Source organism: Chroicocephalus ridibundus, chromosome 21 (genome assembly GCF_963924245.1).
Source record: "Chroicocephalus ridibundus chromosome 21, bChrRid1.1, whole genome shotgun sequence".
NCBI lineage: Eukaryota > Metazoa > Chordata > Aves > Charadriiformes > Laridae > Chroicocephalus > Chroicocephalus ridibundus.
Genome location: NC_086304.1, coordinates 2,800,215 through 2,867,109, shown reverse-complemented (window position 1 = coordinate 2,867,109; position 66,895 = coordinate 2,800,215). Strand labels below are relative to the sequence as shown.

Below are 66,895 nucleotides of genomic sequence, written 5' to 3'. Positions count from 1 at the left end.
AACTGGCTGCGGGTTAACCAGGCTGCGGGGTTAACCAGGCTACAGGTTAGTCACCCTGGGCTAGCTGGGATCATAGAGTGGCTCCACTGGGTTAACAAGGCTCTGGGTAACCAGGCTGTGGGTTAACTGGGCTGAGGGTTAACCAGGCTGCGGGTTAACCAGGCTGTGGGTTAGTCACCCTGGGTTAGCTGGGACCATAGAGTGGCTCCACTGGGTTAACCGGGCTGTGGGTTAACCAGGCTGTGGGTTAACTGGGCTGCGGGTTAACCAGGCTGCGGGTTAACCAGGCTACAGGTTAGTCACCTGGGCTAGCTGGGATCATAGAGTGGCTCCACTGGGTTAACCAGGCTGAGGGTTAACCAGGCTGAGGGTTAACCGGGCTGCAGGTTAACTGGGCTGTGGGTTAACCAGGCTGTGGGTTAGTCACCCTGGGTTAGCTGGGACGATAGAGTGGCTCCACTGGGTTAACCGGGCTGCGGGTTAACCGGGCTGTGGGTTAACCGAGCTGTGGGTTAGCCACCCTGGGCTAGCTGGGACCGCAGCGTGGCTGTGCTGGGCGACCCGGGCCGTGGGTTAGTCACGCCGGATTAGCCGGGCTGCGGATTAGCTACGCTGGATTAGCGGGGTGCGGATTAGCCACGGTGGATTGGCCGCACCGGTATAACCGGGTGTGGGTTATCCCGGGTGTGGGTTATCCCGGTTGTAGGTTATCTGGGCTGTGGGTTACCCGGGTGTGGGTTATCCCGGGTGTGGGTTACCCGGGGCGCAGGTTATCCCAGCTGCAGGGTAATCTGCCTGCGGATTAACCCCGCTGTGGGTTAACCCAGGCTGCAGGATAACTGGTCTGGGGGTCACCCGTGTGTGGGTTAACCGGGCTGTGAGTTACCCCTGGAGTGGGTTAACTGGGCCGTGGGTTACCCCTGGTGGGGGTTAACCAGGCCATGGGTTACCCGGGTGTGGGTTAATCAGGCCATGTGTTACCCCTGGTAGGGGTTAACCAGCTTGTGGGTTACCCGGGTGTGGGTTAACCAGGCTGTGGGTTACCCCTGGTGGGGGTTAACCGGGCTGGGAGCTGCCCAGGCTGCAGGTTAACGGGGCTGGGGGTTAACGAGGCTCTGGATTAACGAGGCTCTGGGTTAACGAGGCTCTGGGTTAACGGGCCTGGGGCTTGACGAGGCTCTGAGTTAATGAGGCTGGGGGTTAACGAGGTTACCGGGGTGGGTTGGAGGGGGCTGCGGTTACCGGGGGGGGCCGCGGTGGCTTCTCCGATGGCTACGGGGGGGCTGAGCCATGGGGACGCCGTGGAGACGCCGTGGGGGGGACACCCCCCCCCCACCCCCCCCCGCCCTTATCCACGGGGCACCTGCGCCCGTGGGCACCTCGAAAAAGGGCCAAACCGGGCTTTTTCCACCCGTTTCTGGCGGGGGTGGGGGTGGGGGGGCGGAAATCTGCTTTTTCGCCTCCGCCGTCGGCTGAACGAGGGTTGGGCAGCGCTTGGGGGGGGGGTGGGAGGAGGAAACACCCCCAAAAAATCACCATTTTGAGGTGTCCCCCCCGGTGCTGCGGGGGGGGGGTGGGGGGCGAGATGAGGGTCCCCATGGCCGGGGTTGGGGGGGGGGGGGGGGGGGCCACGACTCCTGTCATCTTCCCCCCCCCCCGGCGTGTCCCGGGTGGTGGCGTGAAGGGGCGCGGGGCCTAAATTTGGGGTCAAAGCGGGTGGATACGGGGGTGTGGGATTGGAAGGGGGGGACTGGGGGGGGGTGGGTGGCGGTGATGGGGTGGGGGGGGGGCCCTCCCCGGCTCCCAACCACCCCGGGACCCCCGTCGGGGGGGGGGGGGGGCCGCGCTGGCGTCGGGGCGCGCGGGGCCCTGCATGTTAACGAAGGGCTTCGTCAAAGCGCCTTTGTGCCCCGCCAGCTCCATTGAGGCCTCGCCGCCGGGGCGCACAATGGCCCCACTGTCCCCGTCCCCCCCCCCCTCTCCGGGGGGGGGGGTGCGTGTGTGTGTGTGTGTGTGTGTGTCCCCCACCTCGCCTCGCACAGCCGCCCCACACCCCCACGGCACCCTGCCCCACCGCCGGCCGCAGCCCCCCCCGGCCCTGCCATCAACGCCACCATGGGGGTCCCGCTTCCCCCATCCCCCCCCCCCCCAGTTGCCACCAGTATGATGCCAGCGCCCCAGTTTGGGGATGGAGGTTGTGGCGGGGGGGGGGAACTGGCGGGGAGCCCGGCCATGGCTGGCACCGGGTGTGGGAACGGTGCCCGGGCTGGTGGTGCCAGCGGGACGCGGCGAGATGGAGGAGGAGGCTGTGGGGGGGGGGGGGGGGGCGGGGGGGGGACGGGACGTGTCCCCCTGTGTGTGTGTGTGTCGTGTCCCCCCCACCCCACCCCCCAAATTGGGGACTGGATCCCTGCGCTCGCCCCCAGCGTGGGAGCGTCGCTGGAGAAGGGGGAGGGAAACTGAGGCACGGCGGCGAGGGGGGGGGGGGGGGGCGGTGTGGGGGGGTGTTAATGGGTAACCCGTCGTGCCCGCGGGCACCGTCCCCGCGTCGGGAACAAGCGCCGGCTTGTCACAACCCGTGTCCCCGCAGGCCCGGGGGCACGGGGCACGCGCCTTCCCCCCCCCCCCCCAACCCGTGCCGGCGGCCGTGCGAGACGCGGTGACCCCAAAAAATGAAGGCGAGGGGGGGGGCGGGGGGTGGGGGCAGAGACCCCAAAGAGGGGCCTGGGGACCTCGAGGAGGGGGGTGAGACACCCCAGAAGGGGGGCAGGGGATACTGGAGTGCGCAGAGGACACCCCCCCCCCCCCCCAAAAAAAGAGAGTGTGGGGACCCCAAAGGTGGATGCGGGGACCCTGAGGGTGGGAAACCCCCCCAAAAAGGGGGGGGTCTGAGCCCTAAAGAGGGTGCAGGGACCCCAGAGGGGACTTTGTGGGGGTGCAGGGACCACGGTGTCCCCCCCCGGGGATGCGGCTGGGGACGTGCTGGTGCCTGTCGCTGCCCGGTATGGCAGAGCGCTGGGGACAGGGTGGCTTTGGGGACACACGGTGGCTCTGGGGACCCTCAGCAGCCCCAGGACACACGGGGACTCTGGGGACAGGGTGGCTTTGGGGACACATGGTGGCTCTGGGGACCCTCAGCAGCCCCAGGACACACGGGGACTCTGGGGACAGGGTGGCTTTGGGACACATGGTGGCTCTGGGACCCTCAGCAGCTCCAGGACACACGGGGACTCTTGGGCCAGGGTGGCTTTGGGGACCCCCAGCAGCTCCAGGACACAGGGTGACACTGGGGACATGGTGGCTCTAGGGACCCGCAGCAGCCCCAGGACACATGGGGACTCTTGGGACAGGGTGGCTTTGGGGACACACCGTGGCTTTGGGGACCCCCAGCAGCTCCAGGACACAGGGTGACTCTGGGGACATGGTGGCTTTGGGGACATGGTGGCTCTGGGGACTCCCAGCAGCCCCAGGACACAGGTGACTCTTGGGGCCAGGGTGGCTTTGGGGACACACAGTGGCTTTGGGGACAGCCAGCAGCTCAGTCCCCGGTGCCACCGTCCCCCTCTGCCTTTCACCGGGAGGGGACGCGGTGCGGGCTGGACGGTAGCAGTGCCACCCGCTTCCCCCCGGCCTTGGCGAGCGCAGGGACACCGGGCTCCAAGGAGACCCCCCAGGGTGCCACCGTGCCCCCGGTGTCCCCGGCGTCCCCGGTGTCCCCGGCACGCTGCCCTTGCCGCATCCGTGGCGGAAGCCGTGGCGGGGCCAAACGCTGGCGTGGGCTGAAAAGGCCTTTTCTGTGGGGGCGGTGGTGGCCGGGGCTGGCAGGGGACAGGGGACGGGGACAGGGACGGAAATGCGCCTGGCGCTGCCACCAGCCATTTGTCCCTGTCACCTTCCATTCATCCCCCTTCCTCTTCCTCCCACCGGGCCGGGATCCCCCCCCACGGGATGGCGGGGAGCTGGGGGTGGGGGGAGCTGCCAGGGGACACGAGGGGACGGGGATGGGTTGGGAGAGGGACGGAGGGTGGCAGGGGACAGAGGGACAGCAGGGACGGTGGCTGCAGGAGGGGTGGGAGCCACAGCAGCCCCCATCTCTGAGGTGCCACGAATCTGTCAGGTCTCCGCGGCCGGGCCAGGGTCCCCTACGCGCTCCGTGTCCCCCCCTACGCGCTCCGTGTCCCCCCCCACACGCTCCGTGTCCCCCCCCACACGCTCCGTGTCCCCCCCCTACGCGCTCCATGTCCCCACGGTGCCTGGGGACAGCGTGGGGGGGGGGGGGGCTCTGCCCTGAGCACCCCCCTGCCGTGAGATGAGTCCTCCCGGCCTCAGCCCCCGCCTGCCCGCTGCTGCCGGGAGGGGGGTGTCGTCCCCCCCCCCCAGCTCCCACCCCCACCCCTCCGTGCCCCACTGCACCCCACAGCTATCGCTGTGCCCCACATCCTTCCCCTCCACCTGCCACCCCCTCAGCTCCAGCCCATCCACCCAACGGACACCCAACTGTCCTCACCCCCCGGCCGTCCCCTCTGTCCCTCCACCCGTCCCCCAGGGCCAAGAAATTCCTTTGCTCATCCATCCATCATCCATCCATCCATCCTCTTACCCACACCCCATCCATCCATCACCCATCCATCCATCCATCCATCCATCCATCCATCCATCCATCCTCTTACCTACACCCCATCCATCCATCACCCATCCATCCATCATCCATCCATCCATCCTCTTACCTACACCCCATCCATCCATCATCCATCCATCCATCATCCATCCTCTTACCCACACCCCATCTATCAATCCATCCATCCATCCATCCATCCATCTTCTCTGTCCATTCTCTCCATCCTCTCCTTCATCCCTCCCTCGATCCTTCTTCTCCATCCATCTTCCCATCCATCCCTCTCCTCCATCCCTCCCTTGCTCCATCTTCTCCATCCCTCTTCATCCATCCATCCTCCCATCCATCCATCTTCTCTATCCATCCTCTCCATCTGTCAGTCTCCATCCCTCTTCATCCCTCCATTGATCCTTCTTCTCCATCCCTCTCTCCTCCATCCCTCTCTTGCTTCGTCTTCTCCATCCCTCTTCATCTATCCATTGATCCTTCTTCTCCATCCCTCTTCCCATCCATCCATCCATCCATCCCTTTTCTCTGTCCATCCTCTCTGTCTTCTCCGTCTTCTCCATCCCTCTTCATCCATCTTCTCTATCCATCCTCTCCATCCCTCGTCATCCCTCCATTGATCCTTCTTCTCCATCCATCTTCCCATCCATCCCTTTTCTCTATCCATCCTCTCCATCTGTCAATCTTCTCCATCCCTCTTCCTCCATCTGTCCATCTTCTCTATCCATCCTCTGCAACTGTCCATCTTCATCCCTCTTCATCCCTCCATTGATCCTTCTTCTCCATCCATCTTCCCATCCATCCATTGATCCATCTTCCCATCCGTCCTTCCCTCGCTCCGTCTTCTCCATCTTCTCCATCCCTCCGCCCACTGACTCAACACCCACCACCACCACCACCTCCACTCTCTCCCCGGCAGCCCCTCCTCACCTCCCCTCCCATCACGGCCTCTTCCAGATGACGTCGGCCACCAAGGTGTACTACAGCCAGACCACGCAGACCGACAGCCGCCCGCTCATCGGCTCGGGGCTGCGCCGGCGCCGGGTGATGACCAAGGATGGCCGCAGCAACGTGCGGATGGAGCACATCGCCGACAAGCGCTTCCTGTACCTCAAGGACCTGTGGACCACCTTCATCGACATGCAATGGCGGTACAAGCTCATCCTCTTCTCCGCCACCTTCGCCGGCACCTGGTTTGCCTTTGGCGTCATCTGGTACCTGGTGGCCGTGGTCCACGGGGACCTGCTGGAGTTCGACCCGCCGGCCAACCACACGCCGTGCGTCATGCAGGTGCACACCCTCACTGGCGCCTTCCTCTTCTCCCTGGAGTCCCAGACCACCATTGGCTACGGCTTCCGCTACATCAGCGAGGAGTGTCCCCTCGCCATCGTCCTGCTCATCACCCAGCTGGTCCTCACCACCATCATGGAGATCTTCATCACCGGCACATTCCTGGCCAAGATCGCCCGGCCCAAGAAACGCGCCGAGACCATCAAGTTCAGCCAAAACGCGGTGGTGGCCCAACACAACGGCAAGACCTGCCTGATGATCCGCGTGGCCAACATGCGCAAGAGCCTCCTCATCGGCTGCCAGGTGACGGGCAAACTCCTCCAGACCCACCTCACCAAGGAGGGCGAGAGCGTCCGCCTCAACCAGGTCAACGTGGACTTCCAGGTGGACACTTCTTCCGACAGCCCCTTCCTCATCCTGCCCCTCACCTTCTACCACGTGGTGGACGACGCCAGCCCCTTCCGGGACATGGCCCTCCGGACGGGCGAAGGCGACTTCGAGCTGGTGGTCATCCTCAGCGGCACCGTGGAGTCCACCAGCGCCACGTGCCAAGTGCGCACCTCCTACCTGCCCGAGGAGATCCTCTGGGGCTACGAGTTCACCCCGGCCATCTCCCTCTCGGCCAGCGGCAAGTACGTGGCCGACTTCAGCCTCTTCGACCAGGTGGTGAAGGTGACGGCGCCCTGTTGCCTCCACGAGACCGTCCGGTTCGGGGACCCCGAGAAGGTGAAGCTGGAGGAGTCCCTGCGGGAGGCGGCGGAGCGGGAGCGGGAGGGGGCCCCCCTGAGCGTGCGCATCAGCAATGTCTGAGTGCCCGCCGGGACGCCGCCGACGCCGCCAGAGGTGCCACCAGCCCCGGAGATGCCACCAGCCCCTGGAGGTGCCACCAGCCCCAGAGATGCCACCACTGCTGGAGATGCCACCAACCCTGGAGATGCCCAGTGCTGGAGGTGCCACAAGCCCTGGAGATGCCCACTGCTGGAGGTGCCACCAGCCCAAGATGCCACCAGACACTGGGGGTGCCACCAGCCCCTGGAGATGCCACCAATGCTGGAGGTGCCACCAGCCCCTGGAGATGCCACCAGCCCAAGATGCCACCAGACGCTGGAGGTGCCACCAACCCCAGAGATGCCACAAGTCCCTGGAGATGCCACCAGCCCAAGATGCCACTAGCCCCTGGAGATACCACTAGACAGTGGAGGTGCCACCAGCCCCTGGAGATGCCACCAATGCTGGAGGTGCCACCAGCCCAAGATGCCACTAGTCCTGGAGATGCCACCACTGCTGAGGTGCCACAAGCCCCCGGAGATGCCACAAGCCCTGAAGATGCCACCACTGCTAGAGATGCCACCAGCCCAAGATGCAACTAGCCCCTGGAGATGCCACCAGCCCCTGGAGGTGCCGCCAGCCCGGAGGTGCCACTAGTCCCTAGAGGTGCCACCACTGCTGGAGGTGCCACCAGCCCCAGATGCCACCAGCCCCTGGAGGTGCCACAGCCCCAGAGATGCTACCACTGCTGGAGGTGCCACCAGCCCCAGAGATGCCACCACTGCTGGAGGTGCCACCAGCCCCTGGAGGTGCCACAGCCCTCAGAGAAGCCACCGGCTCTTCCCTCCGTCCCATTATCCAGGCCATTTCACCCCTTGGGTGCTCGCCCACCGGCTGGTGGGGTGTCATCCCCTGTCCCAAGCCCCTGGGGACAGGACTGTCCCCGTCCCCCTCCCCTAAAGCTCCACTAACACCAGCCAGAGGCCCCTGGCCCACCGCAGGTCACAACCCTGCGGGGAGATGCTGTCCCCAGGGCGGGGGGTGGGGGGGGACGACACACAAACACACGGCCACCTCCAGCCCCCAGGGACGGATATGGCCACCTCCCGCCCCCGGGGACAGCGGGGGGGCCACCGCTTCTTGCCAGCCGGGAGCCATCTCGCTGCCCCGTCCCACCCCGGGCTGAGACCCGAGGCCGCTCGCTGCACGTGTGGAGGGACACGTGCACGTGGGAGGCTCAGGCCGAAGCAGGGGGGGGCAACGCACACCCCCCCCAGCCCCCCCCTTCGCCCTCCCCACAGCACCCAGCCCCCCGGGGGCGCCCGGGCTCATCGCACGCTCCACTGGGGAAACTGAGGCAGGAGAAGCCCCCCTGACCCCCCACCCCCCCCCCTCCTCCAGCAGCCCCCCCTCGCCTCCGCGGCTTGCCGGGGCCGGGGGGGGGGGGTGGGGGGGACATACACACACACACACTGGGGCGTCACCGATATCGGACGCGGCTGCGGCGCCGCGTCCCCCCCACCTCCGGGCTGGGGACCCCCCCCCCCCCCCCCCCAGCCCCGTCGCTGCTGCTAACGTAGAGCTCTGCTATTAACGCGCGTCCCCGGCTGCCCCCCCCGGCCCCCCCCGCCCCGCTGAGGCCAGGTGATACCATATACATACGTATATATATAAATATATATATATATAGTGCGACTAATCTATATATATATAACGGGGAAGGAAAGTGTCGTGTGTGTCGTCCCCCCCCCCTCCCCAGCACAGAACTGGCTCTCCGGAGCCCCCCCCCCCTCCCCCCCCCCGGGGTCTCGTCCTCGATTTGGGGGAGAAAAAGCGAAGCTGTTACTAAATAAAGGTTACGTTGACGGCGGGGAAGGGCTCTGCCGCCTGCGCCGGAGCTGGGGGGGGGGGATCCCAATGTCCCCAGGGTCCCCCCCCCTCAACCCCAAAAGCAGGTGGTGGGGGGTGGGGGGGGAGAAGAGCCATTTTCCCCCCCCGCCCCCCTCCCCGGGAAGGGCACTGGGCGCTCGGTACGAGGACACAGGTTATTTATTTCCAGTGGCCACGGGCTCGGTCTGGCCCCCCCCGCCCCGCCGCCCAGGACAGGGGGGCAACTGGGACCAGTGGGAGGCTGGGACTGGTTCGCTCCCACCCCCCAGGAGAGCTGGGGGCAGGGGGGGGGGACGGGGACGTGGGGTTACACCAGCCCCCACTGCAGCCCTGTCCCCTCCGTGGCCGAGAAACCCCCCCCCCCCCCGGGGACACGGGGACGTCCCCAAAGGGCAGCAGTCCCTGCGCGGGGACACGGGTCCTGCTGGGTGGGTGGGGGGGACGGGACAGGAGACCTAACACCCCCCCCCCAAAAAAAAAAACAAAACCCACCATCTGAGGTGACTGCAAAGGCACCGGGTGATACTTAAAAAAACCCCAAAAAACCAAAAAAATAACAATTAAAAATCACGGCGTAGCTACAGTAATTGGGGAACATTTACAGGAGCCGGTGGCACGGCCGGAGCTTCACACCAGGAAGGAGGACGTCTGCTTGAACTCTCCCTGCGGGGACAAAGGGGACGTTAAGGGTGACGGGGGAGCCGGGGGGGGGACACGCCGCCGCCACACACGAGGGGTGCCGTGGGTGGGGACAGCCCGGGTGGCTCTGCCACCGTCCCCCGGGAGAGCGGGACACGGTGCCCAGCGGCCCGTCTCGCCCCGAGAAGGACAAAGAGAAGGGAGGCTGGGGACAGGGGTGGCACCCGCGAGCCCCAGGGGACCCCTTAGGGCACCCCCGGGGGGAGGTGACGGTGCCACCCGCAGCCGGGTGGCACCGTCACGTCACCGCCCCGCTCCCGGCCGTACTCACTTCGCTGCGGTGCGAGGGCTGGCTGTAAATCACCTTCTTGCCGGCGGCGCTGCGGAAAGCGGGAACATCGGGAGAGACGTCACGTTGCCCGGAGTTCTCCCCCCCACCCCCCCCCAACCACCACCACCACCATCACCCCCAGCCCCGTCAACCTTGTCCCCCACCCTGAGCGCCCGGTGACACTCCAGGCACCTTCCCAGCCCGTTGTTGGCGGTGGCGGGGGAAGAGACCACCCGTCCCCACCGGCGGAGGAAGAGGAGGCCGCCGGGAGGGAGGCAGCAGCGTCACGGCTTCACTTACTCTTTTCTCTCTGAAATAAAAGCAGCAGAAGGGGGGTTTTAGGGGGGGACATCGGGGAGGGGGGGGGGTGACAGCTGAGGGGAGACGGGGGGGGGACATCACTCACTGCTGAAGAATCCCCGGCTGTAGGCAAACCAGACGCCGAAGGCCGCGAGCCCCAGCACCATCAGCAGCACCACGACGGCGGCCACGATGCCGCCGACGTTGACTTCGCCTGGAAAAAAGGGGATGTGGGAGAAGGGGGGGCCGGGGGGAACACACACACACACAAGGGGATCCCAGCGCGGACACCCACCGAAATCCCGGTGTGAGGGGTCCCTGCTCCGGGGTGGGGGAAGGGGTGGGGGGCAGCATCAAAGCCAGATGCCGTTTGGGGGTGAATCGGGCCACCCAGTTGAGTTTTACCCGTCCCCGGGGGCAACTTTCCCCCCCCGCCCCCGCCCCCCGGCCCCCAGCACCGCGCCGAGGGCTTATTTCAGCCCGGGGCTGTGCGGCGGGGTCATTAATACCCCCGTTAATTAACGTCATTAAACCCAGAAGGGTGAAGGGGTGATGGCGTGTGTGTCCCCCCCCGCCACCAAAACACGACCCGTGCCGGACGCAGCGCGGGCAGAGCTTGGAAAAGCCCCACGGTGTTGGGCGGGGGGGGTCGGGGGGGGGTAAAGGAAAAGGGGGGGGACAACACCGGCCTCCGCTGCCGTTCCTTACTGGCTTCCATGCGGAAAACGTCCGATTTCTGGGGGGCGCCCACGTTGTTGGTGGCCTCGCAGTAGTAGTCGCCGGTGTCGAAGCTGCTGAGGGGCTCGAAGATCTAAGAGGGGAGCGGGGAGATGAGCCGGGGTGGGGGGGGAAGGAAGGCGGCGGCGGCTGCAAGGGGGTGTGTGTGGGGGGGGTTCCCCAGCGCTCACCAGTTCCCCCGTGGCGGAGTCCAGGGTGTAGGAGGAATTTCGGAAGGTGGGGCTGGTTTTGGGGTCGGCGGGCATCAACATGCTGTCGCGGTACCAGAGGAAGGTGGGGGGCGGCGAGCCGTCCGTCTCGGTGCAGCGCAGCACGGTCTTGCTGCCGATGGTGGCCGAGGTGGGGACGTGGGCCAGCGGCTTCGAGGGGGGGACTACCAGAATATGGCGTCAGGGAGGCGTTTGCAGGGCACGGGACGGCAGTGCCAGCGTCCTCACGGTGGCAGGGACAAGGCTAAGCTTGTGGTGGTCAAGGCGGGGACATGGGCCACCACTTTGGAGGGGGGGGACTACCAGAATATGGCGTCAGGGGGTGTTTGCAGGGCATGGGACGGCGGTGCCAGCGTCATCCCAGCAGTGGGGACAGGGCTGAGCTCATGGTGGCCAAAGTGGGGACGTGGGCCACCGGTTTGGAGGGGGGGACTACCAGAATATGGCATCAGGGGGTGTTTGCAGGGCACGGGACGGCGGTGCCAGCGTCATCCCAGCAGTGGGGACAAGGCTGAGCTCATGGTGGCCAAAGTGGGGACATGGGCCACCGGTTTGGAGGGGGGGACTACCAGAATATGGCGTCAGGGAAGCGCTCGCAGGGCACGGGGCAGCGGTGCCAGCATCCTCCCCCATGGCTGTCCCCACCTGGCAGCGGGGACAAGGCCGAGGTGGGGATGTGGGCCACCAATTTCAAGGGGAGGACTACCAGAATATGGTGTCGGGGAGGTGTTTGCAGGGCACGGGACGGCGGTGCCAGCGTCCTCCCGGTGGCAGGGACAAGGCTGATCTTGTGATGGCCAAGGTGGGGACATGGGCCACCAGTTTGGAGGGGGGGACTATCAGAATATGGCGTCAGGGGGTGTTTGCAGGGCACGGGACGGCAGTGCCAGCGTCCTCCCCCCTGGCTGTCCCCACCTGGCAGCGGGGACAAGGCCAAGGTGGGGATGTGGGCCACCAATTTCAAGGGGAGGACTACCAGAATATGGTGTCGGGGAGGTGTTTGCAGGGCACGGGACGGCGGTGCCAGCGTCCTCCCGGTGGCAGGGACAAGGCTGAGCTTGTGATGGCCAAGGTGGGGACATGGGCCACCAGTTTGGAGGGGGGGACTACCAGAATATGGCGTCAGGGAGGTGCTCGCAGGGCACGGGACGGCGGTGCCAGCGTCATCCCAGCAGTGGGGACAAGGCTGAGCTCATGGTGGCCAAAGTGGGGACATGGGCCACCGGTTTGGAGGCGGGGGGGGACACACACACGGGACCAGCAAAGCCAGGCAAAGGGACAATGGAGGAGGGGGGTGTTTGGGGGGCGGGGGGGGGGGGCGCACCTTGGACGATGAGGTTGACCTCGGACTTGGCGATCTGGCTGCCGTCCCCCACCACCTCGCAGATGTACTTCCCCGTGTCCTCCCGCGTCACCGTGCCGAAGTGGATGCTGGTGGGGGAAAACCGGACCCGGTCCTTGTAGGGATCTGCCGGGAGAGAGAGAGGAGACGGGGCTGGGAACCGGAGGGAGGGAGGGAGGGAGACAGATGGGGGGGGGGGCAGGAGGGGGGGGGGACACACACACGTACCTGTCAGCTGTCCCCCGTAGTAGAAGAGGACGAGCGAGGAGCCCTTCTGGAATTTCCACTCGATGCGGGGGTTGTTCCAGCCGGAGCGATACGCCAAGCAGGGGATGTCGGTGGCTGCCGGGGGAGAGCGACGCTGGGGGGGGCGCGGGGGGGGCCGTGCCACCATCCCACGGAGGGTGACAATCCAAACCGGGGACGCCCAAACCCCTTCCCCCCCCTTCCCACACGGCAAACCGCCCCCCTCGGCCTCTGGGGACCTCGGGGCAAAGCCCGTTTGCAGGGGGTGGCAGGGGGACGCGTCTGGGCTGTGTGTGTGTGTCCCCCCCCCCCAGGGTGACACGTCTGGGTTGTGTCGTCCATCCCCGTCCCCCCCCCAGGGTGACAGGGTGGGGGACAGCGGGGCACTCACGGGTGTTTTCAGGCACTTGTTTGTCCTCGGAGGTGACCTGGGCTCCCATCGCGGAGGCTGCGGGGTGTGCGGGGGGCGGGGGGGGGAAAAGGACACGGATGAGAAATCTGGGGACACGGGGAGGCTGCGGCCGGGGCAAGGAGGTCACCGGGAGCCCCGGGGCAGCGGTGACGGTCCCCAGGGCAGGGGTGACGGGTGCCCGGCGTGTCACAAGTCTGGGGAGCCGGAAAATCCCGTCCTGCCTGCTCCGGGCGCTGTCCTGTCACGTCACCCCCCCCCCCCCCCCCGGCTCCCCGCCCCGGCCCTGCCCGGTTTCTGCCTGGTTTCGCAGGAAATGGGCCAGGGCGTTTCGCAACCCCTCTGCCCTCCGCGTCCCCCCCCCCCGCCTCCCGCGCACACGCGTGTCCCCTGCCCGTCCCCGTGGCGGTGGCACCGCCGACTGCCGCTCCTCTCGCCGTGTCCTTCGTCCTCGACGCCGGCGTTTCCCGGCACGGCTCCCGGTTTCGGGCCCGGGGAAGGCGGCGGCGGCGGCAGCAGCGGCGGCGACGCCGGGCGTGAGTCACGCCGTGGGGGAAGGTGACCAGGAACGGCCATGACCTCGTCCCCAACCCACCTTTGCACCCCGAATCGCTGCCAAGCGAAACCCGGGCGGGTGGCGGCAGAAAGAGCGGTTTTGGGGTGAAATAAGGGCGAAACGGGGAGGTTGATGTCCCCCGAGGGCTTCCTGGGCACCGCTCCCCGGAGCCGGCGCGGTGGCACGGTGCTGGCCGCTAACGCCATCGGAACCCCCCCAGCGTGGCCGAGTCCGGAACCGCGTCCCAGGGAGGTTGGGGGGAAAGGATTTGGGGGCGATTTGGGTGGGATTTGGGGCAGAAGTGGCACAAAGGTGACATCCCGAGGGACCAACCGCAGCAAGACGGGGTCCCCAGGGTGGGTGTCCCGGCCAGGATGCGGGCGCTGCCGGCTCCGGGTACAAATCAGCCGGGATCGGGTTAATCCCGACCGGCTCCAGGATTGCTCCAGCACAATAGCGGGGACGGGAAGGCCACCACAGGAAGGCCACAACAGGAAGGCCACCGCAGGAAGGCCACCGCAGGCCCGCTTGCCGGTGGCAAACCTTGTAACTTTGGCCTTTGGGAGTGTCGGTGGCACGGCATCGGCTACTCATTAACCGGGGCAGGCGGGGGCACATGTCACCCACCCATGGCACCCCCGTGGGGGGCACGGGACAGGGACGCCCCCGCCACCGGGCGACTCCGCCATCCGCCGGGACGGGATGTTTGGCCATGGCGGTTTTCCGGCCCCGGGAAGCGCGGCCGGATCCGTACCCCCCCGCCACCCCGAGCCCCCCGTTACCGATTGTGGGCGATGCCGGGCTCGGCGGGGGGTGCCGGGATGGGGCCAGCGGCACCGGCACAGCCCCATCCCGGTATCCGGGTGAGGAGGGGGGGGGGGGTGTCCCGGGGCTGTTGTGTCTCCCCCCGCGGTGGGGTGACCCCACAAAACCGGCCATAAACCGTAAATAACGGGGTGGCGGCGGCCCCGGGAGCGGTGCGTCCCCGGGGTTTCAGCGCTAACGGGGCTCCCCCGGGGCCGCGGGTTGGGGGGCGGGCGGGAGGGAGCTGTCGGGATATTAATAGCCCGTTATCGCCGGGCGTGGCGGCACCGGGTACCCCCGCCCCGCGGTACACACCGGGCTGCCGTGAACGGGGACGCTGGATGGCACCGGGGGAGCCGCCGCCCGGTAGCAGGACCCCTCCCGGGCAACCCACCGCCGCCCCCCCCCCCACCCCCGGTATCGGGACGGCCCCGGGGGGACCCCGCCAACCCCCCCGGTACCGCTACCGCCCCAGGGGGCCTCGACCAACCGACCCGCAGCCACCCGGAACCAGCCCCCTCCGGTCGATCCGCCCCCCCGGGACCTACCGCGCCTCCCGGTACCGGCACCGCCCCAGAGGACCCCCATCCACCCCTCTGGTACCGGCACCGCCCCACCGGACCCCCCACCACCCTCCCGGTACCGGCACCGCCTCGAGTGACCCCCACCCACCCCTCCGGTACCACCACCGCCCCGGGGGGCCTCGACTGACCCTCAGCCACCCGGAACCAACCCCCTCCGGGAACCCACCGCCCCTACCGGTACCGGCCGCCCCATTGTTGGGGCACCTCGCGGCCGCCCGCTCCCCCTCCCGGACCCCGCGCCCTCTCCGGGCACTCACCGGCCGCCACCCCGAGCAGCAACAGCAGCAGCAGGACCCGGGGCCGGGGCCCGGGGCCGCCCCGCCGCGCCGCTCCCGCCATGGCCGCCGCCGCCGCACTGCGCGCCCCCGCCCGCCCCAGGTGCGGCCCCGCCCCGCCAGGCCCCGCCCTCCCCCGGGCTGGGCCAACCCGGCTACGCCCCTCCGCCAGGTGCTGGGGAGCCCCGCCCATCGCCCGGTTCCATTGGCTGCGCCGCCTGTCTCGTCAAGGGGAGGGACCGCCCCCCTCGCTCTGACTGGCTGTCTCGGCCCCGCAGCTCCGGCGTGATTGGCTGAGGCGAAGGGGCCGCGCGAGCGACAGGTGTGGAGAGGGCGAGGCCTGCCGGCCAATGGGAGAGAGCGCTTGAACTTCTGGCCAATGGGCGCGCTCTGCGTCCCTCGTGGCGGCCCCCAGGCGGGGACCCGGCCGTTGCCATAGCGACGGGGCCTGCGGGGCCCGAGGAGGCTGCGGCACCCAGAGGGCTCCCAGTGCCCCCCCCCCAGGGCTCCCAGTGCCCTCCCAGTACCCCCCAGTACCTGCCAGTGCCCTCCCAGTACCCTCCACCCACCTTCTGGTACCTGCTAGTGCCCTCCCAGAGCTCCCAGCACCCCCTCCCAGGGCTCCCAGTGCCCTCCCAGTACCCCCCAGTACCTTCTGGTACCTCCCACCACCCTCCAGCACTCACCCTGCCTTCCCAGTACCCACCAGTGCCCCCCCAGTGCTCCCAGTTGCCCTCACAGTACCCCCCAGTGCCTTCTGGTACCCGCCCGTGCCCTCCCAGTATGGACCAGTGCCCTCCCAGTGCTCCCAGTACCTGCCACTGCTCTCCCAGTACCCCCCCTTGGTGCTCACCATGCCTTCCCCCTACCCACCAGTGCTCCCAGTAACCCCCAGTGCCTTTCAGCACCCCCCCAGTACCTTCTGGTACCTGCCACTTGCCCTCCCAGTACCCACCAGTGCCCCCCAGTACCTTCTGGTACCTGTCACTGCCCTCCCACTCCCGGTACCGTCCCCCAACCCCCACCCCAGTATGTCCCAGTACCTCCCAGTACCCGCCCTGCTCCCAGCCCTCCCCTCTGCTCCCGCTATTCCCAGTGCTCCCACGCACCCATCGTGGTGCAGCGATGTCACACCGTGACATCACAGCGGTGACATCGCAAGGACGCTGCCGCCCATCACGGGGGGACACTGGGACACTGGGGGGGGGGCCAAGGAGGGTCCCTGGGGACCCCCCACCCCCCCCGCCACCCCCAAGGGGGGGTGCTGGAAGGTGGGGAATAAACTGTAGGACCTGGAAAAACAAATCACTATTTTTATTTATTTTCGCTTTTTTTAAATTCAGAGAGTTTTAAAAAAAAGTCTGGCCGGGCCAGGCCAGCCGCAGCGGGCGGGGGGGGGGTGGGGGGGGATCTGCGGCCCCCACCCCCCACCCCAGGACCCCCCGCGGCCGCCCGGGGCCAGCAGGGACGGGGTGGGGGGACACACCGCAACCCCCCGGAAGGGGATGGTCCCCCGGGGTGGAGGGGAGTCCCGGGGGGGGTGGGGGCAGGGAGGGGGGGGTGGCCCGAGGCAGTGCTGGGGGGGGGGCAGCGGGGCCCGCCAGGCCGAGAGCGAGTGCACGAAGCGCAGGGAGGGGGGGGGAGGTGAGAGAGGAGGGTTGGGGGCGGCGGGGGGGAAAAACACGGTGACACCGGAGGGGGGGGGACGACACAGGGTGACGGCGGGAGGGAAAAAGGGGGGGGTTGGATATGGGGGGGGGGGGCACAAACCAAACGGGGCTCCTCATGTCACGCCGGGGAGGTGCTCGCTGCCGAGGGGGGGGTGGGTGGTGGGGGTCAGGCCGCAGGGAGGGAGGGAGGGAGGGAGGGAGGGAGGAGGAGGAGGAAGGGGGTGGGGGTGTGAGACCCCCGTCCCCCTACCCCCGTCCCCTCGTGTCCGTCCTGTCGTTCCCCCACCCCCCCTCAACTCCCAAACACAACCCCCCCCTCCCACCCCCCCCCCCCCGAATCCCACCGCGGGGTCCCCGTCCCCGCCGTCCCCGTCAGTGGCTGTCGTTCTTGATGACGATCTCCACGCCGTGCTGGCGCAGCTGCGCCCGCAGGATCAGGTTCTTGTTCTTCAGATCCTCCACCTTGAGGAATTAAAAAAAAAAAAAAAAACAAAACACAAAAAAAACAGGGGGTGAGGGCCAGCATGGACGTGCACCCCCCCAGATAAAAACTAACCCCCCCCCCCCCCGCCGCCCCCTCCCCAGCCACGTCACCTGCTGCCGCAAGACCTCGTTGTCCATCTGGAGCTGGTCGAGGCCCTGCAGCTCCTCGGAGAGGCGGTGGTTGCTCTGCCGCAGCTCCTGGATGTAGTCGCAGGCTTTGGAGAGGATCCCGCCTTTGCTCTGGGGGGGCAGACAGGTAGGGGTGAGTGTTGGGGGGGGGGGGGTGTCCATCCCCCCCCGCCCAAGCCTTCCCCTCGCCCCCAAGGGAGGGTCTTTACCTGCCCCGACTTGGTGTTCTCCATGGAGCAGTCGGGGATGATCTTGGAGAGCTGCACGATCCAGTTGTTGATCTTGTCCCTGCGCCGGCGCTCCACTGCGACGTGGGGGGGGGGAAAGGGGGAAGGGGGGGGGTCAGCAGCATCCCCCGACACCCCCTTGGCAGGCGCCGAGTCTCCACATCCCCGGCGGGGTGTCATCCCCCCACCTCCCCGGCCAAACCGGCACCCTCTTGGCCGGGTTGGGTGGCACCGAGCCCAGCACCCCCAGAGAGGGGCGGGGGGGGGGGGGGGCGGATCTGTCTGTTGTCGCCCCCCCCCGCCCCGGCACCCAGCTCTGCCCGCTCCAGGGCGGGGGCGATGAGGACAGGCGAGGTGATTTTTGAGTCAAACCAGCCGCTTTTGGCCTCTTTGAGAGGTTGGTTTTGAAGCCAAAGGAAGGAGGATCCCGGCTGGTGCTTGCACCCACGCTGGTGGCTTGTCGTCCCCCCCCCGCGCCGTCCCCTCTGGGCCAGGGGCCACCTGGGTGTCCCCCACCTTCCCCAAGGTTTGAGCTCACCCTTCCCAGCTGCTGCTAATTACGGCTAATTACAGCCCTCCCAAACGAGGTTCTACCCTTCAAATGAGCCTTGTGGCGCGTCCTTAGAGCTTTCCATCGAGGAGCCGGGGACCGACAGCGTCAAGGTCCCCCCTGTCCCCCACCGAGCATGGGATGTCCCCCCCCCAGCCCCTGCCCTGCCATCAGTACCTTCGTTGTGCTGCGCCGGCGCTTCTCGTCCCGGGTGGCCCTCGGCGCCTCCGACTTCCTGGGGGGAGAGCGGTGACATCGGTGCCGGTGACACCGGTGGGGACCCGGATGGGTCCCAGTCTCCCCCGCGCCCGGGGGGGTGACGCACCCCCACTTCGTTTGTGGGGGTGTCGGTATGGTTCGAGGGGGGGGGGGGGCGCGGTACTCACGGGGAGTAGGGGTGGGCGCGGGGGACGATGGACCTCTGCGTTCCGCCCTGCAGCACCTCCTGGGGCGACATCATCACGAAGAACTGGCCTGAACGGCCCCAAAAAAAAAGGAGAGCGAGGAGGGGGTCAGAGGGGGGAGCGCCCCCGAAAGGACGGAGGGATGGGGACGGTGACACACGCACACACACACACACACACACACACACACCCCGCCACCCTCCACACACACACCCCGCCACCCTCCACCGCCGCGAGGGCCGTTACCCGTGGGGGTGGGCTGCCCCAGCAAGGCCTCCGAGTTCTGCGTGGTGACGACGGCGGTGGCGGTGGTCCCCGCGCCGGCGGAGGTGCTGGTGTCGGCCACGGCCGTGGTGGGGAAATAGGTGTAGTGAGTCTCGGTGGCCGTGGCCTCCGTCTCCACCGCATCCTCGCTGGTGAAGGCGCCCTGGATGACGGCCTGGAGGAGAGGGATGAAAGCCAGGGTGGGGAGGGGGACGCCGAGGACGGACAGCCCCCCCCACCACCACCACCACCTCCCCGGCACCCACCTGTGTCATGGACTGGGCGGCGGGGTAGCCGCTGATGGCGCTGGTGCCCTCCGTCTGTCCGTCCAGCTGCCCGTCCGCCACTTGGATCACCCTGTACATCACCTGCCCGCAGAGCCCCGGCTGCCACCCGGCCATCGGACCCCGAGGCGGGGGCAAAAAAAAAAAAAAAAACAAAACCCTTCTGACCCCTAAAACCGCCCTTCTGGCCCGCCCCCGCCCCCCCGAAAACCCCTTCTGACCCCCCCAAAAAAAAAACCACCCTTCTGACCCCAAATAACCCCCCTCCTGACCCCAAATAAACCCCCTCCTGACCCCTCTCTAAACACCCCCCTTCTGACCTCCAAAATCCCCCCTTCTGACCCCCCCCACAAAAAACCCTTCTGACCCCCAAACCACCCTTCCGACCCCAAATAACCTCCCTTCTGACCCCCCAAAACACCCCCCCGTGACCCCCCCAAAACACCCCCCTCTGACCCCCCCAAAACACCCCCTCTGACCACAAATAACCTCCCTTCTGACCCCCCAAAATCGCCCTTCTGACCCCCAAACCCCCCTCCTGACCCCCCAAAAAACCCCTTCTGACCCCAAACCCCCCTCCTGACCCCCCAAAAAAACCCCTTCTGACCCCCAAACCCCACCCTCCTGACCCCCCAAAAAAACCCCTTCTGACCCCCCCAAAAAAAACCCCTTCTAGCCCCAAACCCCCCTTCTGAAACCCCCCAAAAAACCCTTCTGAACCCCCAAAAATCCCTTCTGACCCCCCAAAAAACCCCCTCCTGACACCCAAACCCCACCCTCCTGACCCCCCAAAAACCCTTCTGACCCCAAACCCCACCCTTCTGATCCCCCAAAAAACCCTTCTGACCCCCAAACCCCCCTTCCAACCCCCCCAAAAAAGACTTTGACCCCCGCAAAAAACCCCTTCTGACTCCCCGCAAAAAAACCCTTCTGACCCCCAAACCCCTCTTCCGACCCCCCAAAAAACCCTTCTGACCCCCAAACCCCCCTTCTGACCCCCCAAAAAACCCTTCTGACCCCCCCCCAAAAACCCCCTCCTGACAGCCAAACCCCACCCTCCTGACCCCCCAAAAAACCCTTCTGACCCCAAACCCCGCCCTTCTGACCCCCCAAAAAACCCTTCTGACCCCCAAACCCCCCTTCCAACCCCCCCAAAAAAGACTTTGACCCCCCAAAAAACCCCTTCTGACCCCCCGCAAAAAAACCCTTCTGACCCCCAAACCCCTCTTCCGACCCCCCCAAAAAACCCTTCTGACCCCCCAAACCCCCATTCTGACCCCCCAAAAAAAACCCTTCTAACCCCCCCAAAAAAACCCCTTCTAGCCCCAAACCCCCCCTTCTGACCCCCCAAAAAACCCTTCTGACCCCCCCAAAAAACCCCCCTCCTGACACCCAAACCCACCCTCCTGACCCCCCAAAAACCCTTCTGACCCCCCAAAAAACCCTTCTGACCTCCAAACCCCTCTTCCGACCCCCCCAAAAAACCCTTCTAACCCCCCACACCCCCCTCCTGACCCCCCCCAAAAAAAAACCCCTTCTGACCCCCCAAACCCCCTCCTGACCCCAAACCCCACCCTCCTGACCCCCAAAAAAAAACCCTTCTGACCCCCCCAAAAAAACCCTTCTAGCCCCAAACCCCCCTTTTGACCCCCCCCAAAAACCCTTCTAACCCCCCCAAAAAACCCCCCTCCTGACACCCAAACCCCACCCTCCTGGCCCCCCAAAAAACCCTTCTGACCCCAAACCCCCTTCCGACCCCCCAAAAAACCCTTTGACCCCCCAAAAAAACCCCTTCTGACCCCCCCAAAAAACCTTCTGACCCCCCAAACCTCCATTCTGACCCCCCAAACCCCACCCTCCTGACCCCCAAAAAAACCCCTTCTGACCCCCCCAAAAAAACCCTTCTAGCCCCAAACCCCCCTTCTGGACCCGCCCAAAAAACCCTTCTGACCCCCCCAAAAAACCCCCCTTCTGACCCCAAACCCCGCCCTTCTGACCCCCCAAAAAACCCTTCTGACCCCCAAACCCCTCTTCCGACCCCCCCAAAAAACCCTTCTAACCCCCCACACCCCCCTCCTGACCCCCCCAAAAAAAAACCTTCTGACCCCCCAAACCCCCTCCTGACCCCAAACACCCTTCTGACCCCAAGCCCCGCCCTTCTGACCCCCCAAAAAACCCTTCTGACCCCCAAACCCCTCTTCCGACCCCCCCAAAAAACCCTTCTAACCCCCCACACCCCCCTCCTGACCCCCCCCAAAAAAAACCTTCTGACCCCCCAAACCCCCTCCTGACCCCAAACCCCACCCTTCTGCCTCCCCCAAAAAACCCTTCTGACTCCCCCCAAAAAACCCTTCTGACCCCCCACACCCCCCTCCTGACCCCAAACCCCACCCTCCTGACCCCCCAAAAACCCTTCTGACCCCAAACCCCGCCCTTCTGATCCCCCAAAAAACCCCTTCTGACCCCCAAACCCCTCTTTTGACCCCCCAAACCCCCCTTCTGACCCCCCCAAAAAACCCTTCTGACTCCCCACACCCCCCTCCTGACCCCAAACCCCACCCTCCTGACCCCCCAAAAACCCTTCTGACCCCAAACCCCACCCTTCTGACCCCCCAAAAAACCCCTTCTGACCCCCCCAAAAAACCCCTTCTGACCCCCCCAAAAAAACCCTTTTGACCCCCCCAAAAAAAACCCTTTTGACCCCCCCCGACACCCCCCCCCCCCGGGCGCGGGGGCTGCCCACCTGCGTCCCGCCGTTCTCTGTGCGGAAGACATACTTGATGTTGGGGTCGGGGAAGGTGGCCGCCGACTGGATGCTGGCAATAGCCACGCTGGTGGGATCCTCACCTGTGGCCACTGCACCTTAAGGCAGAAAGGGGGGGCGGGGGGGGGGTGGGGAGGGGGGGGGGAAAGGCCATGACGGGGGACGGGGACGCGGCCCGGGGGTCGGGAGGGGGTGGTGGTCCCCATGCCACGGAGGGGAGCTCGGAGCCGCGTCCCCTCTCCCAGGGGTGAGGACAGGGCTGGCATTAGCCCGCCACGTGCCACCGGCCACATTGTGCCCGGTGCCAAACCGGGCGCAGTGGGGGCTCGTGGCCTCCTCCCAGGGTAGCCCGAACCCACCCCCCCGCCGCGGCACAGATTCTACCACGTTGTGCCGGTGCCAGGGCTAAACCAGGGGCTAGTGGCCTCCTCCCGGGGTAGCCCAAGCCCCCCACAGTACAGGGCCGGGAGGTCCCTGTTCCACAGAGCATAGCTCAGAGCCACGTCCCCTCTCCCAGGGGCAAGGACAGGGGCTGGCATTAGCCCGGCATGTGCCACCAGCCACACTGTGCACCGTGCCGGGGCTAAACCAGGGGCTAGTGACCTCCTCCCGGGGTAGCCCAAGCCCCCCACAGTACAGGGCCGGGAGGTCCCTGTTCCACAGAGCGTAGCTCAGAGCCGTGTCCCCTCTCCCAGGGGCAAGGACAGGGGCTGTCATTAGCCCGGCATGTGCCACCAGCCACACTGTGCACCGTGCCGGGGCTAAACCAGGGGCTAGTGGCCTCCTCCCGGGGTAGCCCAAGCCCCCCACAGTACGGGGGGGGGGTCCCTGTGCCACAGAGCGTAGCTCAGAGCCGCGTCCCCTCTCCCAGGGGCAAGGACAGGGGCTGGCATTAGCCCGGCATGTGCCACCAGCCACACTGTGCCCCGTGCCGGGGCTAAACCAGGGGCTAGTGGCCTCCTCCCGGGGTAGCCCAAGCCCCCCACAGTACAGGGGGGGGTCCCTGTTCCACAGAGCGTAGCTCAGAGCCACGTCCCCTCTCCCAGGGGCAAGGACAGGGGCTGGCATTAGCCCGGCATGTGCCACCAGCCACACTGTGCCCCGTGCCGGGGCTAAACCAGGGGCTAGTGACCTCCTCCCGGGGCAGCCCGAGCCCCCCACAGTACAGGGGGGGGGGTCCCTGTGCCACAGGAGGGAGCTCGGAGCCGCGTCCCCTCTCCAGGGGCAAGCATGGGGGCTGGCATTAGCCCAGCATGTGCCACCAGCCACATTGTGCCCAGTGCCGGGTCTAAACCGGGCATGGCCAGGGCTAGTGGCCTTCTCCTGGGGTAGCCCGAACCCCCCCATGGCGCAAAGCGGGGCGCCCTTGCCACGGAGTGGAGCGTGGAGCTGTGTCCCCTCTCCCAGGGCCAACGACGGGGGTTGGCATTAGCCCGGCACATGCCACCAGCTACACTGTGCTCCATGCCGGGGCTACACCGGGGGCTAGTGGCCTCCTCCCGGGGCAGCCCCATCCCCACCACGGCGCAGAGGGGGGGTCCCCATGCCACAGAGGGGAGCTCGGAGCCACGTCCCCTCTCCCAGGGGCAAGGACGGTGGCTGGCATTAGCCTGGCACTTGCCACCAGCCACACTGTGCCCGGTGCCGGGTCTAAACCAGGCATGGCCAGGGCTAGTGGCCTTCTCCTGGGGTAGCCCGAACCCCCCCACGGTGCAAAGCGGGGCACCCTTGCCACAGACTGGAGTGTGGAGCCGTGTCCCCTCTCCCAGGGGCAAGGACGGTGGCTGGCATTAGCCTGGCACACGCCACGAGCCACACTGTGCCCCGTGCCGGGGCTAAACCGGGGGCTAGTGACCTCCTCCCGGGGCAGCCCGAGCCCCCCACCGCACAGAGTGGGGGTCCCTGTGCCACAGAGGGGAGCTCAGAGCCACGTCCCCTCTCCAGGGGCAAGGACAGGGGCGGCATTAGCCTGGCACGTGCCACCAGCCACACTGTGCCCCGTGCTGGGGCTAAACCGGGGGCTAGCGGCTTCCTCCCGGGGCAGCCCGAGCCCCGCGCCCCCCACCAACGGCGCAGAGAGGATGGGGGGGTGTGTGTGTGTGTGGGGGGGGGGTGTCCCCGCTCACCTTCCTGGATTTGCACCGTTCCCTCTTCCGTCTCGGCTGCTTTCTGCTGCCTGCCGGGGTGAGGGGGGGGGGGGTGTGAGGCACCGGGGACCCCCGTCACACCGGAGCCGGCACCCCCGCGACCCCGTTACCGGCGGAGAGCCGGGATGTTTGGGGGTGGGGGGGGGTGGAATATAGGGAAAAGGGGGCGTCGGGACTCACCCCTTCATCGCTCCGCGCCCACGGGCATCAGTCGCAGAGGAGCCTCCGGCCTTCACAGCCCTGCGGGGAGCGGCGGCAGCTGAGGGACGGGCCCGGCCTTCCTCCTCCTCCTCCTCCTCCTCCTCCTCCTCCGGCCCGACGCCAGCCCCCCCCCACCCCGGGGAGGGACACGTCCCCGGGGGTGGCAGGGGGACAGCGCGGGGACAAGCGGGACATGGCGGGGGAGGGGGGGGGGGGGGTGCGAAGGCACCGGGGGACGCGGCAACCGGGCCCCGCGTCGGCCACCGCAACCGGCCACAGGCCACCATGGCTGCCTCCGGTCGCCACCGTGCCAGGACACCGGCCACCACCGGGCAGCAGGCGGGGCCTCCAGCACCATTTTGGCCCCCCCCCCCCCGTTTCGCTTTCGTATCCCGGGTGACACCGCTGTCCCCAAAGCCACCCACCCCCCCCCCCCCCCCCGGGTGACACTTTGGGGGCCGTGTCCCGTCACTCCCCCCCCCCCCCCACCGCTGACCCCGGACTCGCCGCCGCCACCGCGCTCCGCCCCCCACCCCCGCCCCCCGTCTTTGTCACCGCTCAGGGGACCGGGAACGGGGGGGGGGGGGGGGGGACACACACGGACGACACACACACGGCAGCACCGGGCCCGGCTCGGCGGCCCCCCCACCCCGGCCTTGCCCCAAAACCGGCCGCTCCCGGGAGGGGGATTGGCCCGATGTCACCCCCCCACCCCGGGCAGGGAAAGGGGGCGTCCGCGGGGGGTGACAGGCGCGGGGGGGGGGGCGCCGCCGCGGCCGGGAGGGGGGTGACAGGCCCGGGGAAGGAGGGGGGGGGGGACCCGCACCCCGCCGGGGGAAGCGACGGCTGGGCCCGGGGGCCGCGGCCGGGCCCGCACCCACCGGGAGCGTCCCCGCGGGCCGGGAGAGGGGAGAGGGGGGGTCCCGTCGGATTCCGTCCGGTCCCGTCCCGCCCCCGCCGCGGCCCCAGCCCGGCCCCGCCGTTACCTCGCCGCGCCGGGCCGCCCTGCGCGCGCTCGGCCCCTTGTCTCGCCATGGAGCCCCGCACATGCGCAGGGCGCCGCCGCGCCGCCATGACGGGTGAGGGCGGAAGCCGGGCTCGCCGCCGCCGCCATCTTGGGCCGGGGCGCCGCGCACCCCCGCCGCAGCGCGCCGCCGCCGCCGCCATCTTGGCGCCGGGCACGGGGCCTCCCCCCGCTACTCTTCCCCTTCCCCTTCTTCCCCTCCCCGCCCCGCCGGCGCCATCTCGCCGCGCGCCAGCCGCCATCTTAGACGGCGAAGCGCGGCGCTTCCGCCCGGCGCCATCTTGGGTGAGGGCGGCGCCATCTTGGAGGCGGGCGGTGGCCACCTGCCTTCGCACCCCGCTTGCCACAACCGCCCCCCACCGCCGGTCCCCAGGGACCCCCCCTCCCTGCTCACCCCCCCGCCCCGTCCCGGCTCTTGGTGCTGCGTGGGGACCCCCCGCGCCGCCCCGCCCTGAGGCCGCCCCGCGCGCCACCATGTTGCGTGGAAGGAGGCCGTGGCGGCAGACAAAGCCTTTATTGACCCCGTTGTCGCCCGCACAGGGGCACAAATGTCCGCCGTCCCCGCGTCCCCGCAGCTCAGCGCTCGCCCGCCGCCCCCTCGGCCTGTGCCGGCGGCCGGGTGAGGCTCCGGCGGCTCCTCCCCGTCGCCTCGGCCTCGGGGGCGGCCACGCAGCTGAGGGGCCGCAGCAGCCGTGGCCTCAGGGGACTCCTCTGGAAGGGCAGGGCCTTGGGGGCGGCGGGCGCCGGCTCCCCCCCGCTGTAGGTCTGGATCCTCCTCACCGGCGCCTGGGCCGGCTGCTGCTGGGCGGCCATGGCCACCGCCTCGTCGAAGGAGACGCTGCCGCCCTCCCGCCATCCTGCTCTCCTGCCCGCCCCAGGAGGCCCCTCGGGAGCCGGGGGGCTGGGGACCCGCTGGGGGGTCGCGGCGGCGTCCCCCGCCATGGCTGGGGGTGTCCACGGCTGCAGGGCCGGGGGGATCTTGGCGAATTGAGGCTTGGGGGGCACGACGGGGACGGAGCGGGCCTGCTGCACCCGCACGGTGCGGGCGGCCAGGCGCGCCGGGGCGCTGCCGTCATGGCGCAGGACGGCCACGGCCTCGGGGAGCCCCGGAGCCCCGGGGGGCTCAGCCTGGGTCGGCGGCGGGGCTTCGGGGGGAGCAACGTACAGCTCCGGGGCTGAGGCGGAGAGCGAGGGGGAAGCGGGGCTGCTCCTGGGGGCGGCAACGGTCACCTCCATGCTGGCCGTGGCGGGCGGGAGAGCCTTGGGGACAGCCTCGGGGACAACCTCGGGGACAGACCCGGGGACCAGGGGCTCTGCTGGCTCCTGGGGGGGCTCCTCCGGTGAGGAGGCTGGAGGGGACCCCGTTGAAGGCGGGGGTTCGCCCTCCCCAGGCTCCTCTGGGGCGGGGGGACTGGAGCCAGCTCCATCCACTTCGACTTCACCATCTGATGTGTCGGGAGCCGGCCCCGCTCCCGCACAGCCCCCGGCTCCTCCGGCCTCGTCCCCCGGCCCGGCTTCGCTGCTGGACTCAGTTCTGCTGGGGTCGGTGCCGCCATCTGCCGCCCCCTCCCCGCCACCTCCCTGCCCTGGGGGTGTCCCCCCCTCTGCCGGCACCCCGGCGGGGTCCCCAGAGTGCTCCCCCTCACCCAGAGCATCCTCCTCCGCGGGGTACAGCCCTGGCGTTGGAGACCTGTCCTGCGGCACGGCGGTGCCTTCGGCGCCGGCTCGGGCCGGTGCCTGGGTCTCCAGGGAGGTCCCCTCGCCCGGTGGCTGGTGGGGGAGCTCCAGCAATGCCACCAGCGGGCTGAGGTCGTCGTGGGCGCTGAGGAACATGTCGTCCGAGTCGGTGTCCCCGGCGCGGTCCTCGGCGTCGGAGCCGCTGGGAGCCATGAAGAACATCTCGTCCATGCACTCCTCGATGGAGAGGTAGCTGTCGGGATGCTCCACTGGGGGCTCTCCTGGCTGGGGACGGAGACAGGGACAGGCGGGAGTGTGACAGTCACACCGGGGACCCCCCCAAACCCACAGAGCACAGCCCTGAGACCCGGCACTAGGGCTGGAAGGGTCGATGCCACCCTGTCCCCTCCATCCCATCGCTGTCCCCTCTGTCCCCATCCCTGTCCCCTCCATCCCCATCCTTGTGCCCTCATCCCCATCATTGTTGCATCCGTCCCATCCCTGTCCCCTCCATCCCCATCCCTGTGCCCTCCGTCCCCATCCCTGTTCCCTCCATCCCCACCTATTCCCTTCCATCCCATTCCCGTCCCCTCCATGCCATCCCTGGCCCCTCCATCCCTACACCATCTTCTCCATCCACATCCCATCGCATCTCTGTCCCCTCATCCCCATCTCTGTTCCCTGTCCCCATCCCTGTCCCCTCCATGCCATCCTTATCCCCTCCATCCCCATCCCTGTTCCCTTCATCCCATCCCTCCATCCCTGTCCCCTCCGTCCCATCCCTGTCCCCATCCTTGTCCCCTCCATCCCATCTCTATCCCCTCTGTCCCCATCCCTGTCTCCTCCATGCCATCCCCGTCCCCTCCATTCCCATCACTGTCCCCTGCATCCCATCCCTATCCCTTCCATCCCGTCCCTGTCCCCTCTGTCCCCATCCTGTCCCCTCTGTCCCCACCCTGACCAGGGACAGTGGAGGTGACCCTCTGCCCGCCTCCGGCACTCCCACCCCGGCCCAAAGCCCAGGGACGGCCGTGCCAGCTTACGTTCATGAACCCGCTCTCCATCCCCTCCTCCATGGCCGGGGACCCCTCGCCGTCCCCCGGCAGGCTGTCCGGCAGCAGGGACCACGCCGCCGGCTCCCCGTCCCCGCCGCCCTCCAGCCACGTCTCCTGGCTGTCCAGGAAGGCGAAGGAATCCCGCAGCTCCAGGGAGAGCCGGGTCTGCTCCGCGTCCGCCTTCCCCTCCCCTGCCGGGGGGGACTCGCCCCGCTGTGTCCCCCGGCACCCCGGGGGTCCCGGCGGCCGCCCCTCCCCGGCGCGGGGCTGGGGATCCCCGTGGGAGCGTGGGGCGGGCGGCGGGGGGCTGGCGGGGGGGTCCCTGCCCTGGTCCAGCGCCGGGCAGGGCAGCCCCCGCGTCAGGCGGGAGAGGTTGGAGGTGATGTGGAAGGGGACGGTGACGGAGAAGGGGCCGGAGATGTGGACCCCCGCGCACTTCTCGGCACGGCTGCGGGCGGCCTTGGGCGAGCGGCCGGGGGCCACCAGCGAGGCCCGGCCGGCTTTGGGGGTGGTGGGCTCCGACTTGGTGCTGCTTTCGCCCTCCGACTCGGGGCTCCGCAGCTCCTCCGGCCCCTTCGGCTTCTCCTCCAGGCTCTCGTCCAGCTCGGGGCAGCTCCCCGGCGGCGAGGGGCAGGTGTCGAAGCTCTCCCGGCGCTGCGGCGGCTGCTTCACCGACCGCTTCTTGCTCAGCCGAGGGTCGTCTGCGCCCGGCGGGGGGGAGAGTCAGGGCCCGGAGGTGTCCCCTGTCCCCTCCCCGCACCTGGGGACCCGGCTGGGTGGCACCACGGAGGTTGCCGAGCTGGGGGACGGGGGCGATGCCCGGCAGCTTGTCCATCCCCATCCCTGTCCCCTCCATCCCATCCCTGTCCCCTCCACCCCTATGCCATCTTCTCCATCCACATCCCATCACGTCTCTGTCCCCTCCATCCCGATCCCTGTCCCCTCCATCCCATCCCTGCTCTCCCCATCCCATCCCATCCCATCCCATCCCATCCCATCCCATCCCATCCCGTCCCTGTCCCCTCCATCCCATCTTTGTCCCCTTCATCCCTGTCCCTTCCTCTCATCCCTGTTCTCCCCATCCCATCCCATCCCATCCCATCCCATCCCATCCCGTCCCTGTCCCCTCCATCCCATCTTTGTCCCCTCCATCCCTGTCCCCTCCTCTCATCCCTGCTCTCCCCATCCTATCCCATCCCATCCCATCCCATCCCATCCCATCCCATCCCATCCCTGTCCCCTCCATCCCATCTTTGTCCCCTCCATCCCTGTCCCCTCCATCCCATCCCTGCTCTCCCCATCCCATCCCATCCCCATCCCTTCTCTTTCCCATCCCCGTCCTTTCCCCATCCCATCCCATCCCATCCCATCCCATCCCATCCCATCCCATCCCATCCCATCCCTGCTCTCCCCATCCCATCCCATCCCATCCCATCCCATCCCATCCCCGTCCCTTCTCCATCCCATCCCATCCCACCCCATCCCACCCCGTCCCATCCCATCCCTTCTCTCTCCATCGCCATCCCTGTCCCCTCCATCCCCTCCCTTCCCCACCCTGTCCGGATGATCCCACCTCGGGGACGGTTCCCGCGGGAGGGCGCATCCCTCTTACCGTCGCTGGCGAAGGGGACGGAGCTGAGCGAGTCCATGCTCTTGGCCGGCCGCAAGCTGATTTTACCGCACTTGTCGTCTGGGGAGGGAGGAGAAGGGGAACGGGGACTTGTGGGGCAGCAGTGGGGTCGGGGCTGGGGACACCCCGAGCGATGGGGTCCTTCCCTCCGGACCCCAGCCCGGGGCGGGGGGACAGGGGACGGGACCGGGGGCTCCCCCACCTTTCTCCTCCGCCTTCGCCAGCTTGCGCTTGGCCTCGTGGCTGGAGCGGCCCAGGTTGAAGATGGATCTCCATTTCTTGGCCTTCAGGGAGCCCTTCCTCCTGCCGGATCCCAGGCGTCAGGGGCGGCGGGCACCCCTGAGCACCCCTGGGCACTCTTGGGGACCCCTGGGGACCCTTGGGGACCCCTGGAAACCCCTAGGGACCCTTGGGGACCTCTGGAGACCCCTTGGGATCATTGGGGCCCCTTGGGCACCCCTGGGGACACTTGTGGACCGCTGGAGACCCCTGGGGACCCTTGGGGACCCTTGGGCATCCCTGGAGACCCCTGGGCACCCCTGGACATGCTTGGGGACCCTTGGGACTCCTGGGGACCCCTGGAGACCCCTGGGCACCCTTGGGGACTCCTGGGTATGCTTGGGGACCTCTGGAGACCCCTGGGCACTCTTGGGGACCCCTGGGGACCCTAGGGAACCCTTGGGGACCCCTGGGCACCCCTAGGGACCCTTGGGGACCTCTGGAGACCCCTTGGGATCATTGGGGCCCCTTGGGCACCCCTAGGGACACTTGTGGACCGCTGGAGACCCCTGGGGACCCTTGGGGACCCTTGGGCATCCCTGGAGACCCCTGGGCACCCCTGGACATGCTTGGGGACCCTTGGGACTCCTGGGGACCCCTGGAGACCCCTGGGCATCCTTGGGGACTCCTGGGTATGCTTGGGGACCTCTGGAGACCCCTGGGCACTCTTGGGGACCTCTGGGGACCCTAGGGAACCCTTGGGGACCCCTGGGCACCCCTAGGGACCCTTGGGGACCCCTGGAGACCCCTGGGGATCATTGGGCCCCCTCGGGCACCCCTAGGGACACTTGTGGACTGCTGGAGACCCCTGGGGACCCTTGGGCATCCCTGGAGACCCCTGGGGACCCCTGGGCATGCTTGGGGACCCTTGGGTATGCTTGGGGACCCTTGGGGACCCCTGGGCGTGCTTGGGGACCTCTGGAGACCCCTGGGCACCCTTGGGGACCCCTGGGCACTCCTGGGGACCCTTGTGGACCCTTGTGGAACCCTGGGCACACATGGTGACCCCTGGGGACCCCGGGGCATGCTTGGGCACCCTTTGGGACCCCTGGGCACACTTGGTGATGCCTGGAGAGCCCTGGAGACCCTTGGGGACCCCTGGAGACCCTTGGACACCCCTGGGCACACTCGGGACCCCTGGGGACCCTTGGGAGCCCTTGTGGAACCCTGGGCCCACATGGGGACCCGTGGGCACCCCTGGGAACCCCTAGGGACCTCTGGAGACCCCTGGAGACCCTTGGACACCCCTGGGCACACTCGGGGACCCCTGGGCACTCCTGGGGACCCTTGTGGAACCCTGGGCACACTTGGTGATGCCTGGAGACCCTTGGGGACACCTGGGGACCCCTGGAGACCCCTGGGGACCCCTGGGCACCCTTGGGGACCTCTGGAGACCCCTGGGCAACCCTAGGGACCCCTGGGCACCCCTGGAGAGCCCTGGGGACCCTTGGGGACGCCTGGGGACACTTGCATGCGGGGGGGTGGTGGTCCCCAAAGAGGTGGCGGGGGGGATGGCGGTAGGTCCTACCTGTGGTCGCTGAGCTCGATGATGGTGTGGTAGGGCCGGATCGGGGGGGGCCCATCGCCTTGGCTCAGCGCCGCCGGCACATGGTACGGGGGGGGCTGCGCGTCCCCCGGCACCCCCCCGCCCAGCAGCAGCGAGCGACGGGGGGACTCGCCGCCTGCGGGACACCGAGACGGGGGTGTCAGGGTCCCCTCCCTGTCTGTGTGTGTCCGTCTGTCTGTGTGTCCTCTCCCACCCACCCCCCCCCACCCCCCAAGACACTGTCCCCCCGGGGGGGGTCCGTACCGCGGAGAGGAGCGTCCCCGAAGAGCTGCTCGACGTGGGTGAGGACGAACTCCACCACGATGGACTGGACGCGCACCTCCATGAACGCCGCCGTGCCGTTGAACCCCGTCGCCTCGATGTCCTTCGACCTGGCGGGGGGGGGACAGGGACGACGGGGGGACAACGCAGACCCTTAGTCTCCCCTCCCGCGGAAAAAGGGGGCCCCTGGGGGTCCCCAAGGGTCCCCGAGCATGCCCAGGGGTCCCCAAGCATGCCCAAGTGTCCCAAGGGTCCCCAAGCATACCCAGGGGTCCGCAGAGGTCCCCAGGGGTGCCCAAGTGTCCCCAGGGGTCCCCAATGATCCCCGAGCATGCCCAGGGGTCCCCAAGGGTCCCCGAGCACACCCAGGCGTCCCCAAGTGCCACCAAGGGTGCCCAGGGGTCCCCAATGATCCCTGAGCATGCCCAGGGGTCCCCAAGGTCCCCAAGGGTCCCCAAGCATGCCCAGGGGTCTCTGGGGATGCCCAGGGGTCCCCAATGGTCCCCGGGGATCCCCAAGGGTGCCCAGGGCTCCCCAGGGGTCTCCGGGGGTCCCCAAGGGTCCCCAGGGGTCTTCAGGGGGTCCCCAAGGTTCCCTAGGGGTCTCCAGGGGTCCCCAGGGATGTCCAAGGGTCCCCAGGGGTCCCCAGCAGTCCACAAGTGTCCCTAGGGGTGCCCACGGGTCCCCAATGATCCCCAGGGGTCTCCAGGGGTCCCCAAGGGTCCCTAGGGGTGCCCAGGGGTGCCCAAGCATGCCCAGGGATCCCCAAGAGTCCCCAGGGGTTTCCAGGGGTCCCCAAGGGTTCCCAAGGGTCCCCAGGGGTCCCCAAGAGTCCCCAGGGGTTTCCAGGGGTCCCCAAGGGTCCCCAGGGGTCCCCAAGAGTGCCCAGGGGTGCCCACCACCCCTGATGCCTGGGGTCCGGCAGGAGGAAGGGCTCCCTGAAGGCCAAGAAATGGAGATCCATCTTCAACCTGGGCCGCTCCAGCCACGGGGCCAAGCGCAAGCTGGCGAAGGCGGAGGAGAAAGGTGGGGGAGCCCCTGGGTGCCCGTCCCCCCATCCCGTCCCCCCCGTCCCCCGTCCCCGGCGCTCACCGCAGCAGGTTGGGGGCCCAGACGATGGCCAGGTTCCTGGCGTGCATGTTGGTGCGGCTGCTGTGGGACGCCATGCGCAGGAGGTGCCTCATCAGGAACTCCAGCGTCCTGCGGGGCGCCGGGGCGCGTTCGGGAGGACAGCCATGCCCACGCCGGGGGCTTCGGCGTCCCCGTCCCCCTGCTCCCCACCCCCTTTTTTTTATTTTTTTTTTTATTTTTTTATTTTTTTTACCTATAATGGGGCAGCGGCAGCTCCTTCAGCACCTCCTTGATCTTCACCAGGCGAGCCTCCTCCATCTGGATGGCCACCGCGTCCTGCTTGGGACACGGGGATGGGGTGGCACTCGTGTCACCAGGGTTGGGGACCTCTCGGGGTGGGGGGAGGGGGACGATGATGAGGACGCAAGGACACACTCACGGCGAATTTGTCATAGAGCTGGTAGGTGAGGAGCGGGTTGGGGAGCTCGCGGAAATAGGCCTTGCAGAGGGAGCTGACGCAGTGGATGTCCTGCAGGTAGACGTCCTTCTGCAGGTCGGGGCAGCGGTCGCCATCGAACTCCTGCCTGCGAGGGGGCGGCCGGCTCGGCAGGGGGACGGGGATGGGGACGGCGTGGTCCCCCTCTCCTGCCCCGCTGGGCTGCCGTGCCGGGGTGTGTGTGTGTGTGGGGGGGGGTGGTTTCGCCAGGGCGGGTTGGGATCCGTCCCCCGGAGGTGTCCCTGTGCCCCCCGCCTCGCCAAGGTGGGGAGGGTGTCCGGGCTGGTCCCCGCCAACGGGGCTTGGGGACGCACGCGAGGACTGTCGGGGTCCCCAGGGAAGGGACTTGGCCCCGGTGGGCTGCAAATGGGGCGAGTTCGTCAGCCGGGTCCTTCCACGGCACGGCCGGGATGGCGGGGACAGGGGGACAGCAGGGACAGGGGGACAGCAGGGACAGGGGGATAGCGGGGACAGGGGGATGGCAGGGACAGGGGGACAGCGGGGACAGGGGGATGGCGGGGACAGGGGGACAGGGGACGGCAGGGACAGGGGGACAGCAGGGACAGGGGGATGGCGGGGACAGGGGGACAGGGGACGGCAGGGACAGGGGGATGGCGGGGACAGGGGGACAGCAGGGACAGGGGGATGGCGGGGACAGGGGGATGGTGGGGACAGGGGGACAGGGGACGGGAGGGACAGGGGGACAGCAGGGACAGGGGGACGGCGGGGACAGGGGACAGCAGGGACAGGGGGACAGCGGGGACAGGGGGACAGCAGGGACAGGGGGATGGCGGGGACAGGGGGACAGGGGATGGCAGGGACAGGGGGACAGCAGGGACAGGGGGACAGCAGGGACAGGGGGATGGCGGGGACAGGGGGACAGGGGACGGCAGGGACAGGGGGACAGCAGGGACAGGGGGATGGTGCGGACAGAGGGACGGGGGATGGTAGGGACAGGGGGACAGGAGGGACAGGGGGACAGCAGGGACAGGGGGATGGCGGGGACAGGGGGATGGCGGGGACAAGGGGGATGGCGGGGACAGGGGGGGACAGTGGGGACAGGGGAGATGGGGGGGACAGGGGGATGGCGGGGACAGAGGCGGGTGGTGGGGACAGAGGGGTGAGGAGGACAGGGAGATGCTGGGGACAGGGGAGATGGCAGGGACAACAGGGACGGGGGGGGACAGTGGGGACAGAGGGGTGAGGAGGACAGGGAGATGCTGGGGACAGGGGGATTCCAGGGACAAGGGGGATGGTGGGGACAGAGGGGGTGACAGGGACGGGGGGATGCTGGGGACAGGGGGATGGCAGGGACAAGGGGGATGGTGGTGGCAGGGGGGTGGCGATGACGGGGGGATGGCGGGGACAAGGAGGATGGCGGGGACGGGGGTGACGGGGACAGGGAGACGCTGGGGACAGGGGGGGGACGGGGACAGGGAAACGGTGGGGACAAGGGGATGCTGTGGGTGCCAGTGATACAGGGACACAGAGGACGTGGAAAGCCCGGGGACACGGGGGACACGGGGATGCTGGGGATACGGGGGGATGCTGGGGACAGGGGGGATGCCGGGGACACTGAGGACACAGGGGACGCTGGCGATGGTGGGGTTCTCGGGGACCCAGGAAACGGGGAGGAAAAACACTGGAGGGAAGAACCGAAAGAGTGAAAAAAAAACCCCCAAAACAACAAACCAAAACAAAAAAAAAACACCCCAACCAAACCAAATATGGAAATAATGAAAGAGAAAAAGAAAGGGGGAATGAAAAAGAAAATAAACCAGAAGGAAGAAAAGAAAAAAAAAAAAAAAAAAAAAAAAAGGGAAGAAAAGGAACAAGCGAAAGAAGGGGCTGAAGCGGCCGCGAGCGGGACGGGGCGGGATGGGGCCATGGGGCAGGATGGGGCCGTGGGGCGCCCGAGGGGACGGTGGGGCCGGATCCCAGCACCGGCGTCGGCTCCTGCGCTGGTGGTGTCCGACCCCCTCCCGACCCCATCCTGTCCCCATCCATCTCCCTCCGCCTGGTCCCATCCCGTCCCATCCCATCCCGTCCCGTCCCATCCCACCCCATCCCCGCCCTCTCCCCGCGCTCTCCCGTCTGGTCCCACCTCATCCCACCCCCATCCCCGTCTCCATCCCGTCTGGTCCTGCCTCATCCCATCCCCGTTTCCACCCTCTCCGGTCCCGTCTCCCTCCTCTCCCCTTTTCCCCGTCTCCATCCCGCCTGGTCCCGTCTCCATCCCCTCCTCACCTCCCAGCCTTCCGGTCCCAGCCCCGTCTCCACCTCCATCCTGTCTGCTCCCGTCTCCATCCCATCCCCACCTACCACCTGGCTCCCTCCTGTTTGCCTCCTGTTTGATCCCATCTCCAGCTCCAGCCCAGCTCCCTCTGCCCCCGATCTTCATCCCACCTGCTCCTGTCTCCATCTCCATCACCTCCATCTCCATCTTCTCTGTCTCCATCCCTTCTCCAGCATCTCCATCCCAACTGCTCCATCTCTATCCCGTCTGCTCCCGCCTCCATCTCCATCCCGTCATCTCCATCTCCATCCCAACTGCTCCATCTCCATCCCGTCATCTCCATCTCCATGCCATCTGCTCCGTTCTCATCCTGTCTCCATCCCATCTCCATCCCTTCTCCAGCATCTCCATCCTGTCTCCATCCCAACTGTTTCGTCTCCAGCCCGTCTGATCCTGTCTCCATCCCCATCCCAGCTTCTCCTGTCTCCATCTCCACCCCATCATCTCCATCTCCATCCCACCACCTCCATCTCCATCCCGTCTGCTCCGTTCTCATCCCGTCTCCATGCCATCTCCATCCCTTCTCCAGCACCTCCATCCCATCTCCATCCCACCGTCTCCATCCCCATCCCAACTGCTCCATCTCCATCCCACCATCTCCATCCCCATCCCGTCCCACCCCTCCCTGCTCACCGCAGCCGCTGGATGTTGGAGGAGACCCCGGAGAGGCGGTAGATGCCGTCCACCACCCCGTGCTGCTCCACGAACTCCGTGCAGCTCCTCAGCACCTGGGGCACTGCGGGACGGGCACCCCGGGTCCCCCGTCACCCACCTCCCCCTGTCCCCTCCGACAGGGAGGACTGGGGTCACCCACCCCCCGCTACCCGGTGACGACGTCCCTATGGGGCGAGTGGCCCCCGCCATGGCCAAGACCTTGGGGCATGAGTCCCCCTGGCAGACCGGGGCCACCGGAACGCCGGGGACGAGGCCACCCATCCTGCTCCCCTTGGGGCCGCAATGGGGCAACCGAGATTGGAGCCGCCGGGACCCCCCGAATCTCGGAGGGGCCTCGGCGGCGGCCGCGCCGCTTGCTCAACCACCGGTGATGCAACCCCATGGCGTGAGTCACCCCCCCCGGCTCCGGTCCCCTCCCCGCGGCACCCCCCCTCCGGCTTCCGGCACCCCCAAGGCAAAGGGGGGTGGGGGTGGGGGTGATGGGGGGGGGGGGTGTGGTGTCTCGGCGGGACCCCATGGGTGGGGGGACGCCGCTGGGTGCTGGGCGCTTACCGTCCTGCCCCGACTGCTGGAGATGCTCGAGGAGGTCGCAGCCGAAAACCCGCTCCTTGCCGCCGCCCTTGCGCCTCGCCTTCTGCCGGGCCTTCAGCGCCAGCGACATGGAGGCGGCGCGGACCACCCCCCCCCGGCCCCGTCCGGCGGCGGGGTCAGACCCTGCCCATGGCCCGAGCCGGGGGGCGCGGGCACCCCCAAGGCGGCGGGGGGCGGCCGGTGGGGGAGGCGAGAGGAAGCGGCCCCCCGGGAAGGAAACGCGGCGGCCCCCGGGGGCCCGGACGCAACCTCGAGGGCCCGGGGCGTCCCGCTGGCGGGGGCAGGAAGGCGGCGGTTGCCTTCGAGGCCGCTTCCTGCTCCTCGGCGCGTCGAAACCACAGGGCAGGGCGCGGGCGGCACGCTTGCGCACGCCGGGGCACGCTTCCGCGCGCTCCCGCCGGCACGCTCGTGTGAGCTCGGGCACGCTCGGGCGTGCTTGCAAGAGCTTGGGCGTGCTCATGCACGCTCGCGCATGCTTGCATGAGGTTGTGACGCTTGCTCGTGCACGCTCGCAGGAGCTTGGGCGTGCTTGCACGCGCTCGGGCACACTCGTGGTGCTTGCTCGCGCACGCTTGCAAGAGCTTCGGCATGCTCATGCACGCTTGCGCTGCTTGCTCGTGCACGCTCGCGTGAGCTCGGGCATGCCTGTGCATCCTTGCAAGAGCTTGGGCGTGCTCATGCACGCTCGCGCACGCTCGCATGAGGTTGTGACGCTTTGCTCGTGCACGCTCGCAGGAGCTTGGGCGTGCTCGCGCACGCTTGCAGTGCTTGCTCACGCGCGCTTGCCCATGCTCGTGCATGCTTCCATGAGGTTGTGACGCGCGCTCGGGCACGCTCACAGGAGCTTGGGCATGCTCGCCCGTGCTCGTGCACACTTGCGATGCTTGCTCACGCACGCTTGTGTGAGCTCGGGCATGCCCAGACGTGCTTGCAAGGGCTTGAGCATGCTCATGCACGCTCGCGCACGCTTGCATGAGGTTGTGACGGTTGCTTGTGCACGCTCACAGGAGCTTGGGCGTGCTCATGCACTCTCTTGGTTCTTGCTCGTGCACGCTTGCCCATGCTTCTGCACGCTTGCATGAGCTTGTGCATGCTCGCGCATGCTTGTGATGCTTGCTAGTGCACGCTCACACGAGCTCGGGCACGCTCGCACGCGCCCGTACATGCACTGGGACGTGCTCGCGCGCACTCGTGCATGCTCACGCACGCTTGTGGTGCTTGCTCGTGCACGCTTGCGTGAGCTCGGGCATGCCCGTGCGTGCTCGCGTGACCTTGCGCGTGCTCGCGCATGCTTGCATGAGGTTGTGACGCTTGCTCGTGCACGCTCGCAGGAGCTTGGGCGTGCTGGCGCATGCTCGTGCATGCTCACGCACTCTTGTGGTGCTTGCTCGTGCACGCTTGCAAGAGCTTCGGCATGCTCATGCATGCTTGCGATGCTTGCTCGTGCACGCTCGCGTGAGCTCGGGCATGCCTGTGCATCCTTGCAAGAGCTTGGGCGTGCTCATGCACGCTTGCGCACGCTTGCATGAGGTTGTGACGCTGTGCTCGTGCACGCTCGCAGGAGCTTGGGCGTGCTCGCGCACGCTTGCAGTGCTTGCTCGTGCGCGCTTGCCCATGCTCATGCATGCTTCCATGAGGTCGTGATGCGCGCTCGGGCACGCTCGCAGGAGCTTGGGCATGTTTGCCCGTGCTCGTGCACGCTTGCATGAGCTTGTGCATGCCCGTGCGTGCTCGCGTGACCTTGGGCGTGCTCGCGCACACTTGCATGAGGTTATGACACGTGCTCGTGCACGCTCGCAGGAGCTCGGGCGTGCTCGCACGCGCCCGTACATGCACCGGGGCACGCGCACACGCACTCGTGCGTGCTCACACGCGCCTGCGGTGCTTGCTCGTGCCCGCTGGCATGATGTTGCGCGGGCTGTGGCGCGCTCCCGCAGGCGTTTTGCCCGCCGGCGGCTCACCTGCCAGCCCCGCGGGTGGAAGGCCCCGGTGTCACCGTCCTCGCACACGTGTCCGTCCCCGTCCATCGTGTCGTGTGTGTGTGTCCCCCCCCAGCTGAGACCAGACGCACTCGACACATGGTCCCAGGGTCCCGCGCGGGGGTTTATTTACAAGCGCGGCCGGGCAGCAGCGGCGGGGGGGGTTGGGGGGGCCTGCCCTATACAGGTATGTACACGCGGGGGGGCACGATGTCCCCAGCGTCCCCCACCGCCAGCCCCGCGCCCAGGGGGGGGCCCGGCCCCGGGGAGGGGGGTGGAATTGGGGGGGGGGGGGAGGGTTTTGGGGGGGTTCTTTTTTGGGGGGAGGGGGGCAGCCGGGATGGGGGAGGGCACGCAAGCGTCCCAAGTGCCACCGGCAAAACACGTCCCGAGCGGGGACGGCCGCGTGTCCCCAGCGCCACGCGGGAAGGAGCCGACCCAGAGTCCGGAGGGATTTTTTTGGGGGGGGAAGTGGGTGTTTGGGGGGGTTTTCGATCCCCACCGGGGGCTCCTGCCCTTGTCCTGTCCTTGAGGTGTCCCCATGTCACCGGGCGTCCCCAAGCCCGGGGGTGCCCACAGGTCCTGGGTGCTGCTGTCACCTCCTTCGCGTGTCCCCAGCCCCGTGCCAGCAGCGAGGTGACACTCGGGGACACGGGATCTGTCCTGGGGCACGGTGCGTGTCCCCAACCCCGTGCCAGCAGCGAGGTGACATTGAGGGATGGGGGCTCTTGTCCTGGGGGTTCAACGCGTGTCCCCAACCCCGTGCCAGCAGCGAGGTGACTCTCGGGGACACAGGATCTGTCCTGGGGCACGGTGCGTGTCCCCAACCCCGTGCCAGCAGCGAGGTGACATTGAGGGATGGGGGCTCTTGTCCTGAGGGTTCAACGCATGTCCCCAACCCCGTGCCAGCAGCGAGGTGACACTCGGGGACGGGGGCGCTCTGTCCTGGGGTTCAATGCGTGTCCCCAACCCCGTGCCAGCAGCGAGGTGACACTCAGGGACACAGGATCTGTCCTGGGGCACGGTGCGTGTCCCCAACCCTGTGCCAGCAGCGAGGTGACACTGAGGGACAGGGACCCTGTCCCGGGGTGCAGTGCGTGTCCCCAACCCCGCGCCAGCAGCGAGGTGACACTGAGGGACAGGGACCCTGTCCCGGGGTGCAGTGCGTGTCCCCAACCCCGCGCCAGCAGCGAGGTGACACTGAGGGACAGGGACCCTGTCCCGGGGTGCAGTGCGTGTCCCCAACCCCGCGCCAGCAGCCAAGTGACACTCGGGGACGGGGACCGGGGGGGGGGGTGGCTCTTGTCCTGGGGGTTCAACGCGTGTCCCCCACCCCGTGCCAGCAGCGAGGTGACACTCGGGGACCGCAGCCAGCCCGGCGGGCGGGCGGGCAGAGCCGGGGAGGCGCAAGGGGGGAGACGGGGGTGCCCTGGGGTGCTCGCCCCCCCGGCCCCCCCCCCAGCTCACACCAGGTGCCCGCGGCCGTTGATGTAGATGCCGTTGGTGGTGGGCTTGGCCTGCAGCATCCCGTTCTCCTGCACGAAGTGGGTCATGGCCTGTTTGATGGGGTCCCCCCCGCCGCCGCCGCCGCTGCCCCCGCCGCCACCGCCGCCATCCTCATCCTCCTCCTTGGGGTCCTTCCCCACCGTGGGGGGGGCCAGCAGCGGAGCCACCGGCACCTCCGTCTGCGTCTCGATCTCCCGCACCGTCGAGAGCGTCGAGTAGCTGCGACCTTCGGGCTCTTCGCTCTGGGGTTTTGGGGGGGGGATGAGGGGGGGGTGTCACCACTGGTGAAGGCACATCCATCCCCCCCCCGCCAAGGACACCCACCACCCCACCCGCCCCGCTGTGGGGCTGGGGTGCCGCTGTGGGGCGCGAGGAGGGGCAGCTCCGTGCGTGGGTGCGGGTCGGTGTGCGCAGGGTTGGGGGGGCGGGGGGGGGATTTGCACACCCCCCGGGGTTGGGGGGTGGGGTGGGGGGGGTCACACGTGTGCGAAGTGGGGTTTGCACGTGTGCAAGGGGCCTGAACCCCTCCGGGGGGGAGGGGGGGGTGCACCCATGGAAAGGGTGGGGGGGGGTCACACACCTGGAAGGGGAATTTGCACACCCCAAGGCGGGGGGGGGGGGGGGGATGCACATCTGGAAGGAGGGGGGGGGTTTGCACACCCCAAGGTGGGGGGTTGTACCCATGAAAGGCGGGGTGGCACCTATGGAAGGGGGATATTGCACAGCCCGAGGGGGGGGGTTAAACCTATGGAAGTTGGGGGGGGGGGGGGGTTGCATACCCCAGGGGAGGCGCTTGCACCCGTAGAGGGGGGGTTTGCACCCTCCAAGGAGGGGTTTGCACCCATGGAGGGGGGGTTTGCACCCATGGAGGGGGGGTTTGAACACTCCAGGGAGGGGTTTGCACCCATGGGGGGGGGTTTGCACCCATGGAGGGGGGGTTTGCACCCATGGAGGGGAGGTTTGAACACTCCAGGGAGGGGTTTGCACCCATGGAGGGGGGGTTGCACCCATGGAGGGGGGGTTTGCACCCTCCAAGGAGGGGTTTGCACCCATGGAGGGGGGGTTTGCACCCATGGAGGGGGGGTTTGAACACTCCAGGGAGGGGTTTGCACCCATGGAGGGGGGGTTTGAACACCCCTGGGGGGCGGTTGTACCCATAGAGGGGGGGTTGTAGCCACACGGGCCGGTGCCGGCGGTGAAGGACACGCTCCAGCAGGCGCAGCCCTGGGGCTGGATGCGGGTGTGGGGCTGAGCCGGGTCCCCCTGCTCCCCACCCCCCACCCCCACCCCGTGCCTCCCTCCCCCCCCCGCCCCCCCCCAGCAGCTCTCACCATGGCGGAGCAGATGCTGGTGCCGCGCAGGCTGTCCCCGCGCAGGCTGTCCCCGCGCAGGCTGCCCTGCCGGCTCTCCGTGCGCAGCTGCAGCGTCTCCTCCAGCTGCAGAAGCCCCGTGAGATCCCTCACCCCACGGCCCAGCCCCACGGGCACCCCCCAAACCCAGCAGCCGGGTACCCCAAGACCCCCCTCCCTTGGGCACCTCATCACCCATCACCCAGGCACCCATGGATCCACCCCCTTGAGTACCCCAGCACCCATCTCCTCGCGCATCCCACCACCCATCACCCCAGGCACCCCAATACCCATCACCCATGGCACCCCAAGACCCCCTCCCTTGGGTACCCCGCCACCCACCACCTTGAGTACCCCAAGATCCACCTCTTCAGGCACCCCAACGCCCACACCATCCCAACACCCATCACCCAGGGTACCCCAAGACCTACTGTCTTGGGCAACCCAGCACCCATCGCCCCAGGCACCCCAATACCCACCCCCTTGAGTACCCCAAGATCCATCTCCTTGGGCATCCCACCACCCGCTACCAAGGCACCCCACACCCATCGCCCTTGGACACCCCACTGCCCATCGCCCAGGGTACCCCAAGACCTACTGTCTTGGACAACCCAGCACCCATCACCCATGGCACCCCAAGACCCCCTCCCTTGGGTACCCCGCCACCCACCACCTTGAGTACCCCAAGATCCACTTCCTTGGGCAACTCACCACCCATCACCCCAAGCATCCAAAAACCCACCACCTTGAGTACCCCACCACCCATCACCCAGGGTACTCCAACACCCACCACCCCGGGTACCCCAAGACCCCCTCCCTTGGGCATCTCATCACCCAGGCACCCATAGATCCATCCCCTTGAGTACCCAAGACCCCCACCCTTGGGCACCTCATCACCCAGGCACCCATAGATCCATCCCCTTGAGTACGCCAGGACCCATCTCCTTGGGCATCCCACCACCCAGCACCCAGGCACCCATATATCCATCCCCTTGAGTACCCAAGACCCCCACCCTTGGGCACCCCAAGACCCACCACCCTTGGGCACCACCACCACCACCACCACCCTGGTCCCCCACCTGGGTGCGCGTGTCGGTGCTGTGGCTGGAGTGCAGGCGGCGGATGGAGTTCTCCCGGGTGAGCGTCAGCTCCTCCTCACTGCGGGCACGGGGGAACGCGCTCAGCACGGGCCCCCCACACGGCCCCCACTGCCCCCCACAGCCCCCCCATCCCCTTCCCCGTCTCTTACTACTTCTCGGAGATGCGCTTGGTCTTGCGCTTGTGGTAGAGGGTCATGACGACAACGACGACGACGAGGACGCAGAGCAGGACGGCGGCGATGACGCCCACCACCACCACCGAGGCTGAGACCAGGTCCACCTTGCGCACCTCGTTGTCTGCAGGGACACCCGCAGGGTGGGTGGGTGTGGGGAGGGGGGAACGAGAAGATGCAGGGGGGGAGGGAAATGGGTGGGTGGACGAATGGACAGATGAGTCCATGGACGGGTGGGTGGGTGGATGCGTGAATGGATGGATGGATGGAGACATGGACAGATGGGTGGATGAGTCCATAGATGGATGGATGGATGGTTGGGTGGATGGAGAGATGAGTACATCCATGGATGGATGGATGGATGGGTGGGTGGGTGGATGGATGGGTGGATGGATGGATGAAGAGACGAGTACATCCACGGACAGACGGATGGATGGATGGAGAGATGAGTACATCCATGGATGGATGGATGGATGTACCCACAGATGGATGGATAGGTTGGTGGGTGGATGGATGGAGAGATGGAGAGATGAGTACATCCACAGACAGACGGATGGATGGATGGATGGATGGATGGATGGATGGATGGATGGATGGAGAGATGAGAACATCCATGGACAGATGGATGGACGGGTGGGTGGGTGGATGGATGGATGGGTGGAGAGATGAATACATCCATGGACGGATGGACGGACAGATGGATGGGTGGATGGATGGATGGAGAGATGAGTACATCCATGGACAGACGGATGGATGGATGGATGGATGAGTGAATGGATGGAGAGATGAGTACATCCATGGACAGACGGATGGATGGATGGATGGATGGATGGATGAGTGAATGGATGGAGAGATGAGTACATCCATGGACAGACGGATGGATGGATGGATGAGTGGATGGATGGATGGAGAGATGAGTACATCCATGGACAGATGGATGGGTGGAGGAGTGGGTAGATGGATGGGTGGATGGAGACATGAGTACATCCATGGACAGATGGATGGATGGATGGATGGATGGATGGGTGGATGGGTGGAGAGATGAGTACATCTATGGACAGATGGATGGATGGATGGGTGGATGGATGGATCGAGAGATGAGTACATCCATGGATGGATGGATGGATGGATAGATGGATGGATGTACCCACAGATGGATGGATAGGTTGGTGGGTGGATGGATGGAGAGATGGAGAGATGAGTACGTCCATGAATGAGCAGATGGATGAGTCCATGGATGGATGGATGGGTGGACAAATGGGTTGAGGGGCGGGTGGACAAGTACGTGGATGGACAGGTAGGTGGACGGATGGGTGGTTAGATGAACGACGGGTGGAGATGGATGGGCAGAGAGAGGTGGCAGGGGGGTGGGTGAAGGAAGGATGAATGGGCAAATGGATGAGGAGACAAGAAAAGGTGAGTGGATGGATGAGTGGGCGGATGGGTGGATGGATGAGCAGATGGATGAGTGGATGAGTGAATGGATGAGTAGACGGATGGGTGGATAGATGAGTAGATGGATGAGCGGGTGGATGAGCGGATGGATGAGGGGATGGATGGGTGGATGAGTGGATGCATGAGTAGACGGGTGGATGAAGGGACAGATGAGCGTACGGCTGGGCACAGGGATGGATGGACAAACGGATAGCGAGAAGCAACAGGGGGATGGATGGATGGAGAGGCGGACAAAGGGGTGGATGGATGAAGAAACAGAGGGAGAGGGGGACGGGCAGAGCGACGTGGTGGGGTGGAGGGATGGCATGTGGTGGAGGGATGGATGGAGAGATGAGGAGGGATGGATGGATGGATGGATGGATGGATGGATGGATGGATGGATGGGCAGACAGACGGACAAACGGGTGAAGAGACAGAAAGGAGCATCTGGAGAAGGACGGGTGAATGGATGGACGTAGGAAGACCCTTGGGGGGGAGGACACATGGGTGGGCAGACAGACGGGTGGACAGATGGACAGACAGGCCGGGGGGGGCAGGAAGGACGGGCAGACGGAGAAGACCCGGGGACGGACAGATGGACGGGCACAAGCAGCGCCGATCGGCGCTGCCCCCCACCCCCTCCATCCCCCCCCCACCCCCCAGCCAGGCTCCCACCGCCACCGACCGCCCCGGGCCCCCCGCCTTGGGGACCCCCCCCCCGGGCCGTGGCGCCCACCTGCCGCCCTGCTCTTGACGCTGACGTTGGCCTGCGCCTCCTTGGCGGCCACGCGGTTGGAGACACGGCAGACGTAGGCGCCGGCGTCGGCGGCGGCGAGGGGCCGCTGGAAGACGAGGGTGTCCCCCTTCACCCGCACGCCGGCGGGCAGCGGGGCGTTCAGCCTGCGGCGCGGCGGCAACCGTCAGCCCCCGGCCCGCCCGGGCCCGCGGCCGCCGCGCCGCCATCAAACGCCGGGGTTGGCGGTTCCCACGGCTGACGCCCTGCCCCGGCCCCGGCCGGGCTTGCCCGGGCACGGCACCCGCCTGCCACGCTTGCCGCCGCCACGGCCCCCGGCACGGGCACGCCCGGGCAGGGACACGGCAAGGACGGGCACGGGGGGACGTGGCAGGTGGGCACGGCAGGGGCACTGACATCGCCTGGGGGGGCACGGCAGGGACAGGGGACATTGTGGGGACACATGGGACACGGCAGGGACAGGGGACATGGCAGGGACATGGGAGGGACATGGTGGGGACACGAGGGACACAGCAGGGACAGAGCAGGGACATGGGAGGGACACGAGGGACATGGCGGGGACAGGGGACACAGCAGGGACATGGCAGGGACATGAGGGATATGGCGGGGACACGAGGGACATGGCAGGGACACGGGAGGGACATGGTGGGGACACAAGGGACACGGCAAGTACAGGGGATATGGCAGGGACACAGGAGGGACACGGGAGGGACACATGGGACAAGGTGGGGACAGGGGACATGGTGGGGACACGGCAGGGATGGGGACATGGTGGGAACACATGGGACACGGCGGGGACAGGGAACACAGCAGGGACATGGGAGGGACATGGTGGGGACATGAGGGACACAGCAGGGACAGGGGACACAGCAGGGACACAGCAGGGACATGGGAGGGACACGAGGGACATGGCGGGGACAGGGGACACGGCGGGGACACGGGAGGGACATGGTGGGGACACAAGGGACACAGCGAGGACAGGGGACACAGCGGGGACACAGCAGGGACACGGCAGGGACATGGGAGGGACACATGGGACATGGTGGGGACAGGGGACATGGCAGGGACATGATGGGGACATGAGGGACGTGGCTGGGACGGGATATGAAGGACACAGCGAGGACACAAGTGAATGGTGGGGACACGAGGGACATGGCAGGGACAGAGACAGGGAACACGGCAGGGACATTGGCACAGGCTGGGGGGGCACGGCAGGGATGTGGGACATGGAGGGGACATGAGAGACACAGTGGGGACATGAGGGACATGGTGGGGACACGAGGGACATGGCAGGGACACAAGGGACATGGTGGGCACACAGGGGACACGGCAGGGACACGAGGGACACAGCAGGGACAGCGGACGTGGCGGGGACACAGGGGACACTGCATAGTCACAAGGGACATGGTGGGGACACAGGGGACACAGTAGGTACATGGTGGGGACACGAGGGACACGGCAGGAACAGGGGACATCATGGGGACACAGGGGACACAGTGGGGACATGGTGGGGACGCGAGAGACACAGGAGGGACGTGGGACATGGTGGGGACACGAGGGACATGACAGGAACAGGGGACATGGTGGGGACACAGCAGGGACATGGTGGGGACGCGAGGGACACAGGAGGGACATGGGACATGGTGGGGACACAAGGGACACGGCAGGAACAGGGGACATTGTGGGGACACAGGGGACACAGCAAGGACATGGTGGGGATGCGAGGGACACAGGAGGGACATGGTGGGGACGCGAGGGACACCGTAGGGACACGGTGGGAACATGAGGGACATGGCAGGAACAGAGGACATCATGGGGACACAAGGGACACGGCAGGGGCATGGTGGGGACGCAAGGGACACAGGAGGGACATGGGGGGGACATGAGGGACATGGCAGGAACAGGGGACATGGTGGGGACACAGAGGACACAGCAGGGACATCGTGAGAACACAGGGGACACAGCAGGGACATGGTGGGGACGCGAGGGACACAGGAGGGATGTGGGACATTGTGGGGACACAGGGGACACAGCAGGGACATGGTGGGGATGCGAGGGACACAGGAGGGACATGGGACATGGTGGGGATGCGAGGGACACAGCAGGAACAGGGGACATTGTGGGGACACAGGGGAGACAGCAGGGGCATGGTGGGGACACGAGGGACACAGGAGGGACATGGGACATGGAGGGGACACGGCAGGGAGATGGGGACAGGCAGGGGACAAGGCAGGGACATCGTCACGGGCAGGGGCCATGGTGGGGACCCGGGCACGGGCAGGGGACACAGCTGGGGAGGGGACGGGGGCAGGGGACAGGTGGCAGGGACAGGGAGGTGGTGGCAGGGACAGGGATGGGGCCGGGGCCAGCAGGGCGGGTGACAGTGCCGGTGTCCTCACCGCGTCCAGTTGTAGGTGGGGGGGGGGTTGCCGTCCCCCAGGCAGGTCAGCGTGGCCCCCTCCATGCCCTCCTGCCACTCCTCCGTGTGCCCCAGCACCGAGGCGTCCGACAGGTCTGGGGACAAGGGACAGGCAGGCTCGGGCCCCGTGTGTCCCCATGGTCCCGTTCCGCCCCGCCGTGTCCCCAGCGTGCCCCACCCCCCCCCACACACACACATGTCCCCAGCGGCCTCCCTGTCACCTCCGTTCCCAATGTCCCGGCCCCAACGTTCTCCGTGCCAACGTCCCCCCAATGTCCTCCATGTCCCCCCGCCACCCGTGTCCCCAGTGTCCCCCATGTCCCCAACACGCTCCACCTTCCCAATGCCCTCCACGTCCCCAGTGTCCCCCATGTCCCCAATGCCCTCCACGTCCCCAAAGTTCTCCATGCCAACGTCCCCCCAATGTCCTCCATGTCCCCCCACCACCCGTGTCCCCAGTGTCCCCCATGTCCCCAACACCCTCCACCTTCCCAATGCCCTCCACGTCCCCAAAGTTCTCCATGCCAACGTCCCCCCAATGTCCTCCATGTCCCCCTGCCACCCGTGTCCCCAGTGTCCCCCGTGTCCCCAACACCCTCCACCTTCCTAATGCCCTCCACGTCCCCAGTGTCCCCCATGTCCCCAACGCCCTCCACGTCCCCAAAGTTCTCCATGCCAACATCCCCCCAATGTCCTCCATGTCCCCCCACCACCCATGTTCCCAGTGTCCCCCGTGTCCCCAACACCCTCCACCTTCCCAATGCCCTCCATGTCCTCAATGTCCCCCCATGTCCTTAGTCCCTGCCGTGTCCTCCACGTCCCTCAATGCCCACATGCCCACTATGTCCCCAATGCCCCCCATGTCCCTAACACCCTCCCCGTCCCTCAGTGTTCCCCATATCCTCCGTGTCCCCAACACCCCCCATGTCCCCCACGCCCCTGGTGTCTTCCATGCCCTCAACATCCACCATGTCGCCCATGTCCCCAGGTGTCCTCCATGCCGTCAACACCCACCATGTCCCCCACGCCCCTGGTGTCCTCCATGACCTCAACACCCCCCATGCCCCCAGTGTCCCCCATGACCCCCACGCCCTCAACAACCCCCATGCCCTCCATGTCCCCAATGTCCTCCATGTTCTCCATGACCCTCAACACCCCCCATGCCCTCAACACCCCCCATGCCCCTGGTGTCCTCCATGCCCTCAACACCCCCATGCCCCCAGTGTCCCCCATGACCCCCACGCCCTCAACAACCCCCATGCCCTCCATGTCCCCAATGTCCTCCATGTTCTCCATGACCCTCAACACCCCCCATGCCCCTGGTGTCCTCCATGACCTCAACACCCCCCATGCCCCCAGTGTCCCCCATGACCCCCACGCCCTCAACAACCCCCATGCCCTCCATGTCCCCAATGTCCTCCATGTTCTCCATGACCCTCAACACCCCCCATGCCCCTGGTGTCCTCCATGCCCTCAACACCCCCCATGCCCCCAGTGTCCCCCATGACCCCCACGCCCTCAACAACCCCCATGCCCTCCATGTCCCCAATGTCCTCCATGTTCTCCATGACCCTCAACACCCCCCATGCCCCTAGTGTCCTCCATGCCCTCAACACCCCCCATGCCCCCCGTGGTGCCGCACAGGCGACGCTGAGGAGGTGGGTGATCCTCTTCTCGTGGCGCAGGCCGGGGTGCGCCACCACGCAGGTCAGGCTCTTGCCGTTCATGCTGCGCCCGGGCACCAGGAAGAACTCGCTGGTGACGGAGGCGGAGCGGGCGTGCTCGGAGCGGCGGGTGGCGTTGGTGCCCCGCACCTCCGTCTCCCAGCGCACCGAGGGCACCGGGTTGCCCTCCGCCGTGCACGAGGCCGCCAGCGTCCGGCCCTGACCCTCCTCCAGCGGCGGCCCCGGGTTCAGGATGGGCAGGGGTGGCACTGCGGGGGGCACCGGCCTCAGGCCCCCCGTTGCCACATCGGTGGCCCCGTCCCCCACCGCCATCACCCCGCGCCCGTTGCCCCGTCGCCCACCACCGCTTGCCCACTGCTCTTCACCCGTTTGCCCCGTGCCCGTCGCCCCATCGCCATTGCTCTGTGCCCATTGCCCCACTGCCCGTCACCCCGTCCTCATCACCCCACGCCCGCTGCCCCTTGCCCACCACCCCATGCCCGTTGCCCCACGACCGTCACCCTGTGCCCATTGCCCATTGCCCTGGGCACACCATTCCATGCCCATTGCCCCGTGACCATCGTCCTACGCCCATTGCCCACTAGCCCATTGCCCCACGCCCGCCACCCCATGCCCGTTGCCCCATGCCAACCACCCTATGCCCATTTGCCACCACCCCATGCCCACTGCCCCATCACCCCATGCCTGCTGCTCCTTGGCCAGTACCCCACTGGCCCATGCCCACCACCCATCACCACATGCCCATCACCATCTTCTTATGCCTACAGCCCATTCCCCATGGCCATTTGCCCACCACCCCATGGCCACCACCCCATGGCCATTGCCCCGTGCCCATCTTCCTATGCCCACCACCCCATCCCCATGGCCATTTGCCCACCGCCTTGTGTCCACCACCCCGTAGCCATCACCCCATTGCCCCATGCCCATCATCCCATGCCCACCGCCCCATTGCCCCGTGCCCATCATCCTATGCCCATCACCTCATGACCATCACCCCATGGCCACTGCCCTATTGCCCCGTGCCCACCACCCCGTGCCCATGGCCATTTGCTCACTGCCTTGTACCCACCACCCCATATCCATCACCCCATTGCCCCATGCCCATTATTCTATGCCCACTGCCCCATCCCTATGGCCATTTGCCCACCGCCTTGTGTCCACCGCCCCATGGCCACCACCCCATTGCCCCACGCCCATCATCCCATGGCCAACCCCCCATCCCCATGGCCATTTGCCCACCTCCCTGTACCCACCACCCCATGGCCACCACCTCATTGCCCCATGCCCACCACCCCATCCCCATGGCCATTTGCCCACCGCCCCATGCCCACCACCCTATGACCACTGCCCCATCCCCATGGCCATTTGCCCACCGCCCCATGGCCACCACCCCATTGCCCATGCCCACCACCCTATGCCCATCACCCCATGGCCACCGCCCCATTGCCCCATGCCCACCGTCCCATTGCCCCATGCCCACCACCCCATCCCCATGGACATTTGCCCACCTCCCCATGGCCACCACCCCATCCCCATGGCCATTTGCCCACTGCCTGGTACCCACCACCCCATGCCCACCACCCCATTGCCCCACACCCATCATCCCATGGCCACCCCCCCATCCCCATGGCCATTTGCCCACCTCCCTGTACCCACCACCCCATGCCCACCGTCCCATTGCCCCATGCCCACCACCCCATCCCCATGGCCATTTGCCCACCGCCCCATGCCCACCACCCCATGGCCACCGCCCCATTGCCCCATGCCCACCACCCCATCCCCATGGCCATTTGCCCACTGCCCCATGGCCACCACCCCATCCCCATGGCCATTTGCCCACTGCCTGGTACCCACCACCCCGTGGCCACCACCCCATTGCCCCACGCCCATCATCCCATGGCCAACCCCCCATCCCCATGGCCATTTGCCCACCTCCCTGTACCCACCACCCCATGGCCACCACCTCATTGCCCCATGCCCACCACCCCATCCCCATGGCCATTTGCCCACCTCCCCATGGCCACCACCCCATCCCCATGGCCATTTGCCCACCTCCCTGTACCCACCACCCCGTGGCCACCACCTCATTGCCCCACGCCCATCATCCCATGCCCACCGCCCCATCCCCATGGCCATTTGCCCACCTCCCTGTACCCACCACCCCGTGGCCACCACCTCATTGCCCCATGCCCATCATCCCATGCCCACCGCCCCATCCCCATGGCCATTTGCCCACCTCCCTATACCCACCACCCCATGGCCACCACCTCATTGCCCCATGCCCACCACCCCATCCCCATGGCCATTTGCCCACCGCCCCATGCCCACCACCCCATTGCCCCATGCCCACCACCCTATGACCACTGCCCCATCCCCATGGCCATTTGCCCACCGCCCATGGCCACCACCCCATTGCCCATGCCCACCACCCTATGACCACTGCCCCATCCCCATGGCCATTTGCCCACCGCCCCATGGCCACCACCCCATTGCCCATGCCCACCACCCCATGCCCATCACCCCATGGCCACCGTCCCATTGCCCCATGCCCACCGCCCCATCCCCATGGCCATTTGCCCACCTCCCTGTACCCACCACCCCGTGGCCACCACCTCATTGCCCCACGCCCATCATCCCATGCCCACCGCCCCATCCCCATGGCCATTTGCCCATCCCCCCGCTCCCGGCCACTCACCCAGCACCTTGAGCGTGAGGTGCCCCTCGAAGCTGCCCATGGGGAAGGTGATGAGGTGACACTCGTAGTCGCCCTCGTCCCCCTGCACGGCGTTCCTCAGGACGATGGCGCCGTCCTCCAGCGCCCCGTCCGCCCGCCGCAGCACCCGCCCGGCGTAGGGCTCCTGCACGTGCTGCCCGTGCTGGCGGTGGAGCACGGCCACCTCGGCGCTGCTCCCCCCGGGACCCCGCTTCAGCCACGTCACCTGCTCCACCTGCTCCTGCTCCTGCGCCCGGTACCGACACGGCAGCACCACGTCCTGGCCCAGCACCGCCGTCACGCTGCGCTCCACCTCCACCACGCCCGCGCCCACGCCTGCGGGGACCGGGGAAGGGGGACACACGTGGGCACCGGGGACGGCACGGCGCGGGCCGGCACGCGCTTGCCCCCTCGCGCGCTCGCGGACGGGCAAAAACACCCCAGCGCGCTCCCGCACGCTGGTCCTTGCACGCCGCCACGCACGCTTGGGCATGCTCACGTGCACGCGGGGCATGTTCCCACACACTTGGGCACGCTCTGGCACGCTTGCAGCCAATGGCGCACACCCGTGCGCACTCGTGCACGCTTACGCACACTCGGCCAACCTCAGGGGCCCGTGTCCCCCTCCGTGACGCCCTACGCACAACCACGCTCCCGCACGCTTGTGCACGCTCACGTATGTTTGGGCATCCCCACGCCGGCACGGACGCGCTTGGGCACACTTGGGCACGCTTGTGCCCGCACGCACACGTGCCGGCACTCACAGACGTGCAAAAACGCCCCTGCACGCTCCCGCACGCTTGTTTTTGCACGCCTCCACGCACGCTTGGGCACGCTCTGGCACGCTTGGGCACGCTTGTGCCCGCACACACTTGTGCCAGCACTCACGTATGCATAAAACCACCCCTGCACGCTCCTGCACGCTGGTCCTTGCACGCCTCCGTGCACGCTTGGGCACACTCACATACACGCGGGCACGCTTGGGCACGCTTCAGCACGCCTGTGCCCGCACACACGGTGCCGGCACTCACATACGTGCAAAAGCACCCCTGCACGCTCCCGCACACGTGTTCTTGCACACCTCCGCACACGCTTGGGTACAGTCACATACATGCGGGCACGCTTGGGCACGCTTCTGCACGCTCTGGCACGCTTGCGCCCGCACACACGCGTGCCGGCACTCACATACGTGCAAAACCACCCCGGCACGCTCCCGCACGCTTGTCCTTGCACACCTCCACGCACGCTTGGGCACGCTTCTGCATGCTTGGGCACGCCTGTGTCCGCACACGCTCGTGCCAGCACTCACAGACGTGCAAAACCACCCCTGCACGCTCCCGCACGCTGGTCCTTGCACGCCTCCACGCACGCTTGGGCACACTCACACGCATGCGGGCACGCTTGGGCACACTTGTGTCCGCACACACTCGTGCCAGCACTCACATACAGGCAAGAACACTTTTGCACACTTGTGCAAGCTCGTGCACGCTTACACACCGATGCGCGCTCGGGCGTGCTGAGACCCAGCCGCGTGCATTCGTGCTCACACGCACCGGGCGTGCGCGCTCGGGCACGCTTGCGCACGCTCGTGCTCACCCAGGCGCGCTCACGCGGGCTTGGATGTGCTCGCACACGTGCTCGCACACACGCTTCAGCACGTTCACACTTGCTTGCACGCCCTCGGGCACGGCTGGGCACGCTTGTGCACGCTCACAGGCGCTCCTGCGTGTTTAGGCACGTTTGCACAGGGACGTGCACGCTCACGCACACTTGGGCATGCTCAAGCACGCCTGTACATCCTTGTGCACACTTGTGCACCCCTGGACACACTCACGGGTGCTTGGGCGTGCTCACACACGCTCGTCACGCTTGGACACCGCCATGCATGCTCTCGCACGCTTGCGCACACTCGGGTGTGTTTGAGCATCCTCACGCCAGCACGGACGCACTTACGCACACTCGGGCACGCTCACACATGCGTGGGCACGCTTGCAGCCAACGGCGCACACCTGTGCACGCTTACGCACACTCGGCCAACCTCAGGGGCCCGTGTCCCCCCCCGTGGTGCCCTACGCACGAACACGCTCCCGCACGCTTGTGCACGCTCACGTATGTTTGGGCATCCTCACGCCGGCACGGACACGCTTGTGCACACTCGGGCACGCTCACACACGTGTGGGCACGCTTGGGCACGCTCACACACCAGCAGGTCCGTGTCCCCCCCGTGGTCCCGTGGTGCCCTACGCACGAGCACGCTCCCGCACGCTCACGTATGTTTGGGCATCCTCACGCCAGCACGGACACACTCGGGCACGCTCAGGCACGCTTGCAGCCAATGGCGCACACCCGTGCACGCTTACGCGCACTCGGCCAACCTCAGGGGCCTGTGTCCCCCCCCCGTGGTTGCCCTACGCACGAGCACGCTCCCGCACGCTCACGTATGTTTGGGCATCCTCATGCCAGCACGGACGCACTTGTGCACGCTCACACACGTGCAGGCACGCTACGGCACGTTTCTGCACGCTTACGCACACTCAGCCAACCTCAGGGGCCTGTGTCCCCCCCCGTGGTGCCCTACGCACGAGCACGCTCCCACACGCTTGTGCACGCTCACGTATGTCTGGGCATCCTCACACTGGCACGGACACGCTTGTGCACACTTGGGCACGCTCACGCACATGTGGGCACGCTTGGGCACGCTCACACACCAGCGTGCCCATGTCCCCCCCCACATTGTGCCCTACGCACGAGCACGCTCCCGCACGCTCACGTATGTTTGGGCATCCTCACGCCGGCACGGACACACTTGTGCACACTCGGGCACGCTCACACACGTGTGGGCACGCTTGGGCACGCTCACACACCAGCGGGTCCGTGTCCCCCCCGTGGTGCCCTACGCACGAGCACGCTCACGTATGTTTGGGCATCCTCATGCCAGCACGGACACACTTGTGCACACTTGTGCACGCTCACACACGTGCAGGCACGCTACGGCACGTTCGTGCACGCTTACGCGCACTTGGCCAACCTCAGGGGCCTGTGTCCCCCCCGTGGTGCCCTACGCACGAGCATGCTCCCGCACGCTTGTACACGCTCACGCGTGTTTGGGCATCCCCACGCCAGCACGGACACGCTTGTGCACACTCGGGCACGCTCACACACATGTGGGCACGCTTGGGCACGCTCACACACCAGCGGGTCCGTGTCCCCCCTGTGGTGCCCTACGCACGAGCACGCTCCCGCACGCTTGTACACACTCACGTATGTTTGGGCATCCCCACGCCAGCACGGACGCGCTTGTGCACACTTGTGCACGCTCACACACGTGCAGGCACGCTACGGCACGTTCATGCACGCTTACGCGCACTCAGCCAACCTCAGGGGCCCGTGTCTCCCCCGTGGTGCCCTACGCACGAGCACGCTCCCACACGCTTGTGCACGCTCACGTATGTCTGGGCATCCTCACACTGGCACGGACACGCTTGTGCACACTTGGGCACCCTCACGCACATGTGGGCACGCTTGGGCACGCTCACACACCAGCGTGCCCATGTCGTCCCCCCCCCGTCGTGCCCTACGCACGAGCACGCTCCCGCACGCTCACGTATGTTTGGGCATCCCCACGCCAGCACGGACACGCTTGTGCACACTCGGGCACGCTCACACACGTGTGGGCACGCTTGGGCACGCTCACACACCAGCGGGTCCGTGTCCCCCCCGTGGTGCCCTACGCACGAGCACGCTCACGTATGTTTGGGCATCCTCATGCCAGCACGGACACACTTGTGCACACTTGTGCACGCTCACACACATGCAGGCACGCTACGGCACGTTCGTGCACGCTTACGCACACTCAGCCAACCTCAGGGGTCTGTGTCCCCCCCGTGGTGCCCTACGCACGAACATGCTCCCGCACGCTTGTGCACGCTCACGCGTGTTTGGGCATCCTCACACTGGCACAGACACGCTTGTGCACACTCGGGCACGCTCACACACATGTGGGCACGCTTGGGCACGCTCACACACCAGCGGGTCCGTGTCCCCCCTGTGGTGCCCTACGCACGAGCACGCTCCCGCACGCTTGTACACGCTCACGCGTGTTTGGGCATCCCCACGCCAGCACGGACGCGCTTGTGCACGCTTGGGCACGCTCAGGCACACTTGCAGCCAATTGCACACACCCGTGCACGCTTATGCACACTCGGCCAAGCTCAGGGGTCCGTGTTGCCCCTTGTGGCGCCCTACGCTCCAGCACGCTCGTGCACGCTCACGTACGTTTGGGCATCCTCACGCCAGCATGGACGCACTCGGGCACGCTTGCAATCAATGGTGCACACCCGTGCGCGCTCGTGCACGCTTACGCACACTCGGCCAAGCTCAGGGGGCCCGTGTCCCCGCCGTGGTGCCCTACGCACGAGCACGCTCCCGCACGCTCAGGCACACTCAGGCACGCTCGTGCACGCTTCCGCACACTCGGCCAACCTCCCGGGTCCATGTCCCCCCCCGTGGTGCCCTACGCACGAGCAGGCTCCCGCACGTTTGGGCATCCCCACGCCGGCACAGACACCCTCACGTCAACGGCGCGCACCCGCGCACGCTTCCGCACACTCGGCCAACCTCGGGGAGGGGGGGCCCGTGGCCCCGTCGTTCCCCCCCCCACCCCCAACCCCGCGGTGCCCTACGCTGCCCCCCGCGCGCTCGGGCCCGCTGCCACGCGCCGGGGCCTGCTCCCGCTCCCGCTCCCGCTCCCGCTCGCTCCCGCGACGCTCGTGCGAGGCCCGGCGGGTGTCGGGGCGTGGCGGGGGCCCGCCCAGCCGCTGGGCGACGCCAGGGGAAGCGGCCGGGCCGGCGTGGCCAGCTCAACCGGCCGTGGCACATGCCAGGCCCTGCCACGGCTTGCGGAGGGCGGCCGCCCCCGCCGACATCCCTCCCCCCCCCCATCCCCAACCCCGGGGGCTCCCCGAAAGCCCCCCGCCGCGCCGCTTGCCGGGCCCGGCTTAATTATAATTACCCCCCCCCCTCGATTAGTCGCCGGATTAATTAAATAATTGCGGCGCTGCCCCGTGGCGTGAGTCACGGCCACGCTGCCGCCCTCCATCCCCCCCCCACCCCCCCCGGCCCTGCCTCAGTTTCCCCCGGCGCGGCCCTTGGGGTCCCCGGGAAGGGGGCGGGGGGGAGGGGGGGGGGTGTGAGGTTCCCGGGGGTCGGGGTGGCGGTGGCCGGGGGGGGAGGTTGGGGGGGGGGGGGGGCGCTGGGTGCCGTCGGGGCTGGCGGGCGGCCCCCGCCGCGGGGCGTCCCCACCCAGCGGGGCCGAACGCGTGGGAACCCAGCCGGGAACCGGCTCGACCGGATCCCGCGGCCCCCACGCCCCGGCCGGCACCGGGGAGGGTGCGGGACCGGGGAGGGGGGGGGGGGGTGCAGGGGGGAAGGATGCGGGACCGGGGGAAAACGGGGGGGAATGAGCCCCGGGGGGAGGTGGGGGGGGGGGAACACGCGTGTGTCTTTGTGTCCTTCGGGACCACGCGTGGGCCCCCCCCCCGACGGCCACACACGGAGCGCCCCCCCCCCCCCCAAACACCGCCCCCCCCCCGCCAAGGGTTCACACGCGTGTGCGCTCACACGCGTCCCGTGCACACGCGTGTGCGCACCCCCCCACACCCCCCCCACACACACAGACACCCGTGGGCGGCGCGGCAGCTCCCACCCGCCCCCCCCCCGGGGGGGTCCCGCAGGCCTGGCGCCCCGCTGACGGGCTCCGTGCCCCCGGCTTGGGGGGGGGGGGGGGGGGGGGACGCCCCCCACTCGCAGCTCACACACACACCCCCCCCCCAGGCCGTGAGTCACGGGGGGGGGGTCAGCCCCCCCTGCGGTGACGTCACCCCCGCGGCACCCAGCCCGTTCCCACGGTTTCCCAGTGGGGAAACTGAGGCACGGCGGGGGAGGCGGAGAACGGACACCACCACCACCCCCCCCCCGACCTCCCCAGCTCTACAGCACCCATCGCGGGGGGGGGTGGGTGTGTGTGTGCGCCCCCCCCCCCCCGCCAAAGCGTGGCGGAGACAGCGGGGAGGGGGCGGGGACCCCCTCCCCCGCCGAGTGTGCCCGTTCCCACGCTGCGTGTGTCCCCCCCGCGTGTCCCCAGAGGGACCCGCCCCCCCCCCAGCCCGGTGTCCCCGCTGGGGTTTGAGTTGGGGGGGGGGGGGGGTTGGGGGGAACGCGCAGGTGCGCGCACACAGACACGGGCGCGCACACGCGTGTGCAACACCCACGGCGCAGCCCCCGGCACGGAGCGACCCCCCCACCCCCCCAATACCCCCTCCCAAACCCCCGGCGCGGAGTCCCCCCCCCTCCTGCCCGGGGACACGGACACGGAGGGGGGACACGGACATGGCGGGGGGGGGACACACGGATCACGCGCAGACACAGGTGCACACGCGAGCGCTCACACGTACACACACACACACACACCCCCTCCCCGTGTGCACACGCGTGTGCCCCCCACCCCCCGCCGCCACCCCCCCCCCACCCCGGGTCCCGCAGCCCCAGCGCACCCCGTACCCTGGGCCCGGTTCCCTTCCCCCCCGCGCCCCCCGGTGCCGTGTCCCAGCCCGGAGCTGCCGGTGCCGCCCCCCCCCCGGGGTCCCGCTCCCACCCGGGGGTCCCGGTCCGTGCCCCGCTGCCCGCCCCCCCCCCCCCACGCTGTCCCCGGTGCCGGTGGTGCCTTACCGGTGGCGGCGAGGAGGAGGAGGAGGAGGAGGAGGAGGAGGAAGGGGGTCCCGGGCCGCATCCCGCGGGGGGCCATGCGGACACCTGCGGGCTCAGGGCGCTGCTCGGTCCCCGGCCAGCACCATCCGGGCCGAACCGGGACCAACCGGGACCGACCGGGTTGCACCGGGATGAACCGAACCCAACCCAACTCAACCCAACCGGGAGGAACCGGGACCAACCGGGACGGGACGAACCGACCCGAACCGGGCCGGGCCGGGCCGAGCCTCGCCTCGCCGGGCCGAACGGGCCCGCTCCGGGCCGTACCGGGCGGCTCCGGGCCGAGCGCGGCGGAGGGGCCGGTGCTGAGCCGCTCGGAGCCGGGACGGGACGGAGGGGGGGGGGGGGGGGGCGGGAGAGGGGGGGGGGGGGGGGTGGGGGGAGGGGGGAGAGCGTGGGCGTGGCCCGGGGGGGCGTGGTCTGAGGGGGTGGGGCCGGGCGGGGCGGACCGGTCCGGCAGGTAGGGGCAGGGGCGGGGTCCGGGGCGCGGCCTTAAAGGGGCGACGGTCACCGGCGGGGCGCGGTGGGGCCCACCCGGGAGCTCCCCTCCCTCCTCCTCCCCCCCCCCCCCGCCAGGCAGCGGCTCCCGGTGACACCCCCCCCCCCCCGGTGACCCCCCCCGCGCCCCTCCCAGCCCATTCCCCCTCTCCCACGGTCTCCCATTAATCCCCATGTCCCTCCCAGTTCCCCCCCACCCCAGACCCCCGCTGGGTGTGATCCCCCCCCCAACATCCTCGTTTGTGCCCAAAAGCTGTGGGGCAGAGGAAGGGGGAGGGGCTGTGGGCTGGCACCGACATCCCCCCCCCCCCCTCCCCGCCCCAACACACACACACACACACACACAAAATTCGGGGCCCCCCCAAATCCCACCGGACAGCACAGGGCAGCCCGGGGCGGGGGGGGTTGGGGGGGTGTGAGGGGGGGATGGCAGTTTATTGTCACAGCAAGAGTCGGGGGGGGGGGGACGAAAGGGGGTGAGGCGGGTGGGGGGGGGAGAGAGCGCAGCGGGAGCTCAACCCTGCAGAGACCGGGCACAACTCAGCACAGCAGTGACTGGGCACAACTCAACACAGCAGTGACCCGCACTCCGGGGTGCCCCCACCCGCCTCCCGTGGGGAGGATGGTGGGGGCAAGGGGGGAGCGGGGGCTCCCCGAGGTGCCCGGGGCCCCTCAGGCACCCGCCACCTCAGAACTCTCCGGAGACGGGTCCTTGGCGGCAGCACAGAGGTGGAAAAGTCCTGGGGGGGGAAGAGAGGAGGTCGTGGGGTGTGGGGGGAGCTCAGTGTGGGGGCCCCTCCCTGCTGCCCCCCACCCGTGGGTGCCCTCAGGATGTGGCCAGGCCCAGCTGAGCCCTGCACAGACCGGGCACAGCTCAGCACAGCAGTGACTCCCCATCCCCTCCCTGCAGAGACCGGGCACAGCTCAGCACAGCAGTGACTCCCCATCCCCTCCCTGAAGAGACCGGGCACAGCTCAGCACAGCAGTGACTCCCCAACCCCTCCCTGCAGAGACCAGACACACCTCAGCACAGCAGTGACTCCCCAACCCCTCCCTGCAGAGACCAGACACAGCTCAGCACAGCAGTGACTCCCCATCCCCTCCCTGCAGAGACCGGGCACAGCTCAGCACAGCAGTGACCAGACCCTGTTGATTGCCGCTACCTGCTGAGCCGATGAGGACGACGGCGACCCAGCCCAGGATGTAGGACCAGGAGAAGCGCCAGGCGGTGCGGGCCGGCCCCAGCAGGCTCAGCGTGCCGGCCGTGTACACCGCCAGCCCCAGCAGCGCCAGCAGACCTGCGGGCAGAGGGCACGGGTCAGCGGCACGGGGTGGCCAAGCCTGTGAGCCCCAGCTGGGCAGGCAGAGACCGAACACAGCTCAGGGCAGCAGTGACGGGCACAGCTCAGCATGCAGAGACCGGGCACAGCTCAGTGCAGCAGTGACTCCCCTTGAGACAGTCCCTGAGGCCCCCATGCCCCAGCCCGCCCCTCCCACTTGTCCCCACGTACCAGCCAGGAGCAGGGTGATGCCGGCCACGCGGGCACGCACCCGCCGGGCAGTGCTGGCCACAGCGGAGAGCCCCAGGGCGAGGCCGGCAGCGGCGGTGAGCACCGAGAGCAGCATCAGCACCCGCGTGGCCTCCCATAAGGCTGGGGGGGGGAACACACACACACGTGTTGGGGACACCTGGGGGACACGGGACCCTGAGCAAGTGCATGCCCAGGATGCTGCCCCCATGCCCTGCCCGCAGAGACCAGACACAGCTCAGCGCAGCAGTGACCCCGCACAGAGACCAGACACAGCTCAGCGCAGCAGTGACTCCCCAACCCCTCCCTGCAGAGACCGGGCACAGCTCAGCACAGCAGTGACCCCTGCAGAGACCAGACACAGCTCAGCGCAGCAGTGACTCCCCCCATCCCCACCCTGCAGAGACCAGACACAGCTCAGTGCAGCAGTGACCCCTCACAGAGACCAGACACAGCTCAGCGCAGCAGTGACTCCCCATCCCCTCCCTGCAGAGACCGGGCACAGCTCAGCGCAGCAGTGGACCCCGCACAGAGACCAGACACAGCTCAGTGCAGCAGTGACTCCCCCCATTCCCACCCTGCAGAGACCAGACACAGCTCAGTGCAGCAGTGACCCCTCACAGAGACCAGACACAGCTCAGCGCAGCAGTGACTCCCCATCCCCTCCCTGCAGAGACCGGGCACAGCTCAGCACAGCAGTGACCCCTGCAGAGACCAGACACAGCTCAGCGCAGCAGTGACCCCCCCACCTCCTCCCGCAGAGACCGGGCACAGCTCATCTCCCCGGTGCCTACCCGGGGTGCCGGGCTGGGGCTGGCAGTGTCCCCCGAGGCAGACGTGCCACAGCCCGAGGCTGGCGGTGCCACCGGGCGCCCGGCGCTGCAGCCAGAAGTGGGTGGCCGTGGCGGCCAGGAGCAGGGCCAGGCCGCTGGCCCCGCACAGCAGCCCCCCCCCCCGTCGGCATCCCCCTGCGCTGCGGGGACACGTGGGACAAGAGCGGGACATGGGGGTGCCCGGGGGTGGCATCGCCCGGGGATGGTGGGGACACCCGTGGGGACACCTCCAGGGATAGAGGGTAGCAGGGGGTGACATCTCCAGAGGACACCGGGGACAACCGTGGGGAGATGGGGGTACCCAGGGGTGACAGGACCAGGGGACACTGGGGACAACTGTGGGGACATCTCCAGGGGTACGGGGGTACCTGAGGGTGGCATCTCCCGGGGATGTTGGGGACACCCATGGGGGACATCTCCAGGGGTAGGGGGGTACCCAGGGGTGACACCTCCAAGGGACACTGGGGACAATGGTGGGGACATCTCCAGGGGTAGGGGGGTACCCGGGGGTGGCATCTCCAGGGATGTTGGGGACACCCATGGGGACATGTCCAGGGGACATGGGGGTACCTGAGGGTGACACCTCCAAGGGACACTGGGGACAACAGTGGGGACATCTCCAGGGGACATGGGGGTACCCAGGGTTGGCAGAACCAGGGGACACTGGGGACAACAGTGGGGACATCTCCAGGGGTAGGGGGATACCCGGGGGTAGCATCTCCAGGGGATGTTGGGGACACCCATGGGGACATCTCCAGGGGTAGAGTGTACCAGGGGGGGGACATCTCCAGAGGACACCGGGGACAACTGCAGGAACATGGGGGTACCCGGGGTGGCAGGACCAGGGACACTGGGGGACAATGGCGGGGACATCTCCACGGGTAGAGGGTACCAGGGGGTGACATCCTCCAGGGCACACCCATGGGGACATTTCCAGGGGACATGGGGGTACCCAGGGGTGGCATCTCCAGGGGACACTGGGGACAACGGTGGGGACATCTCCAGGGGACACGGGGGTACCCAGGGGTGGCATCTCCCGGGGATGTTGGGGACACCCATGGGGACATCTCCACGGGCAGAGGGTACCAGGGGGGGACATCTCCAGGGCACACTCATGGGGACATTTCCAGGGGACATGGGGGTACCTGAGGGTGGCATCTCCAGGGGACATGTCCAGGGGACATGGGGGTACCCGGGGTGGCAGGACCAGGGGACACTGGGGACAACGGTGGGGACATCTCCAGGGGACATGGGGGTACCCGAGGGTGGCATCTCCAGGGGACATGTCCAGGGGACATGGGGGTACCCAGGGGTGGCAGGACCAGGGGACACTGGGGACAACGGTGGGGACATCTCCAGGGGACATGGGGGTACCCGGGGGTGGCATCTCCAGGGGATGTTGGGGACAACCCTGGGGACATCTCCAGGGGTAGGGGGCACGGGGAGGTGGCACCTCCAGGGGACACTGGGTGGTATCGCTGGGGACAACGGTGGGGGACACCGTGGGGGGGACCCAGGGGTGGCACCTCTGGGAGGCGGGTGGGGACACTGGGGACAGACACCCCCCCACACCCCCCGCCCCGGGGCGCCCACCCCCGGCCACTCACCTGCCCTCAGCACCCGCCGGCCGGGTGGCCCATGGCCGCCTGTCCCTCTGTCCCTCTGTCCCTCTGTCCCCCCGGGGTGGGGACAGGGGCCGCGGGGGGGGGGGGGGTGGAGGCGGGGGGCGCACGTGGCAGTGCCATTGTCGGGGACACAATGCGGGGAAGGCTCTGGGTGCTGCCGCCACCCGCGCGCTGACGCGGCGAAAGCTTGTCCCCGCTGGTGTCCCCCTCCCCCCCCCCCCCCCCCCCCCATGGTGACAAGGTGGGGGGGGGGGGGGCGCAGGGGACACAGCCAGGGTCCCGGGCAACGTCCCCTGTCAGGGCGCCAGCACCCTGGGGACAGCGGGTGCCACCACCGTGGGCAGGATCGGGCCCGGGCGGGGCTGGGGACCCCACGGTCAATTGGGTGGGGGGGGGACACCGGGGGACATGGGGGACACTGGGGACACCAGGGCCACCAAGGACGGGGACATCGGGGACACCAAGGACAGCAGGGACAGGGACAGCAGGGACACGGGGGACACTGGGGACATCAGACACAGCAGGGACAGGGGCACTGGGGACACCGGGGACAGTGGCACCAGGGATGGGGACACCGGGGTCAGGAGGGAGAGGGACATCAGGGACACGGGGGACACCGGGGGCCACTGGGACAAGGACACTGCGGACAAGGAGGACACTGGGGACATCAGGGACAGGGACTCTGGGAACACCAAAGATGGGGACATCGGGGACACCAAGGACTGCAGGGACAGGGGACACTGGGACACGGGGGACACCGGGGACAGTGGCACCAGGGATGGGGACACCGGGGTCAGGAGGGAAAGGGACATCAGGGACAGGGGGGACACTGGGACAAGGACGCTGCGGACACGGAGGACATTGGGGACATCAGGGACAGGGACACAAGGGACGGGGACACTGGGGACACTTGGGGACACTTGGGGACAGGAGCCGGGGGGGGGGGTTGGGAGCCCCCTAGGGAGGGTGGTCGGTCCCTGGGGGTGGCCAAGGAGGCTGGGGCTGTCCCCTGCTGTCACCGTCAAGGTGACACGCGTGGGGGGGTGACACGCGTGGGGGGGTGAGTCACACGGGGCCGGGCACCCTCGTGCACCCCCTGACACGTGTGTGCGCACACACACACCCCCCCACACACACGCGTGCCTCGACCCTCGCACGCGCACACGCAGCCCCCCGTGCACGCTCGCACGCGCCGGCATGCGTGTGCACTCAGACACGCGTGCACTCACACACACGCATGCACTCACGCACACGCACACGGACACACGCACAGTCACATGTGTGCGCTCACACGCGTGTGTACGGTCGCACGCGCACACTCGCATGCCCGCGCTCACAGACACGCGGGCACTCACACACACGCCCGCAGTCGTACACACGCACTCACACGCGTGCACTCACACACGCGTGCACTCACACATACACTCACAGACACACGTGCAGTCACATGTGTGCACTCACACACGTATGCAGTCGCACGCGTGCGCAATCACATGCGTGCACTCACACACGTGTGTGCACTCACACACGCATGCAGTCAGACGTGTGCACTCACACGCGCATGCACTCACGCACATGTGCACGCTCACACACACGCGTGCACTCACACACACGCACACGCACGGACACACGCGCAGTCACATGCGTGCGCTCACACACACAGGCACTCACACACACGCGCAGCCACATGCGTGAACTCACACACGTGTGTGCACTCACACACGCATGCAGTCGCACACGTGCGCACTCACATGCGTGCACTCACACACATGTGTGCACGCACACACGCACGCAGTCAGACATGTGCACTCACACACGCGTGCACTCTCACACGCATACACTCACACGCACGCGTGCACTCTCGCACCTGTCCACTCACACGCGCGCACTCACACAGATGCTTACGCTCACACGCGTGCGCGCTCACGTGCGTGTGCACACTCACACACGCGCGTGCACTCACACACACGTGCGTACTCCCACGCGTGCACCCCCAGACACGTGTGCCCTCTCACGCACGTGCACGCTCACACCCCTGTGTGCACTCACACTCACACGCGCTCCCTCGCACACGCGTGTGCGCGCACACGCGCTCCCCGTGTCACAGCCCGCCGGCGGCGGCGGCAGCGGCAGCAGCAGGAGGAGGAGGAGGAGGAGGAGGATGACGACGCTGAGGCCGAAGCCGCCGTGGGGGGGGGCCCTGGAGCTGGGGGGGTCGCAGGGAGCACCTGGGAGGGGGTGGGGGGGAAGGAACCACCTCAGGGGCTGCCCAGGACCCCGCAGCCCCGAGGCCAAGGTGAGGGGCACCCTCTGCGCCCCCCCCGCCCCCCCCCAGCCCCCCCCTCAGCCCCGAGGCCGAGGTGAGGGGCTCCTGCTGCCCCCCCCCCCCCACCCCCCGGGCCCCCCCCATCCCCACCATCCTGAGGCCAAGGTGAGGGGCTCCCCCCAGCCCCACCGCCCTGATCCCCGCAGCCCCGAGGCCAAGGTGAGGGGCTCCCCCCCCCCCATCCCCACAGCCAGGGTGAGGGGCTCCCCCTGATCCTCACAGCCCCGAGGCCCGGGTGAGGGGCTCCCCCCCATCCCCACCGCCCTGATCCCCGCAGCCCCGAGGCCAAGGTGAGGGGCTCCCCCTGATCCTCACAGCCCCGAGGCCAAGGTGAGGGGCTCCCCCCCCCCCATCCCCATAGCCAGGGTGAGGGGCTCCCCTGATCCTCACAGCCCTGAGGCCGGGGTGAGGGGCTCCCCCCATCCCCACCGCCCTGATCCATGCAGCCCCGAGGCCAAGGTGAGGGGCTCCCCCTCATCCCCGCAACGCCACGGCCAAGCTGAGGGGCTTCCCCCAGCCCCACCGCCCTGATCCATGCAGCCCCGAGGCCAAGGTGAGGGGCTCCCCCCCCATCCCCACCGCCCTGATCCCTGCAGCCCCGAGGCCAAGGTGAGGGGCTCCCCGCCCCCATCCCCATAGCCAGGGTGAGGGGCTCCCCCTGATCCTCACAGCCCCGAGGCCAAGGTGAGGGGCTCCCCCCCCCATCCCCATAGCCAGGGTGAGGGGCTCCCCCTGATCCTCACAGCCCCGAGGCCGGGGTGAGGGGCTCCCCCCCATCCCCACCGCCCTGATCCATGCAGCCCGAGGCCAAGGTGAGGGGCTCCCCCTGATCCCCGCAGCCCCGAGGCCAAGGTGAGGGGCTCCCCCATCATCCCCATAGCCCGGGTGAGGGGCTCCCCCTGATCCTCACAGCCCCAAGGCCAAGGTGAGGGGCTCCCCCCCCATCCCCATAGCCAGGGTGAGGGGCTCCCCCTGATCCCCGCAGCCCCGAGGCCAAGGTGAGGGGCTCCCCCTCATCCCCGCAACCCCACGGCCAAGCTCAGGGGCTTCCCCCAGCCCCACCGCCCTGATCCATGCAGCCCCGAGGCCAAGGTGAGGGGCTCCCCCCCCCATCCCCATAGCCAGGGTGAGGGGCTCCCCCTGATCCCCGCAGCCCCCGAGGCCGGGGTGAGACCCCCCCCCCCCGCGGCCACCACTCACCCCCCAGGCGCAGGGTGACGTCCCCGCAGGCGCAGTCGCCCTCGCCCAGCAGCAGGCAGCTGTAGGTGCCAGCGTCCTCCTCCCGCAGGCGCCGCAGCAGCAGCAGCACCCCCGGGGGGCCGGGGGGGCCCAGCAGGGTGGCGCGGTCACCGTAGGGTGGGCCGCAGCGGGGGGGGCCGTGGCTCTGGCTGCAGACGGCGGCGCCGACCCCCTCGGGGACACCCCAGAAGTGCCAGTGCACGGCTCGCAGCTGGCCCAGG

General features: G+C 68.0%; 6 protein-coding genes across 9 annotated transcripts in view; 1 reads left to right on the top strand and 5 right to left on the bottom strand.

Moving 5' to 3' along the window:
• Positions 1-6,794, top strand: part of KCNJ10 (potassium inwardly rectifying channel subfamily J member 10) — a 9,094-nt gene extending 2,300 nt beyond the window's left edge. The window contains exon 2 of the mRNA XM_063357539.1: positions 5,579-6,794. Within this exon, the coding sequence (XP_063213609.1) occupies positions 5,579-6,721 (1,143 nt within the window). The 3' untranslated portion in view covers positions 6,722-6,794. The remainder of the gene's footprint in view (positions 1-5,578) is intronic.
• Positions 6,795-9,070: 2,276 nt separating this feature from the next.
• On the bottom strand, positions 9,071-15,142 carry F11R (F11 receptor). Of its 2 annotated transcripts, XM_063357548.1 has the most exons (10): positions 14,985-15,142; positions 12,766-12,822; positions 12,357-12,470; positions 12,111-12,254; positions 10,748-10,950; positions 10,548-10,650; positions 9,949-10,053; positions 9,840-9,849; positions 9,540-9,588; positions 9,071-9,232 (listed from the first exon to the last, which is right to left on the bottom strand). In XM_063357548.1, the coding sequence occupies exons 1-10, from the start codon at positions 15,064-15,066 to the stop codon at positions 9,197-9,199; spliced, it is 903 nt and encodes a 300-aa protein (XP_063213618.1). In that variant the 5' UTR covers positions 15,067-15,142; the 3' UTR covers positions 9,071-9,196. The 2 variants fall into 2 exon arrangements, 1 of the variants encoding a protein (XP_063213618.1); XR_010073889.1 differs by having other exon boundaries at positions 9,540-9,849; positions 9,946-10,053.
• A 1,822-nt stretch (positions 15,143-16,964) lies between these two features.
• Positions 16,965-25,247, bottom strand: USF1 (upstream transcription factor 1). The gene is given in 12 exon segments (XM_063357541.1): positions 16,965-17,134; positions 17,267-17,395; positions 17,494-17,588; positions 18,239-18,253; positions 18,256-18,296; positions 18,448-18,535; positions 18,712-18,904; positions 18,996-19,097; positions 21,757-21,875; positions 23,904-23,953; positions 24,105-24,164; positions 25,112-25,247. Coding segments are annotated over 12 exon segments (1,110 nt in total). The 5' UTR covers positions 25,240-25,247; the 3' UTR covers positions 16,965-17,044.
• A 404-nt stretch (positions 25,248-25,651) lies between these two features.
• Positions 25,652-37,042, bottom strand: ARHGAP30 (Rho GTPase activating protein 30). Of its 2 annotated transcripts, XM_063357521.1 has the most exons (11): positions 36,709-37,042; positions 36,115-36,217; positions 33,129-33,273; positions 32,943-33,025; positions 32,711-32,818; positions 31,601-31,728; positions 31,319-31,472; positions 29,714-29,814; positions 29,494-29,571; positions 27,870-28,582; positions 25,652-27,111 (listed from the first exon to the last, which is right to left on the bottom strand). In XM_063357521.1, the coding sequence occupies exons 1-11, from the start codon at positions 36,815-36,817 to the stop codon at positions 25,726-25,728; spliced, it is 3,108 nt and encodes a 1,035-aa protein (XP_063213591.1). In that variant the 5' UTR covers positions 36,818-37,042; the 3' UTR covers positions 25,652-25,725. The 2 variants fall into 2 exon arrangements, with proteins under 2 accessions (XP_063213591.1, XP_063213592.1); XM_063357522.1 differs by lacking the exon at positions 36,709-37,042 and having other exon boundaries at positions 33,129-33,269; positions 36,115-36,185.
• A 1,915-nt stretch (positions 37,043-38,957) lies between these two features.
• NECTIN4 (nectin cell adhesion molecule 4) lies at positions 38,958-58,925 on the bottom strand. 2 transcript variants are annotated; one of them, XM_063357530.1, is made up of 10 exons: positions 58,586-58,925; positions 52,086-52,195; positions 51,842-51,923; positions 49,104-49,394; positions 47,442-47,556; positions 45,025-45,188; positions 42,831-42,978; positions 42,661-42,739; positions 41,564-41,668; positions 38,958-40,474 (listed from the first exon to the last, which is right to left on the bottom strand). In XM_063357530.1, the coding sequence occupies exons 1-10, from the start codon at positions 58,659-58,661 to the stop codon at positions 40,190-40,192; spliced, it is 1,455 nt and encodes a 484-aa protein (XP_063213600.1). In that variant the 5' UTR covers positions 58,662-58,925; the 3' UTR covers positions 38,958-40,189. The 2 variants fall into 2 exon arrangements, with proteins under 2 accessions (XP_063213600.1, XP_063213598.1); XM_063357528.1 differs by having other exon boundaries at positions 51,842-52,195.
• A 610-nt stretch (positions 58,926-59,535) lies between these two features.
• LOC134526085 (lens fiber membrane intrinsic protein-like) lies at positions 59,536-63,123 on the bottom strand. Its single transcript, XM_063357566.1, has 5 exons — positions 63,092-63,123; positions 61,446-61,624; positions 60,634-60,774; positions 60,286-60,420; positions 59,536-59,862 (listed from the first exon to the last, which is right to left on the bottom strand). The coding sequence occupies exons 3-5, from the start codon at positions 60,746-60,748 to the stop codon at positions 59,795-59,797; spliced, it is 318 nt and encodes a 105-aa protein (XP_063213636.1). The 5' UTR covers positions 60,749-60,774; positions 61,446-61,624; positions 63,092-63,123; the 3' UTR covers positions 59,536-59,794.
• Between the last annotated feature and the right edge of the window lie 3,772 nt (positions 63,124-66,895).

Excerpts from the sequence above, each read along its gene's own strand:
- F11R (XM_063357548.1), bottom strand. The coding sequence starts at position 15,066 with ATGGCGGGAGCGGCGCGGCGGGGCGGCCCCGGGCCCCGGCCCCGGGTC. Across the intron at positions 12,255-12,356 it reads CTACGGGGGACAGCTGACAG|ATCCCTACAAGGACCGGGTC; the intron begins GTACGTGTGTGT and ends CTCTCCCGGCAG. Across the intron at positions 10,054-10,547 it reads CGTTTTCCGCATGGAAGCCA|GCGAAGTCAACGTCGGCGGC; the intron begins GTAAGGAACGGC and ends CCTTTTTTCCAG.
- ARHGAP30 (XM_063357521.1), bottom strand. The coding sequence starts at position 36,817 with ATGTCGCTGGCGCTGAAGGCCCGGCAGAAGGCGAGGCGCAAGGGCGGC. Across the intron at positions 32,819-32,942 it reads CTGCCGCTGCCCCATTATAG|GACGCTGGAGTTCCTGATGA; the intron begins GTAAAAAAAATA and ends GGCGCCCCGCAG. Across the intron at positions 29,815-31,318 it reads ATCGAGCTCAGCGACCACAG|GAGGAAGGGCTCCCTGAAGG; the intron begins GTAGGACCTACC and ends GGGATCCGGCAG.
- NECTIN4 (XM_063357528.1), bottom strand. The coding sequence starts at position 58,661 with ATGGCCCCCCGCGGGATGCGGCCCGGGACCCCCTTCCTCCTCCTCCTC. Across the intron at positions 52,196-58,585 it reads CCTCCTCCTCGCCGCCACCG|GCGTGGGCGCGGGCGTGGTG; the intron begins GTAAGGCACCAC and ends CGGTCCCCGCAG. Across the intron at positions 42,979-45,024 it reads CGTCAAGAGCAGGGCGGCAG|ACAACGAGGTGCGCAAGGTG; the intron begins GTGGGCGCCACG and ends GTGTCCCTGCAG.
- LOC134526085 (XM_063357566.1), bottom strand. The coding sequence starts at position 60,748 with ATGCTGCTCTCGGTGCTCACCGCCGCTGCCGGCCTCGCCCTGGGGCTC. Across the intron at positions 60,421-60,633 it reads CATCACCCTGCTCCTGGCTG|GTCTGCTGGCGCTGCTGGGG; the intron begins GTACGTGGGGAC and ends CTCTGCCCGCAG. Across the intron at positions 59,863-60,285 it reads CGTCCTCATCGGCTCAGCAG|GACTTTTCCACCTCTGTGCT; the intron begins GTAGCGGCAATC and ends TTCCCCCCCCAG.